The 72,089-nt window shown below is 47.3% G+C and overlaps 1 protein-coding gene and 1 pseudogene across 1 annotated transcript; both read right to left on the bottom strand.

The window, feature by feature from the left end:
* Positions 1–48,668: 48,668 nt before the first annotated feature.
* Positions 48,669–50,574, bottom strand: LOC100278652 (uncharacterized). Its single transcript, NM_001372465.1, has one exon. The coding sequence runs from the start codon at positions 50,200–50,202 to the stop codon at positions 48,976–48,978; it is 1,227 nt and encodes a 408-aa protein (NP_001359394.1). The 5' UTR covers positions 50,203–50,574; the 3' UTR covers positions 48,669–48,975.
* Positions 50,575–53,204: 2,630 nt separating this feature from the next.
* Positions 53,205–57,219, bottom strand: LOC103650842 (uncharacterized; annotated as a pseudogene).
* Between the last annotated feature and the right edge of the window lie 14,870 nt (positions 57,220–72,089).

Here is a 72,089-nt window from a genome sequence, read left to right as displayed (position 1 = left end):
GCATCGGGGCAGATCCAACGTGCCGTTGGGCACCGTGCTCGTGTTCTCGGGCTGACCGGGAGGACAAGCAGTGGCGGTCCTGACATTTTAGAAGCCCGGGACAAAATTTAAAATGGAGGTCCTTATTGTATAAATATTATCAATATAAACACTCAAAATACATCTTAAAATATGTATATCAAATAACAAGTAAATAAAAAGATATATATTATGATGTTACCTTAAAATTTTCTTACATGTTTAGATGTGAAGTCATTGATGATGGTGTCAATATCAATCTCATCCAATAATATCTTCTCAATACATAAGATAGCCAAACCATTTAATCTTTCCTGAGATATTTTAGACCTCAAATAATTCTTCAACAACTTCAACTTTGAAAAGCTTCTTTCAGCTGATGCTACAGCAACAGACATGGTAAATAAAATCTGGTAAGCAATAGAAATATTAGGATAATTATCCACTTCTCTGACATGCTCAAAAATCTCCATAGCAGACATTGGTTTATCTGATAAAGTCAACCGCAGAACACTAAGCTCTGAAATTAGATCATTTAAATCAACATCACATGAGCCATCGAAAGATAAAGTACTTGCAAATTTGGTACAATGGTCCATTAATTCAATAGTCTCTAAAATGATGGCTGTAAACTAAGTTCGGATGCAATTTCTTTTATCATAGTGTTTCTTCTAGATTTTCTTCCTCATTGCTAGTTTCATCATAGTGTTTGCATGCACACCAGCAGACATTGGTGCAAATTTTGAGCTTCTAGATTTTCTTCCTCATTGCTAGTTTCATCATAGTGTTTCTTCCTAGTAGCACGACGCTTTACTGGAAATGATGGCTGTAAACTAAGTTTGGATGCAATTTCTTTTGCAGTGATCAAACTAGAAGCAAATCCTTCATTTCTATAGTTTTCAAAGAAACATATGGTGTCCTCTATGCTCTTTAAGGTACCATCAATGCACATGGATGGTGACTGCAACTTCTTGCTCACTTTGCTGACAACAAATAAAATATCATACCAAATAATCATACCAAGTATAAACTCAAAGGTTCCAAGCACTTCAAATAAATTTTTTGCATCACTCCTATCCTTGGCTTCAACATCCTTATCTTTACATAACTGAAGCAAAGCTGATCTAATTTTAGGAGCTTGAAATCTAATTGCTTTGACACTTTTGATGCGACTCTCCCAACGTGTATTGCTCCATGACTTCACAGTCAAGCTTTCAACATGGTTAATCAAAACGTCCCATCTTTTGGTAGAACTAGAAAATAATACATATATTCGTTGCACGATCCCAAAAAAAATGAAATAGCTTTGACACAAGATTTAGCCATATCACAAAGAGTAAGATTAAGGCTATGGCAAGCACATGACATATACAAAGCTCTTGGATTTATATCAAGCAATCGTCTTTGCACCCCCTTGTTCTTTCCTTTCATATTAGAGCCATTATCGTAACCTTGACCCCTGACATCTTCTATATTTAGACCAAAGTACTTAATGGAATCAATCAATGAATTGAAAAGCCCCTCACCAGATGTGTCACCTACCTTTATGAAACCCAGAAAATATTCCTCAACTTTACCACAAGACATGTTAACACATCGAACTAACAAACTCATTTGTTCTTGATGACTCACATCTAGGGTACAGTCAAGTATAATAGAAAAATATTTAGCCTCTTTAACAGGCTTGATGATAGATTTGGTAATAGGTGCCCCTCAGCACGTGGTCATGGGGGGTCCTCAGGCTGGCTTGGGATGCTCGGCTTTGGATTTCTCCGACGGTCTTCGTTTTCAGGATTAGATTTTCAGCAAGTTTAATCGCCCGATCAACCTCCTCCCAGGTAATTTCGACCGCCACGAGTTCTTTTTAGTCATCTCCTTTGGCAGATGCTCCTTGCGATTGTGTTCAGAAGTTGCGGGGCTTCTCCTTCAATCTTTCATTGGTGGCGCGGTGGACTTATTCAGGGTTTCGCCCCTTTCGGATCGGGTCTTTCGTTTCTCGCTTTCTTGCAAGAATGTTGGTTTCGTAGTTTATCGGCTTCGTTCTTACTCCTGCTCCTTGTTCAAAGCGTACCTGCACCTCTGGAATTCTAGCAGTCCAAATTGGATCATTGAATGGCAGCGTTTCTCTGAGGAAGAATCAAAGTCTTGGAAATTGGTTTCTCATCGCCATTCTTTGCCGGTTTTGTTCGCTGATATCGTTCGAAAGCCAGCTCTGTCAGGTGCAAACTTGGTTCCTTTGGGTCGTCCGGATAGGCTCGGACGTTCTTCCTCAAGATTAAAGCAGCGACATTCGGTTTTCGATCGGATTTCCCGAGAGCACCTAGAGGGGGGTGAATAGGTGATCCTGTAAAAACTTAAAACTTAATGCCACAAACATGATTAGGAGTTAGCACAATAAAGCCAAGTGGCTAGAGAGGAGTTCTTGCAAAACACAATAACCACAAGGAGATCAACACAGAGAGGCATAGTGGTTTATCCCGTGGTTCGGCCAAGTCCAACACTTGCCTACTCCACGTTGTGGCATCCCAACGGACGAGGGTTGCACTCAACCCCTCTCAAGCGGTCCAAAGACCCACTTGAATACCACGGTGTTTTGCTTTGTTTTACTATATCCCGTTTGCGAGGAATCTCCACAACTTGGAGCCTCTCGCCCTTACAATCTGATGTTCACAAAGAAGTACGGAAGTAAGGATGGGATGAGCAACACACACAAGACACAAAATCAGAGCACAAATACGCACACAAGTCACAACTTGAGCTCTCAACACAACTCAAAGAGTTCTCTACTCAAATTGAGCTCTAGTTGCTATCACAAAGAATCGAATGCGCGGAAATGAGGTCTTGGTGCTTAGGAATGCTCAAAGGATGCTTGGTGTACTCCTCCATGCGCCTAGGGGTCTCTTTTATAGCCCCAAGGCAGCTAGGAGCCGTTGAGAACATTCCAGGAAGGCAATTCTTGCCTTCTGTCGACTGGCACATCGGACAGTCCGGTGCACCACCGGACACTGTCCGGTGCAGATTTCTTTCCTATTTTGGCGCAGCCGACCGTTGGCGATTTGGCCAACTTTTTTCGATTTTAGCCCTTTTTGGGTTTTTTTTTGCACAAATATGCCCTTTACAGTTTCATTTCAAAAAATGGACCCCAACCTCGGCGCCATCATCATTGGCGCCGAGGTAACACACATCGACGCCAGTACCATTGGCGCCAACTTTTCCTACGTGGCAGCCGATGTGGCAAGTCCCAGGGGGTCGGCGCCATAGATCTTGGCGCCGACCCCCCTTGACGGTGGGGTCCGGTGCTATCCAGGGGAGTCGGCGCCAAGATCTATGGCGCCGACCCCTGAGACTTGCCACATCGGCTGCCATGTAGGAAAAGTTGGCGCCAATTATGTTGGCGCCACTATGTGTTACCTCGGCGCCAATGATGACGGCGCCGAGGTAAGGGTCCATTTTTTGAAATGAAACTACAAAGGGTATAATTGTGCAAAAGAAACCCCAAAAGGGCTAAAATGAAAAAAAGTTGGGCGATTTGGAGCCGTTGGCGCACCGGACACCGTCCGGTGCACACCGGACAGTCCGGTGCCCCCTTCAGACCGTTGGCCCGGCCACGCGTCACGCGCGGATTGCGCGACCGACCGTTGGCTCGGCCGACCGTTGGCTCGGCCGACCGTTGGCTCGGCCGACCGTTGGCTCACCGGACAGTCCGGTGCACACCGGACGGTCCGGTGAATTTTAGCCGTACGCCGCTGACGAATTCCCGAGAGCGGCCTTTTCACCAGAGCCAGCCTGGCGCACCAGACACTGTCCGGTGCACCACCGGACAGTCCGGTGCTCCCAGACTGAACTGTCTTTGGCTAAACAAAGCCATCACTTTTCCAAATTGATTTCTCCTGTTTTCAGTACTTAGACACAATACATTAGTCCTTAAAACAAAGTACTAAGACTTAGAAACATACCTTTATGTTGGTTTTCACTTTGTCCATCATTTGGCATAGATTAACACATGACCACTTGTGTTGGCACTCAATCACCAAAATACTTTGGAAATGGCCCAAGGGCACATTTCCCTTTCAATCTCCCCCTTTTTGGTGATTTATGCCAACACAACAAAAGCAATACAAAGATGTGCAATTTCAATGCAGATAAGTACACAGATTTGTTTTGAATCAAATTTGGCATATTTGGATCATTCTTTGCCACCACTTGGTTTTGTTTTTGCAAATCAACCTCAATTTCCTATCTCTAAGTCAAACACACTTGTTGAGACATAAAGAGAGTTGTTCCAAGAGAAATTGATCAAAGATTTCAAAAAAAACTCCCCCTTTTCCCCATAATCAACCATTCTCCCCACAAGAGGCCAACTTTTGACAAGAGAGACAATAAGATAGTTTTGTCAAACCAAAAGCTCTATTCTACTATTTTCAAAATTCTCAAGTGGTAGCTGATCCATTTATTGCTTTGGCCTTAATTTCTCCCCCTTTGGCATCAAACACCAAAACGAGATCATTTTTGGCCCTTTTAACCCCATTGCCTCACAAAAAACTTCAACTAAGAGTAAAAAGGCAATAAGAGTATGAAGATGAACTTGGAGTAAGTTACCCTCTCATCGGAGTGCAGTGGAAGTCTTTCATGGTCCAAGTCCACCTTTTCCTTTCAATCCACCTTTGAGACTAAATCAAGCAAACTCAAGCACACAGTTAGTCTCAAAGGGTCAAGTTGTAGCACATCTCCCCCTAAATATGTGCATCACTTGCAAATGGACTTGTGAGGTCCGAGGAGTGTTTGTACAACTTGAGCACAATAAATAAACAACAAAATGCATAAGGAACATGATCAAGGCATAAAACACATGTATGCTATAAATCAATCCAAGTTCCGCGAATCTAAGACATTTAGTCGCTACGCCTTGCTTCGGGATCTGGTATCCAAAGGGGTCTACCTTTGACTTGATTGGATATTCAGACTCCGACTATGCTCTGATACCAATTGAGTCTTGGGAATCTTTGTTCTTGACGTAGGAGGTGAACATCTTCTTCTCCCCCGTCATGTGGTTTGTGCATCCGCTGTCGATAATCCAGCTTGATCCCCCGAATGCATAAACCTGCAAGGCAAATTAGGCTTGGGTCTTAGGTACCCAACTCTTGTTGGGTCCTACAAGGTTAGTGACAATATCCTTAGGGACCCAAATGCAAGTTTTATCTCCCTTGCATTTTGCCCCTAATTTTCTAGCGACCACCTTCTTATCATTTCTACAAATAGCAAAGGAAGCATTGCAAGCATGGTATATTGTAGAATGTTCATTACTTACTTTCCTAGGTACATGAACAACATTTCTTCTAGGCATATGATGAACAACATTTTTCCTAGCAAAATTTCTATCATGCATAATAGAAGAACTTGAAGCAATCATGGCATGAGAATCAAAAGCATCATAACTTCTATGAACATTCCTAGAATATCTCCTGTCATGGTACATGAAAGCATGGTTCTTTTGAGCACTATTAGTCATAGGAGCCTTCCCTTTCTCCTTGGCGGGAATGGGAGCCTTATGACTTGTTAAGTTCTTGGCTTCTCTCTTAAAGCCAAGCCCATCCTTAATTGAGGGATGTCTACCAATGGTGTAGGCATCCCTTGCAAATTTTAGTTTATCAAATTCATTTTTGCTAGTCTTAAGTTGGGCATTAAGACTAGCCACTTCATCATTTAACTTTGCAATAGAAACTAGGTGTTCACTACAAGCATCAATATTAAGATCTTTACACCTATTGCAAATCACAACATGTTCTACACAAGAGTTAGATCTATTTGCTACTTCTAGTTTAGCATTTAAATCATCATTAACACTTTTTAAACTAGAAATGGTATCATGGTAAGTAGATAGTTCACAAGAAAGCATTTCATTCCTTTTAACTTCTAAAGCAAGAGATTTTTGTGCCTCTACAAATTTATCATGTTCTTCATACAAAAGATCCTCTTACTTTTCTAACAATCTATTCTTATCATTCAAGGCATCAATCAATTCATTGATCTTATCGATTTTAGTTCTATCTAAGCCCTTGAACAAACTAGCGTAGTCTATTTCATCATCGCTAGATTCGTCATCACTTGAAGAGGCATATGCAGTAGCATTTCGAGTACTTACCTTCTTCTCCTTTGCCATGAGGCAGGTGTGATGCTCGTTGGGGGAGAGAGACGATTTGTTGAAGGCGGTGGCGACGAGTCCTTCGTCGTCGGAGTCGGACGAAGAGCAATCCGAATCCCACTCCTTTCCAAGGTGTGCCTCGCCTTTAGCCTTCTTGTAAACCTTCTTGTTCTCTCTTTTCCCATTCTTTCCTTGTTCCTGGTCACTATCATTATCGGGACAGTTAGCAATAAAGTGACCAATCTTACCACACTTGAAGCAGGAGTGCTTTCCCTTCGTCTTGCTCCTTTTGGGATGCTCCTTGCGACCCTTTAGCGCCGTCTTGAAGTGCTTGATGATGAGTGTCATTTCTTCCTCATTGAGCCCCCCCCCGCCTCAACTTGTGCCACCTTGCTAGATAGCGTCTCCTTGCTATTTGTTGCCTTGAGAGCAATGGATTGAGGCTCATGAATTGGACCATTCAATGCCTCATCGACGTATCTTGCCTCCTTGATCATCATCCGCCCGTGTCACACCCGGGTTTCGGGGCACCAAGACCCGGGCGCGAACATAATCACTAGGTGTGCTGGGACCAAGTCTCACACATATGATGAATCATGGCACATGATCGAATGTCACATCTTTACTATATAACAGGAATTCTATACAAAATAAATAATTACATTATAAGGAGACAACGGTCCAGCAACCCAAAGTTGACTGGGAGACGATGGCCTAGATCTCTCTCACGAACTCATCGCAGCATCCTTCATGCGCCTCATCCTGTGGTACCTGTTCTTGACCTGTGGGGGGGTGTGAGACAGCAAGAGTGAGCTCACATACGTTCATCGCTCAACAAGTTGTGGGGAATAATGTGCATGAACTCGCCAAAGGTGGGAGCTCACGTGAAGTGTAAGGCTTACCAAAGAGGATGGTTAGAGCTGAGCATTGCTTTTAAAGTTGGTCAAAATTTTATTAGCAATTACTAAGTATAAGTAAATACCAACCCAATTAAGTAGTAGAACAAAAGTAACAACATCACCTGCGATGCAATGCATATGACAAATTGAATTTAAGTTCCATAATTTAATCATGTGAGGGTCCGAGCTGCTCATGACCGTGAGCACGGCTAGTATACCAGTTTTACACTCTGCAGAGGTTGCGCATCTTTACCCACAAGTCATGTTACCCATCTGCCAAGGGATCGCGACTTCCCATACACCTCTACCGAGGAGGCGAGGCAGGGTAACACTACGAGGCCTTTACAAAGTTCCACTAGCTTCAGAAAACCCGCTACAGTTTATAGGAAGCTCCAATGCAGGGTTCTTGCCTGACCGCCATCGCAGCAAAATCAACCAAGGACCTCCCTACACTGACCACTCCCCTACTGCCCTTGCCCCTTTCGGGTAAGGTAGTCTTCCACTAGCTTTCCTAATTAATCAGCCAAGGGCGTCCCATTAAACCCTTGTGGTAGCACTGTTTTCCCGGGTGGTCGCTCCATGTTCCAATTAACATAATGATCTTATCATAAACAGTAATAATAAACAGATAATAAAAATGTGATCATGAATAATGTATCTTCATACCCAAAACCACATAAAGCACTAGCAAGTACTACCCAGAAATATTGAGTGGTAAAACAAGGTATAAAGATAATCAAACTAGGGTAACCTATTGGGTCCCATCAAAATTATCCTATGCAGATCATTATGATTAATTAGAACATGAGTGGGTAAAAAGAAGTGATCAAGGGCACAACTTGCCTGACACTTGAGAATCCAGGTGACAGGATGAACTTTCAGATCCTCGTAACCTCACTGCTAGTCGTAGCAATACAAACAACCATGGTATATACAAAATTAACATCACACCAAACATAATAACAAACTGTATGATAATAATCTACGCATCGCTACGAGATCGTGAGATCGAAAACTACTATGATCGGAGTTACTAGTAAGGGGTTATGATTTTAATAATAAGTAGTTTAAAGAGACTAACCAACATAAGTTAACAAAGATCTAATTATAAAAGAATGGGACATGGTATAATAAATGCTATTATTTCATAGTAAATATTTATACGAAACTAACGCAACTTGAACGGATCAAATCGGAGTTAAAACAGAGGAGTTATGAATTTCTAAAGATTCTATGTGTTTTGTACAAGATTAAATAAGATATTAATTTTCAATTTGACATTCATGACAAAACAGTGGTACTAATTGATAAACAATAATATTACAAAATTCTAGGAATTGGAATGAATTAATTTGGGCTCCATATGAATTTTCTAGGAACTATACAAGTTCTAGGAATTGTTTTCACATTAAAAATCCCTTTTCTAAATTATTTTATAAGTTTTTCTCACAGTCTGGACAAGGCCTCAATTACTGGTAAGTACAGGGGCTACGACGCAAGTATTCTAAGACTCGATGAATAGCTGGAGTGGATGGCGGGTTGATTTTTAGAAAGTGTAAGGGCTCTTTTGTAAGTTGACGCGGCCGAAGGGGTACGGGTGAACGCGGACCGCCCAGATTTGATCCTATGGTGCAGATTAGATCTGGGCGCTTTATAAGCCGGTACGCAACGTCAACCGTACGATCAGAGATCCACGGTCCACGAATGCCCACGATCCAATCTACCGAGAGCCACACAATTAAAATCCGATGGCTCGGACCTAAAATGACGAAGGGGTACCGTCCAGCGTGGGCCGCCTGATCAAGATCTAACGGTTCAGATTACACCCCCGCTAGGTGAACTGGAGCCTCCTGGTGGCCGTTGGATCGGAGATCTTCGATCAGATTCCCACGTGACCACCAAACCGTCCGATAGCTTATCTACGGTAAGAACCTACAACCGCGAAGGGGTATGTGCCCAACTAATCTGGGCCACCTTACAGCCGATCGACGGCACATGCGCACGCTTCTCCTACTCCCTCAATCCTAGGATCTACGGTGACACCCGTTCTTCAATCTCCAGACATAAGTGTACAGCGGCTGAGTTTCCTCCCACGGCGGCAGCCATTGCCGCGACCCACCGGATTCACGACCTTGCACATGACCTCTCCTACGGAAACTAATACATGCACTAGAGATGAAGGCATATCCATAGGGAGGGTTCTCACCTCGATTTATGCGACGCTGGCTCCCACCCACGGGCAGGCGCAGATCCGCGGCCACCCATCAGTTCTGGCGAGGAATCGGAGTCCCACCATGCAACAAATCGCGCAGAGACTCCACATAATCTCCACGCGGGGGTCGGACGATCCTCCATGACATCTACCTAAAGGTTGGTGCCCGCGTAGGTCCGAATCGGCCTTGGCCGCGATTCCGGACACACCCCCGCCATCATCTTGCTCGGTCCCGGTAACACAAGTAGAGGTGTTGGTGCTCGCGGTGCGGATGGACGAGGGAAGGCCCGACTGCTTTTATGGGGGAGTGGGAGAGAAATTCACGCCGAGGAGCTCAGTGGTTGAGGCGACGTGCGCATCGGAGTTCAGTTAAGAAGGCAAATCGCGCCCGTGAACTGGATGGAGGAGACCGATCTGGCCAGTGGGCCCCACGCGCAAGTGGCTAACGCAGCACCGTGGGAGAGAGAACCTGGACTATGGTCCCCACCTGTCCAGGAGCCCGCGCCAGGAGTGAGGCCGACCAGCGGGGTCCACGCGGTGGTGAAGCTGGTACGCACGGGTGTTTCCGTTGGCGAGCCGCGCGCGCGTTTGAGGGGGAAGAGAAGAGATGGGCTGAGACAGGTGATATTTGGCCCAGGCGCAGGTTTCCTTGTCCTTTTTCCTTTTCTAATTTAAATTTTTATTTGTTTTAACTATTTTAAATTTAAATGTTTTGAATTTCAAAGTCCAGTTTATATGAAACAACCAAAATAGTCCCAGAATGATGCAAAGATTTATTTTATTTATTTAGATAAGATGCTTCACATCCACTTATTCCAGAGAAGTCATTATATTGAATGTATATCTAATTAAAAGTATCTCCAATAATTCCATATGTCTTACCCTTTTAATTTAGAAAGAATTTAATATGTATTCTTTAACAAAAGTGACTTTAACTCAAAAGAGAATAGTACATATATTTCTTGAAGGGGATAATAAATTGTAACTCTTTTATTATATATATGTATATTAACTCTCATTGCTTTAAATTTTACTATTTATTTTAGAAAGGGCGAATTCCAAAGTATAATTATCCATTAGTGATATTTTACTTTGATTTCTTCTACTAATCACCAAAACAAGATTTCGGGTGTTACAAATCCTACCCCCCTTAAAAATAATCTCGTCCTCGAGATTAGTTAAAAAAGGAATATAGAGAAATTGATGTGTAAATTAGCTTTTAGTTTCCATTAGTTAAAAATTTAAGAATTTCCCTTTTTTAATAGTCCTTAATGGGTGATAGGTATCTAGCTACTTATTAGGTAGGATATAAGAGATGGATAGGTTAGGGCAAGAATAGCTTGGGGTAAGAAAGTTTATGGTGAGAAAGAACTCCATGTTGGGTGGTAATGCATCTAAAGATTGAGTTTGACTTCTCTCCTTCCTTGACGAGGTTGATCTTTTCTTCTCCGGACTTGGTCTCATTGATTCGAGGTTAGTGTATATCAACGGATTCAGGGAATATAGATTTGGATGAGATAGATTACATGATGTGGGTCAACAGTTTGTTTTAGGTGGGGGTTGATAGATTATGCAATCCATCATTACTCTATTGGTTGGGTTGTTATGTAACTTGTTATATAGGTCAGGTTGTTGTGTATGGCCAAGTTGATCTAAGTCACCAATTTAGGCGTAAGTGAATTTGGAGTATGGCCTTATCCTTTGTACCAGCATTAAGTAACTTACTCTAGATTAGATCATAATAGATTAGATAGAATCTAGATTAGGTTGGATATGACTAGATTAGACTAGTTAAGATCTAAATAAATTTTTTTGGATTAGTTCATGGTTGTTATTCTAGAGTGGGATAAATATGCTAATTAGGGCAAGATGAATCCATAAGGATAAGGTAGAATCTTTTGAGGTCAGTTAGTTCTATTAGAATAAGATAAAATCTTTTCAAGATAAGATGAGTATCTTTTAAGATAAGATGGATCTATGAGTGTAGGAAAGAATCTTTTAAGATGAGATGGATATTGTTAGGCTAGATACTTTAATGAGGGATAATCTAGTTTATCTAGTTATTTTATAAGTATTTTTCCCTATATGTATATGCAGATGTAATTGTGGACATTACTCCACAACTCATCACACTCAATCAAAGATCCAAATCAAACAAGTATCATAAGAACAAACACTCAAGCGTATAGTTAACTATAAAAATAGTTTTTTTTTGTTTTTGTTCCTAAGAGTATGTCTCCTATTCTTAAAGGTCACTTTAGGTACAGGATTTCAAAGTGTGAAATCCACATTTGTCTTTAGAAGGAAAAGGTAAGAATAATCAGAGTAAAGCGGAAATAGATGAGAAAAGATTAAGATAAGTTTAGAAAAGAATCAGAGTAGCAAAGGTAAGTAGATATTGGTTGTCCAGTTCTATCTAGGTTTCGTCCTACAGTCAACATTCCTCTGATACCACTTCTGTCACACCCGGGTTTCGGGGCACCAAGACCCGGGCGCGAACATAATCACCAGGTGTGCTGGGACCAAGTCTCACACATATGATGAATCATGGCACATGATCGAATGTCACATCTTTACTATATAACAGGAATTCTATACAAAATAAATAATTATATTATAAGGAGACAACGGTCCAGCAACCCAAAGTTGACTGGGAGACGACGGCCTAGATCTCTCTCACGAACTCATCGCAGCATCCTTCATGCGCCTCATCCTGTGGTACCTATTCTTGACCTGTGGGGGGGTGTGAGACAGCAAGAGTGAGCTCACATACGTTCATCGCTCAACAAGTTGTGGGGAATAATGTGCATGAACTCGCCAAAGGTGGGAGCTCACGTGAAGTGTAAGGCTTACCAAAGAGGATGGTTAGAGCTGAGCATTGCTTTTAAAGTTGGTCAAAATTTTATTAGCAATTACTAAGTATAAGTAAATACCAACCCAATTAAGTAGTAGAACAAAAGTAACAACATCACCTGCGATGCAATGCATATGACAAATTGAATTTAAGTTCCATAATTTAATCATGTGAGGGTCCGAGCTGCTCATGACCGTGAGCACGGCTAGTATACCAGTTTTACACTCTGCAGAGGTTGCGCATCTTTACCCACAAGTCATGTTACCCATCTGCCAAGGGATCGCGACTTCCCATACACCTCTACCGAGGAGGCGAGGCAGGGTAACACTATGAGGCCTTTACAAAGTTCCACTAGCTTCAGAAAACCCGCTACAGTTTATAGGAAGCTCCAATGCAGGGTTCTTGCCTGACCGCCATCGCAGCAAAATCAACCAAGGACCTCCCTACACTGACCACTCCCCTACTGCCCTTGCCCCTTTCGGGTAAGGTAGTCTTCCACTAGCTTTCCTAATTAATCAGCCAAGGGCGTCCCATTAAACCCTTGTGGTAGCACTGTTTTCCCGGGTGGTCGCTCCATGTTACAATTAACATAATGATCTTATCATGAACAATAATAATAAACAGATAATAAAAATGTGATCATGAATAATGTATCTTCATACCTAAAACCACATAAAAGCACTAGCAAGTACTACCCAGAAATATTGAGTGGTAAAACAAGGTATAAAGATAATCAAACTAAGGTAACCTGTTGGGTCCCATCAAAATTAACCTATGCAGATCATTATGATTAATTAGAACATGAGTGGGTAAAAAGAAGTGATCAAGGGCACAACTTGCCTGGCACTTGAGAATCCAGGTGACAGGATGAACTTTCAGATCCTCGTAACCTCACTGCTAGTCGTAGCAATACAAACAACCATGGTATATACAAAATTAATATCACACCAAACATAATAACAAACTGTATGATAATAATCTACGCATCGCTACGAGATCGTGAGATCGAAAACTACTATGATCGGAGTTACTAGTAAGGGGTTATGATTTTAATAATAAGTAGTTTAACGAGACTAACCAACATAAGTTAACAAAGATCTAATTATAAAAGAATGGGACATGGTATAATAAATGCTATTATTTCATAGTAAATATTTATACGAAACTAACGCAACTTGAACGGATCAAATCGGAGTTAAAACAGAGGAGTTATGAATTTCTAAAGATTCTATGTGTTTTGTACAAGATTAAATAAGATATTAATTTTCAATTTGACATTCATGACAAAACAGTGGTACTAATTGATAAACAATAATATTACAAAATTCTAGGAATTGGAATGAATTAATTTGGGCTCCATATGAATTTTCTAGGAACTATACAAGTTCTAGGAATTGTTTTCACATTCAAAATCCCTTTTCTAAATTATTTTATAAGTTTTTCTCACTGTCTGGACAAGGCCTCAATTACTGGTAAGTACAGGGGCTACGACGCAAGTATTCTAAGACTTGATGAATAGCTGGAGTGGATGGCGGGTTGATTTTTAGAAAGTGTAAGGGCTCTTTTGTAAGTTGACGCGGCCGAAGGGGTACGGGTGAACGCGGACCGCCCAGATTAGATCCTATGGTGCAGATTAGATCTGGGCGCTTTATAAGCCGGTACGCAACGTCAACCGTACGATCAGAGATCCACGGTCCACGAATGCCCACGATCCAATCTACCGAGAGCCACACGATTAAAATCCGATGGCTCGGACATAAAATGACGAAGGGGTACCGTCCAGCGTGGGCCGCCCGATCAAGATCTAACGGTTCAGATTACACCCCCGCTAGGTGAACTGGAGCCTCCTGGTGGCCGTTGGATCGGAGATCTTCGATCAGATTCCCACGTGACCACCAAACCGTCCGATAGCTTATCTACGGTCAGAACCTACAACCGCGAAGGGGTATGTGCCCAACTAATCTGGGCCACCTTACAGCCGATCGACGGCACATGCGCACGCTTCTCCTACGCCCTCAATCCTAGGATCTACGGTGACACCCGTTCTTCAATCTCCAGACATAAGTGTACAGCGGCTGAGTTTCCTCCCACGGCGGCAGCCATTGCCACGACCCACCGGATTCACGACCTTGCACATGACCTCTCCTACGGAAACTAATACATGCACTAGAGATGAAGGCATATCCATAGGGAGGGTTCTCACCTCGATTTATGCGACGCTGGCTCCCACCCACGGGCAGGCGCAGATCCGCGGCCACCCATCAGTTCTGACGAGGAATCGGAGTCCCACCATGCAACAAATCGTGCAGAGACTCCACATAATCTCCACGCGGGGGTCGGACGATCCTCCATGACATCTACCTAAAGGTTGGTGCCCGCGTAGGTCCGAATCGGCCTTGGCCGCGATTCCGGACACACCCCCGCCATCATCTTGCTCGGTCCCGGTAACACAAGTAGAGGTGTTGGTGCTCGCGGTGCGGATGGACGAGGGAAGGCCCGACTGCTTTTATGGGGGAGTGGGAGAGAAATTCACGCCGAGGAGCTCGGTGGTTGAGGCGACGTGCGCATCGGAGTTCAGTTAAGAAGGCAAATCGCGTCCGTGAACTAGATGGAGGAGACCGATCTGGCCAGTGGGCCCCACGCGCAAGTGGAGCACCGTGGGAGAGAGAACCTGGACTATGGTCCCCACCTGTCCAGGAGCCCGCGCTAGGAGTGAGGCCGACCAGCGGGGTCCACGCGGTGGTGAAGCTGGTACGCACGGGTGTTTCCGTTGGCGAGCCGCGCGCGCGTTTGAGGGGGAAGAGAAGAGATGGGCCGAGACAGGTGATATTTGGCCCAGGCGCAGGTTTCCTTGTCCTTTTTCCTTTTCTAATTTAAATTTTTATTTGTTTTAACTATTTTAAATTTAAATGTTTTGAATTTCAAAGTCCAGTTTATATGAAACAACCAAAATAGTCCCAGAATGATGCAAAGATTTATTTTATTTATTTAGATAAGATGCTTCACATCCACTTATTCCAAAGAAGTCATTATATTGAATGTATATCTAATTAAAAGTATCTCCGATAATTCCATATGCCTTACCCTTTTAATTTAGAAAGAATTTAATATGTATTCTTTAACAAAAGTGACTTTAACTCAAAAGAGAATAGTACATATATTTCTTGAAGGGGATAATAAATTGTAACTCTTTTATTATATATATGTATATTAACTCTCATTGCTTTAAATTTTACTATTTATTTTAGAAAGGGCGAATTCCAAAGTATAATTATCCATTAGTGATATTTTACTTTGATTTCTTCTACTAATCACCAAAACAAGATTTCGGGTGTTACAGCTCGCTTACAAACTTTCCAAGTATTTCTTCGGGCGACATCTTGGTGTACCTAGGATTTTCACGAATATTGTTTACAAGATGTGGATCAAGGACAGTGAAAGACCTTAGCATTAGGCGGACGACGTCGTGGTCCGTCCATCGCGTGCTTCCATAGCTCCTTATTTTGTTGACAAGGGTCTTGAGCCTGTTGTATGTTTGGGTTGGCTCCTCCCCCTGATCATTGCGAACCTTCCTAGTTCGCCTTCCACCAACTCCATCTTGGTGAGCATGGTGACGTCGTTCCCCTCGTGTGAGATCTTGAGGGTGTCCCAAATCCGCTTGGCGTTGTCCAAGCCGCTCACCTTATGGTACTCATCACTGCACAATGAGGCTAACAACACAGTAGTAGCTTGTGCATTTTATGAATTTGTTCATTGATGAACATGGGACTATCTGTACTATCAAAGTGCATTCCATTTTCTACTATCTCCCATATACTTGGATGGAGAGAGAACAAGTGGCTACGCATTTTGTGACTCCAAAGGGGGTTTACCGAGGGGAATGGAAAGCAAATGAGCATTGGAATTTTGCGGAATACGAGAGTAATCAAAAGAAAAGTTCGAGTTAACCATCTTCTTTTTCTCGTAGTCGTTGTCGTCGTTGTCCTTTTGGGAAGAAGACGACTCGTCGCTGTCGTCGTAATAGACGATCTTCTTGATGCGCCTCTTCTTCTTCCCGTCCTTCTTCTTATGACTTGAGCCCGAGTCAGTGGGCTTGTCGTCTTTCGGCTCATTGATGAAGGACTCCTTCTCCTTGTCATTGATCACTATCCCCTTTCCCTTAGGATCCATCCCTTCGGGCGATTAGTCCCTTTCTTGAAGAGAACTGCTCCGATACCAATTGAGAGCACCTAGAGGGGGGTGAATATGTGATCCTGTAAACAAATTAAAACTTAATGCCACAAAACTTGATTAGGAGTTAGCACAATAAAGCCAAGTGGCTAGAGAGGAGTTCTTGCAAAACACAATAACCACAAGGAGATCAACACAGAGAGGCACAGTGGTTTATCCCGTGGTTCGGCCAAGTCCAACACTTGCCTACTCCACGTTGTGGCGTCCCAACGGACAAGGGTTGCACTCAACCCCTCTCAAGCGGTCCAAAGACCCACTTGAATACCACGGTGTTTTGCTTTGTTTTACTATATCCCGTTTGTGAGGAATCTCCACAACTTGGAGCCTCTCGCCTTTACAATTTGATGTTCACAAAGAAGCACGGAAGTAAGGATGGGATGAGAAACACACATAAGACACAAAATCAGAGCACAAATACGCACACAAGTCACAACTTGAGCTCTCAACACAACTCAAAGAGTTCTCTACTCAAATTGAGCTCTAGTTGCTATCACAAAGAATCGAATGCGCGAAAATGAGGTCTTGGTGCTTAGGAATGCTCAAAGGATGCTTGGTGTACTCCTCCATGCGCCTAGGGGTCCCTTTTATAGCCCCAAGGCAGCTAGGAGCCGTTGAGAACATTCCAGGAAGGCAATTCTTGCCTTCTGTCGACTGGCGCACCGGACAGTCCGGTGCACCACCAGACACTGTCCGGTGCGGATTTCTTTCCTATTTTGGTGCAGCCGACCGTTGGCGATTTGGAGCCGTTGGCGCACCGGACACCGTCCGGTGCACACCGGACAGTCCAGTGCCCCCTTCAGACCGTTGGCCCGGCCACGCGTCACGCGCGGATTGCGCGGCCGACCGTTGGCTCACCGGACAGTCCGGTGCACACCAGACGATCCGGTGAATTTTAGCCGTACGCCGCCGACGAATTCCCGAGAGCGGCCTTTTCACCAGAGCCAGCCTGGCGCACCGGACACTGTCCGGTGCACCACCGGACAGTCCGGTGCTCCCAGACTGAATTGTCTTTGGCTGAACAAAGCCATCACTTTTCCAAATTGATTTCTCCTGTTTTTAGTACTTAGACACAATACATTAGTCTTTAAAACAAAGTACTAAGACTTAGAAACATACCTTTATGTTGGTTTTCACTTTGTCCATCATTTGGCATAGATTAACACATGACCACTTGTGTTGGCACTCAATCACCAAAATACTTTGGAAATGGCCCAAGGGCACATTTCCCTTTCATTTCCTTCCCTCCACGCTCCGCCATTGTTCAAGGATGTGCTGATCGTTCGCAATTTCAAAAATATTCAAACTCCAGCTTCGGCCGCATCGCTAGCTCCAGATTTCGGCCATCATTAAGGGCCTCTCGCGTTCTCCCTTGGGCCCCGCGGAAGTTGATTTGGCAGCCCAAGAAGATTTTGGAACAGTGCCCGGGGAATTTTGGACAGGATTCTGTCCCCAGACTTAATGGCTCTGCCGACCCAGCGGCGATGGACCACTGTCATATTTGTGACCTTTCTCTCTCAGGCAAAAATTCACAAATATTTGGTCTTTCAGGGCAGAAGTGCAAACGTTCTTTTGGCTCTTTCCCCAATAAGTTCGAGAATGCCTCATGGGTGTATCCCCCGCGATCATGGTTCAGGCCCCCTCTGCTATCGCTTACAGGTGGGCCTCCTTCTCCGCCCTTTTATAACAATTTCGGTGAGTTCACTCAGGCGGTTCTTTCGAGTAGCGACTCTTCGCCTTCCATGAAACTTGCACTGTTCACAAAACCCCATCCCTCTCTGCTGCCATGGAAGAGTCCGCCGATTTCAATCTCTCCGCTGAGTGTGGTGCTTCCGCCGCCTTCGCTATTTGCTACTCTCAGAACCGCTGAAGAAATGGCTTTTCATAGAGTTGATCCTACGCCGTTCCTCCCCCATTGCTTTGTGGCGCAGCAGGTCGATCATCGTGAAATCATGGTACATACTGTGACTCGACCTCAACCCTCCGCACATGAAGATTGGGGCATTGTGCTTGTTCAACCTTTGCCGAAGCATGACGTTAATTTCCACATCTTTGATGATATCTTGTGGGGGTCCGGCGTGTTCAAGTCAGGAGCATTCAACGATCCCATTTGGGACATGCACTTGTGCGATTCAGGTTCGCGTTTGACAGGGACAACTTAGTGGCAATGGGTCCGTAGCAAGCCCTGGGCTTTTCTTTTACTGTCATTTGACACAATGAGGGCTTGAACCAGCGTGCCCTAACCTTTAACCATGAATGCTGGCTCCTTCTTCTTGGTTTTCCTCTGGACTTCTGGACCCACGAACACATCCAAAATGCGGTCGGAGCCTTTGGGAGGGTTCTCATGTGGGACCCTGACCCAAATAATGCAACTAGGTTGTTGGTCCAGGCACGAGTGACATCCTTATAGGAAGTACCCCCAATTCATCGTGTTCTCGGTGGCTGAAGGTTTCCAGGGAGTTTCTTGGATAGTCCAATGTGATATCGTGCAACAATTTATGCTTGGTGCACAACCTCAAGATGAGGACCCCGTGCCACTTTACCCACATGATGGTCACCAGCTTCCAGTAGAGTTTTTTGGAATGGGTTAGCCGGTGGCCAATTTTCAGTTCGATCTCAATATCCCCCATGGAAGGGAACAATGTAGAAGAAGACATTGCCAACAATGATGATGAAGGTTGGGACCCTTGGCCAGTTCAACAGGCTCAGCCCCCTGAGCCAGTGGCCAATGCGAACAATGCAAACATTGCAAACAATGCAGAAGAGCAGTTCAGTTATCAGTTGTCGGGTCTTGAGGACCTTCCTTCTTATGAATCGGTGGGCTACTTTAACGATATCATTATCCCTCAGGGAGTCCAGTTCCATCAGGAGCAAGCCCCGGTGCCGGCTGAAGCAGTTCTCGCCTTGCCAGCATTCCCTCACGAAGAGATGATTTTGGAGGGAAATAACGACCAGGGAGAAGAAGACATGCAAATTGAGGATAACATCAATGTGGGCCTCATGCAGCATTTGGAGCAGTCCACCCCTGATCCTTCTTTTGAAGACTATATGGCCAGAAAGCGTTTTTCTTCTTGGGCTGATTTATTCCCTGACAATGTTGGCTTTGTTCCTGTTCCAAAAGTCTGAGCTGCTTTCTTCATGGGCCTACTAATGAGGTCGGATTCCTTTGACTGGGCCAGGAAATTTCTGTTGTCAGGAGCTATCTCTGCCTTCGTCGAGCCTAGCATGGACACCATTTCAATCAAGATTCCCTCCAAGTGTCTGCCCCCTACCAGTCAGGACTCCCATGTCGAGCCACAGTCCCCATCTCTGGCAAAAGCAGCTCTCAGGAAAAGGCAGCCTATCATTGTCGACACTGCAGTTAGGAGGAGTGCCATGCTTCGGGAAAATGCCAAGGGATTTAAAACCTGCACCGGGATTGGTAAAAAGGAATGTTCATGCTGCGCGCAATGCGCTCCACCCTCCATTCAGCACGATATCATCAAGAAGTTGGGAGTTGAATTTTGTAACGTGGACCCATCTAAACTTAATCCTAATGACTTGAGCAGAGCCAGGGCCACTGGTATTGCTATTCAGAGGCCAGATGCTCCTCCTAGCAGCAAGGACGATGAGCCCAGGACTTCTGAAGACCAGGCGGAGGACTCCCTCTATGATGATGACGATGATGCGGGATCTAGTGCCCCTGCGGGGTTGTAAGGCTTTTGCCTCCCCTTTTTGGGCCTTACAGTGTTTTCTGTGCCCCGGTTGGTGGATCTTTTGGTGGTTTTCCATGTATAGCAACATGATAAATGTTGGTGATGGTGCGCATGTGGCGCTATTTTTGTTTGCCGTAACAAACTCTGAAAGAGTCGATGACTCTTTGGTTCTCGGCATGGATAATTATGGTGTTTGGAATTTTTGTTATTTGTTATCTTTGCTCCTTTTGGAAACTTCTAGTTTGGCCCCTTTGAAGATTTAAGTCCCCCACTTCATGCTTATATATTGGTTTTCTGGATATTTCTGTTTATGGACAAACTTATTTATGAAGAACTATTGGTGTATGCTATGCATACCGGGATTTCTTAGTGCAAAGATTATTGTTCATCCATGACTTTCTCCCCTCAGAATTTACACCGCAGCTTGAAAATTTTGTCACATAATATTAGAGGAATTAACTCTGATATCAAATGGAACTCCTTGCGCAATAACATTATGGAAATCAATTGTGACATCAATTGTATCCAAGAGACAAAGAAAGAGTCCTTCGATGACTCCTACATCCATCGCTTCTGCAATAGATCCTTTGACAAGTTCGCTTTCGGACCTTCTATTGGCGCATCTGGGGGCTTCTTAACAATCTGGAAAGGCTCTCACTTTGATGCTGAGGTGATTGATCAAAATTCTTTCGGTCACACGACTTCTTTCTGTACAAAGTTGACAAATCAAGCCTGATGGCTCACCAACATTTACACCCCATGTACCCCTCATAGAAGAGAGGAATTTCTCTCTTGGTTCTCCAGTCTTGAGATTAATGATGACAAACTATGGATCTTCCTTGGCGACTTTAATATGATCAGATCTCCAGAAAACCGCAATAAACCTGGAGGTGACCATCTCAGAATGATGAATTTCAACTTGGTAATCAGTCAGTTGGGGCTTCAAGAAATTCCTCTCAAAGGACAAGCTTACACTTGGTCAAATATGCAACGTCATCCTTTACTCGAAAAGTTGGATTGGTGTTTTGTTTCGCAGGCATGGTCTGTCAACTTCCCGGCCACTTCTGCACTTTCGCTCACTAGAGGAACCTCAGATCACATTCCTTGGATGGTCAATGTCCAAATTAATGTTCCCAAACCGCCCATCTTTAGATTCAAAAATTATTGGCTTCAGCTTGAAGATTTTCATTCAATTTTCCAAGATTCTTGGAGTCAGTCTCTATTTCAACCAGACCCAGCTAAAAGGCTCATGGCCAAGTTTAAAAGAGCACGAAAAGCGATTCAGGGTTGGTATAAGTCTCTCCCTAATTTAGCAAAATTGATTGATAAGGTTAAATTGGTTATTCAGCTACTGGACTTCATTGAGGAGAGTAGAGACTTAATTATACAGGAATGGAATTTCAAAGAAATTCTTATCCTCCATCTGCATGATCTTTTGTCTAAACAGCAACTTATTGGAAACAAAGAGGTCAAATTAAATGGGTTACCCTAGGTGATTGTCGGCGTTTCGAGACCGGGGGGGTCCCTGGGCCGACGAGTGAATGTCGCCGTGTGCCCCAGCCCAGATGGGTCGGCGCGAGGCCGAGCGCGAAGGGGGGAGAAAGGTGGCCGGAGACGGGCGTGAGAGAGGTGGAAATCCCGCGGCCTTCGTGTTCGTCCCGCGCCCAGGTCGGGTGCGCTTGCAGTAGGGGGTTACAAGCGTCCACGCGGGTGAGGGAGCGAGCGGCCTTACGCGAGCGCTTGTCTCGTCCTCGTCCCCGCGCGGCCAACCCTCTCTAAGAGGGCCCTGGTCCTTCCTTTTATAGGCGTAAGGAGAGGATCCAGGTGTACAATGGGGGTGCAGTAGAGTGCTACGTGTCTAGCGGAGGAGAGCTAGCGCCCTAAGTACACGCCATCGTGGCGGCCGGAGAGGTTTTGGCGCCCGGTTCGTGTGATGTCGTGGCCGTCGGAGGAGCGCTGGAGCCTGGCGGAGGGACAGCTGTCGGGGCTGTCGAGTCCTTGCTGACGTCCTCTTGCTTCCGTAAGGGGGCGGAGAGCTGCCGTCGTCAGGGAGCGTGCGGGGCGCCATCATTGCCTATCTGGCGGAGCGAGCCAGATGGGACGCCGGTCTCGTTCCCCGTAGCCTGAGTCAGCTTGAGGTAGGGTAATGATGGCGCCTCCTATTGACGTGGCTGGCTCGCGCCCGAGGTTGGGCGATGTGGAGGCTCCTCCGAGGTCGAGGTCGAGTCTTTCTTCCGTGGCCGTGGTCGAGTCCGAGCCTCTGGGTCGGGCGAGGCGGAGACCGTCGGCTGAGGCCAGGGCTGAGTCCGAGCCCTGGGGTCGGGCAAAGCGGAGTTCGTCATCTTCTGGGGCTGAGCCTAAGTCCGAGCCCTGGGTCGGGCGGAGCGGAGTTCGTCGTCTTCAGGGGCTTAGCCCGAGTCCGAGCCTTGGGTCGGGCGGAGCGGAGTTCGCCGTCTTTCGGGGCTTAGCCCAAGTCCGAGCCCTGGGTCGGGCGGAGCAGAGTTCGCCGTCTTCCGGGGCTTAGCCCAAGTCTGAGCCCTGGGTCGGGTGGAGCGGAGTTCGCCGTCTTCCAAGGCTTAGCCCGAGTCCGAGCCCTGGGTCGGGCGGAGCGGAGTTCGCCGTCTTCAGGGGCTGAGCCCGAGTCCGAGCCCTGGGTCCGGCGAAGCGGAGCTTCCTATGGCGCCTGAGGTCAGGCCTGACTGCCTGTCAGCCTCACTCTGTCAGGTGGCACTGCAGTCGGTGTGGCGCAGGCGGCGCTGTCCTTCTGTCAGGTCGGTCAGTGGAGCGGCGAAGTGACTGTGGTCACTTCGGCTCTGTCGACTGAAGGGCGCGCGTCAGGATAAAGGTGTCAGGCCACCTTTGCATTAAATGCTCCTGCGATTCGGTCGGTCGGCGCGGCGATTTGGTCAGGGTTGCTTCTTGGCGAAGACAGAGCCTCGGGCAAGCCGGAAGTGTGTTCGTCGCTGGAGGGGGGCCTCGGGCGAGACGGAGATCCTCCGAGGTCGGCTGCCCTTGCCCGAGGCTAGGCTCGGGCGAGGCGTGATCGAGTCCCTCGAACGGACCGATCCCTGACTTAATCGCACGCATCAGGCCTTTGCAGCTTTGTGCTGATGGGGGTTACCAGTTGAGAATTAGGAGCCTTGAGGGTACCCCTAATTATGGTCCCCGACAGTAGCCCCCGAGCCTCGAAGGGAGTGTTAGCACTCGCTTGGAGGCTTTTGTCGCACTTTTTTGCAAGGGGACCAGCCTTTCTCGGTTGCATTTTGTTCCGGTGGGTGCGTGCGAGCGCACCCGCCGGGTGTAGCCCCCGAGGCCTCGGAGGAGTGGTTTGACTCCTCCGAGGTCTTAATGCCTCGCATAATGCTTCGGCTAGTCTGGTCGTTCCCTCATGCGAGCTGGTCGTAGCCCGGGTGCACGGTCGGGTTCCAAGTTCTCGGGCTGGTATGTTGACGCTGTCAACGGTTTGGCCGGAGCCGGGTTTGCGAGAGCAGCCCCCGAGCCTCTGCACAGGGCGAGAGGACGGTCAGGGACAGACTCGACTTCTTTACATACGCCCCTGTGTCGCCTTTCCGCAAGGAGGAGGGGGGGAAAGCGCCATGTTGCCCTCGGTGGGCGCCGAACATGGTGTCTCCGATGAGCTGCTGGCGGGTAATCCGAGCGGACGTCCGTGCCCCATTTGCTAGGGGTCGGCTAGAGGCCCAGAGGCGCGCCCAAAAGTACCTGCGGGTGATCTGCCAGACCCGGTCCCCTGTCGACGGGGTCCGAGGGCTCGATGCCTCCCTCTGATGGGATTCCGTTACAAGATCGTTCCCGCTGGTCTCGGAAATGTCCTAGGATACCTCGGGAGCGCAGCCCGAGCCTTGGTTATGTATCGAACGTACCCATGGTCATCCCTCGCTCTGTGTCTGAGGCGACTGTGAACCCTTCGAGGGCCAGACTACGAACCCCTGATCAGTAGTGGGCGTGGAGCCCGAGTGGCCTGAGGCAGCCGTTGAACCCTTCCGAGGGGCCGGCCTTCGAACCTCTGACCAGTAGTGGGTGTGGAGCCCACGTGCTCTGAGGCGGCTGTTGAACCCCTCCGACGGGCCAGCCTTTGAACCTCTGATCAGTAGGAAGGCTCGGAGCCTGGTTCCTTCACGGAGAAGGGTCCTTTTCGGGGTATCCCCCTTTCCCGGTCCCTATTGTAAGAGAGAGAAAGAGGAAAAGGAAAAGGATACGAAATCGAATGACATGGCGTACCTTTTTTGACGCGGTCATTATGGCGAAGGTGAAGCATCGCTCGCTTCTTCTGCCAGAGGCGCCGCCTATCCCGCCGCTGAGTTAATGCGACGGGGCGAGTGGTTCGCGGGGCGGCCGTTGCGCGTGCGCGGGCCGTTCGAGGAACGGAACACGGGCGCGTCGTCTTCACGCCGTGAGAGAGGGTTCTCTCGCTGCCCCCGGATGGGACGTAAGCTTGGCTGACGACGTGACCGCTGCTCCTGCCCGCCTGCCACCGCCATTACTGCCGGCCCATTTTTGGTCGCATTGACCGTCGCGCCAGGCTGGCATTGCTGGGTCGTGCGTACTGTTGCCTCGAGTCGCGGTACTGGTGCCGCAGTCGAGGAGGCGTGGCAGTGGCGCTGGTGGCGGTGCAGTTGCTCGCACGCAGCATCCGGCGCACCGGTTGCATGACGCGTGGGCCTGGGCCTCCATGCTGGGCGTGTTGGAAGTCGGAGAAGTGCGCCCACTTGGCGCGGTTTGCATGCCGCCTGCATGGCTGCCCGCCCTTTCGCCCGTTGGTCTGGGCAAAAGTGGAGGGCCGCTTGTAACCGCTGGGCGGTTGCATGCACCACGCGCGGCGGTTTGGCTTCTTCTGCTCTGGGCCAGCTTGCATGACGTGTGGGACCCAGCTCCCGCGCTGTAGGGGAGGACCTTGGAGCGTGTTGGAGAAGACTCGGCCCGCGACGGCTGGGGACGCAAGTAGGGAGAGTCGCCTTTAAAAGGAGGGTGACCCCCTTGAAAGGCGACCATGTCTTCGTGCTCCCTTATGCATCGTGTCTTTCCACCTTCCGAGCCCCCGGATGGGGGATGCCCGCAGTCCTTTCGCCTTGTCGTTGGGGGGAACGCAACACCGTGGGAGTTGGTACCTTTCAGCCATCGTTCGGCTTCAAGGATTTTCATCATGCAGCCCGGCTGCACCCCTCCGCCGGCGGTCACCCAAGGCGATGACCTCCAGCCCCTGGATGGGGAGAGGCAAGCCGGGCTGTGATCTTGGTCCCTCCCTCAGCTTCAAGGATGTTCATCATCCTTGCTGGGGCGGAGAGCGAGGCGAGCCGGGGCTCTACCTCCCGCGCGGGCCAGCTGGCCACCTCTTCTTCCAGCTTCTGGTGGTGGCAACCATCCTCCAGCTCTACGGAGGAGGCGTCCTCCAGCCATGCCGGGGAAGGCGAACTGTTGCTGCCCAGCTAGGATGCAACATTCCGCCCTCTTCCTCGCTTTCGTGGCGAGGACGGGAACGAGGACCTGCCGGTGCACTTCGGAGCGGCCCGCTCTTTGGCTTTGATGGCTGGTTCGCGTCCCTTGAGCGGGAACGCGAACGAGAGCCTTCCGGCGGCCGTGTCCGTTCTGGGACCATGGCTGCTGCTACAGAGGTCGCTGGCGAGTCACCCAGAACTCGTCGCCCCGCAGGCTCCCCGGTGTGGAGGTTGTTCATACCCGTGGGGACGGAACCGGAGTTCCGTTTGTAATGGCACTTTGAATGCCAGTCTTATGTTCATAGTGGCTGTCGGGGCCTGAACATGTATGTATTTTTGGCACGGAGCCGTGTTTTGCCTCATTTTCGAGCACTAAGACTCGCCTGTTGGTTGTCTGAACTGCTTCACCAAGCGTGAGTCGCCCCGTGTGAAGGTGACGAGTGAGGTATCCGTATCCCGGAGGCGTAGGAGTCCCTCGGCTCGGTCGGCCTTGCTGTCCGAGGCTTCTCTTGCTCAGTTAAAGGAACCCCTCGGCCGCTCTTCGATGAGCCGAGGCCAGGGGTAGCGGCGTCAGCACAGGCAGAGGCAGAGTTGGCTCGAAAAGAAGACTTGGTCGGCCGGAGCCTGGCCGGGTCGTCCGTTAGCAGGACCGACGCCGGAGTTGATCTGCCGAGGCCTCGGGTCGGGCTGATGTCTTCGGGGGACAGCTAGCCGAGGCCTCGGGGTGACCAGCCGAGCCGCTTGCTCGGGCCAGATTCTCGGAGAAGACCCTGGCGGCGATGGCCCGGGCGTGGTGATGAAGTCGTCCTTCAGAGTGGAGATCCTCGGACCGCGTCGCCGTCCGAAGCCAGGTCGGACCTCGCCGAAGGTGTAGTTGACGCCGAGGGTGCTGCTGCTCCCTTCAACCGTCAAGATCCGAGCCTGCAGGATCAGATTATCTTGTAGTGTGTGTTTTCTGCGGTCGCCGAGGCCCAAACACACCCTCGCCGTGTCGTAAAGCAGCGTCACTTTTCCTCTTATTTCGAGTATCTGGACTTTTTTGTCGGTAACAGAATTGTTTGTTCGAGCGAGAGTTGCTTCTCACGGAAGGTGATGAGTGAGGTATCCGTATCCCGGAGGCGTAGGAGTCCCTCGGCTCGGTCGGCCTTGCCGCTTACGCGTGCTCTTACCCGTCCATGGGGTTCTGTCACCGACACAGTCGAGAAGGCCCGAAGAACCGCTTCGGCAGAGAAGCTTTCGAACGTGAAGACTTGTTCGGTCCACGGAGTCACTTATCCGAGCGTGAGTTACTTATCGCAGAAGGTGATGAGTGAGGTATCCGTATCCCGGAGGCGTAGGAGTCCCTCGGCTCGGTCAGCCTTGGCTGCTTACGTGTACTCCGTCGTTTTCAGGATCCACTTTCGAGGTAGTCGAAAAGCACGAAAGACATTCTGGCAGAAAGGATCTTTTTTCGAGGAAAAAATTCGACGCAGAGGGGGTTCCCCCCCTTTTAGCCCCCGAGGGAGGGTCGGGCTTTGCCGAGGCAAGCCGACCCTTCCTTGATGACTAAACTTTGCGTGGGAGCGAGGTATATGAACAACTTGAAAACATCTTAAGGGTAGAAGCGACGTAGCTGTTGGATGTTCCAAGCGTTGCTGTAGACCTCGCCTTGACTGTTGGCCAGCTTGTATGTTCCGGGCTTCAGAACTTTGGCGATGACGAACGACCCCTCCCAGGGGGCGTGAGCTTGTGCCGCCCTTGGGCGTCTTGTCGCAGCCGAAGCACCAGGTCGCCCACCTGGAGGTCTCGGGACCGGACCCCTCGGGCGTGGTAGCGTCGCATGGACTGCTGGTACCGCGCCGAGTGTAGTAAGGCCTTGTCCCGAGCCTCTTCCAGCTGGTCCAGCGAGTCTTCTCGACTAGCTTGGTTGCTTTGGTCGGCGTAGGCCTTCGTCCTCGGGGAACCGTATTCTAAGTCTATGGGCAAGATGGCCTCGGCCCCATAGACTAGAAAGAACGGCGTGAAGCTCGTGGCTCGGCTCGGCGTTGTCCTCAGGCTCCAGACTACCGAGGGGAGTTCCTTCATCCATCGCTTGCCGAACTTGTTGAGGTCGTTGTAGATCCGAGGCTTGAGTCCTTGTAGGATCATGCCGTTGGCACGCTCTACTTGCCCATTCGTCATGGGTGAGCCACGGCGGCCCAGTCCACCCGGATGTGGTGATCCTCGCAGAAGTCCAGGAACTTTCTGCCGGTGAACTGGGTGCCGTTGTCGGTGATGATGGAGTTCGGGACCCCGAAACGGTGGATGATGTTGGTGAAGAACGCCACCGCCTGTTCGGACCTGATGCTGTTTAGGGGTCGGACCTCGATCCACTTGGAGAATTTGTCGACGGCGACCAACAGGTGCGTGTAGCCCCCGGGTGCCTTCTGCAAGGGGCCAACGAGGTCCAGACCCCACACAGCAAAAGGCCAGGTGATGGGTATGGTCTGTAGAGCCTGAGCAGGCAGGTGGGTCTGCCTTGCGTAGAACTGACACCCTTCGCAGGTGCGAACAATTCTAGTGGCGTCGGCCACCATCGTCGGTGTAGGAAACGGGTGACGCCTAAGAGGGGGGGGGTGAATTAGGACTTCTAAAACTTTTACTAAACTAGGCCACAATTAAATCCCTAGAGCAAAACCTATGCAAATAATCAAAACTAGAATGTGCAAACTAGGTTTTGTCTAAGTGTTGCTATCTCTACCGCAAAGGCTAAGTTTCAATCTACACTAAATAAGTATGACTACAAGATTGAAACTTAAATGCTTAATATAAATGCGGAATGTAAAGAGCTAAGTAGAGAAGCAAACTCTCGTGGATGACGCCGGTATTTTTACCGAGGTATCCGGAACCATGCAAGGTCCCGACTAATCCTCGTTGGTGCCCCTACGCAAAGGGAAGCCCACGCGAGGGCCAAGCACCACGGTCGAGTAACTCCGTAGAGAGCCACGGGCCTTCTCCACGCGCAAGTGGTGCTCCGCTTCCGACTCCTCTCGGACGCTCCCCGCCGTCTCCACTATCGAGCTTCCGGCCGAAACGCCGCGGGCCTCGTTCCCTCCGGTACACGGTGGCGGCCGTGACACAAACACGGTTGTCACGGTCTCGCAAGACTCTCGCCCCACTCGGTACAATTACAATGGCCCGCGCAAGAGCCGAGGAGTTGTGTGGTTTGTCTAAACTCACTCAACTAACTAGGGTTCACCTAGAGCAAGCGCTAATGCGGTCTAACTAACCTAAGCACTTCACAAAGCACCTACGCTAATCACCGAGTGATTCTATTAAGCACTTGGGTGTTTGAGCACTTGGAAATGTCTACAATATGCCTTGGTATGTTGCTTGGGCTCCCACACATGAGAATGGCCGGTTGGGGTGGTATTTATAGCCTCCACACCCCCAACTAGCCGTTGGACAGAAAGCAGCAGCTTTTCTGTCGTCGGGTGCACCGGACAGTCCGGTGCACCACCGGACACTGCACAGTAGATGTCCGGTGCACGCCACGTCAGCCGACCGTTGGCGCCTGTAGCAGTCGACCGTTGGATCCGACCGTTGCCGTCTGCCCGTTGGCACACCGGACAGTCCGGTGCACACCGGACAGTCCGGTGCTACAGCCAGAGAGCGCCTGTCTGTGGCCTCTCTGCGCAGACTGTTCGGTGCCGCACCGGACAGTCCGGTGCACACCGGACATCAATGTCCGGTGCGCCACCAGGCGCTGGCTGACAGCCCACTTCTTGGATTTCTTCACTGATTTCTTCGGGCTTCTTTTGTTCTTGAGTATTGGACTCCTATGCATCTTTTTATGTCTTCTTTTGAGGTGTTGCATCCTCATTGCCTTGGTCCAATTCTCTTCGCATCCTGTGAACTACAAACACAAACACTAGAAAACTTATTAGTTCACGGAATGTGTTGTTCATCAAACACCAAAACTCAATTAGCCAAAAGGCCCGGGGTCCATTTTCCTTACAGTCGGCTAGTAGAAACCCTGCCGGAAAGCGTTTACGACAAGGGCTCGAGGCGCTGCGTGATGGCCGCAAGCCCCCGAGTGTATCTCTCGTAGGAGTTCCTGACCTTCGGCGATGGAGATGCATCGCTGGAGGATGCCTGAGGGGCTGCGGTGGTAGAGCTCCTTCCCATCTCCCAGCAAGACGAACGACTTGGCGCGCCGCGCCAACCGCCAAGCTTCGGCTCGGTCGAGAGGTAGCTCTCCTCGGTGGAGATATTGCAGGTACAGGGTCTGCCAGTTTTGATTAGGCGTGACCCCGCTTCGCTCCTCCTCGACGCGCAGTGCCTCACCCTCGGGCGCCGAGGGTGCCTCAGGCTGAACCGAGGGTGGCTCGGGCCGGGCTGAGGGTGCCTCGGGCCGTGCCGAAGATGCCTCGGACTGAGCCGAGAGTACCTCGGGCTGGGCCGAGGGTCGTCGATCTTGATGGAGGGTTGATGCAGGTCTCGGGAGAAGACGTCCGGGGGAACCGTTGTTCGCCCCGAGGCTATTTTAGCCAGCTCGTCCGCAGTCTCGTTGTAGCGCCGGGCGATGTGGTTGAGCTCGAGACCGTAGAACTTGTCTTCCAAGCGCCGAACCTCATCGCAGTAGGCCTCCATCTTCGGGTCACGACAGTGGGAGTTCTTCATGACTTGGTCGATGACGAGCTGCGAGTCACCGCGAGCGTCGAGGCGTCGGACCCCTAACTCGATGGCGATCCGCAACCCGTTGACTAGAGCCTCGTACTCAGCCACATTGTTGGACGCTGGGAAATGGAGGCGTAGCACGTAGCGTAGGTGCTTCCCGAGGGGCGAGATGAAGAGTAGGCCTGCGCCGGCTCCTGTCTTCATCCGCGACCCATCGAAGAACATGGTCCAGAGCTCCGGTTGAATCGGAGCTGTTGGGAGCTGGGTGTCGACCCATTCAGCCACGAAGTCCGCCAAGACCTGGGACTTGATGGCCTTCCGAGGGGCGAACGAGATTGTTTCGCCCATAATTTCCACCGCCCACTTTGCAATTCTACCCGAGGCCTCTCGGCACTGGATGATCTCCCCCAGGGGGAAGGATAACACCACAGTTACCGGATGAGACTCGAAGTAGTGTTGCAGCTTCCGCCGCGTCAGGATCACCGCGTACAGCAGCTTCTGAACTTGTGGGTAGCGGATCTTGGTTTCGGACAGTACCTCGCTGATGAAGTAGACTGGCCTCTGAACGGGCAATGCATGCCCCTCTTCTTGCCTCTCGACCACAATCGCGACGCTAACCACCTGAGTGGTCGCGGCGATGTAGATCAAGAGGGCTTCTCCGGCAGCTGGGGGCACCAAGATAGGCGCATTCGTGAGGAGCGCCTTCAGGTTCCCGAGGGCTTCCTCGGCCTCAGGGGTCCAAGTGAAGCACTCGGCCTTCCTTAGGAGGCGGTATAGAGGCAGACCTCTTTCGCCGAGGCGTGAGATGAAGCGGCTCAGAGCCGCGAGACATCCCATGACTCTCTGTACGCCTTTTAAGTCCTTGATGGGCCCCATGCTTGTGATGGTTGCGATCTTCTCCGGGTTGGCTTCGATGCCCCGCTCGGAGACGATGAACCCCAAGAGCATGCCTCGGGGTACCCCGAAGACACACTTTTCGGGATTGAGCTTCACGCCTTTTGTCTTGAGACATCGAAATGTCACTTCAAGGTCGGAAAGGAGGTCGGAGGCTTTCCTCGTCTTGACTACGATGTCATCGATGTAGGCCTCGACCGTCCGGCCAATGTGTTCGCCGAACACATGGTTCATGCACCGCTGGTACGTCGCACCCGCATTCCTCAAGCCGAACGGCATGGTGACATAGCAGTACATGCCGAAGGGTGTGATGAAAGAAGTCGCGAGCTGGTCGGACTCTTTCATCCTGATTTGGTGATACCCTGAGTAGGCATCGAGGAAAGACACGGTTTCGCACCCAGCAGTGGAATCCACGATTTGATCGATGCGAGGCAGAGGGTAGGGAACCTTCGGACATGCTTTGTTTAGACCAGTGTAGTCTACACACATCCGCCATTTCCCTCCTTTCTTTCTCACAAGCACAGGGTTGGCAAGCCATTCGGGATGGAATACCTCTTTGATGAACCCTGCCGCCATTAGCTTGTGGATCTCCTCGCCTATGGCCCTGCGCTTTTCTTTGTCGAATCGGCGCAGATGCTGCTTGATGGGTCGGGCTCCGGCTCTGATGTCCAGCGAGTGCTCGGCGACATCCCTCGGTATGCCGGGCATGTCCGAGGGACTCCACGCGAAGACGTCGGCGTTCACGCGGAGAAAGTGGACGAGCACTGCTTCCTATTTGGGACCGAGCTCGGTGCCGATCCGGACTTGCTTGGAGGCGTCGCTGCTGGGGTCGAGGGGGACGGACTTAACCGTCTCCGCTGGCTCGAAGTAGCCGGCATGACGCTTCACGTCTGGCACCTCCTTAGAGAGGCTCTCCAGGTCGGCGATGAGGGCCTCAGACTCGGCGAGGGCCTCGGCGTACTCCACGTCGCATTCGAACGCGTGTTTGTACGTGGGGCCGACGGTGATGACCCCGTTGGGGCCTGGCATCTTGAGCTTGAGGTAGGTGTAGTTGGGGACGGCCATGAACTTCGCGTAGCATGGCCTTCCCAGTACCGCGTGGTAGGTTCCTCGGAACCCGACCACCTCGAACGTCAGGGTCTCCCTTCGGAAGTTGCAGGGCGTTCCGAAGCAGACGGGAAGGTCGAGTTGTCCGAGGGGTTGGACGCGCTTCCCGGGGATGATCCCATGGAAAGGCGCAGCGCCTGCCCGGACCGAGGACAGATCGACACGCAGGAGCCCGAGGGTCTCGGCGTAGATGATGTTGAGGCTGCTGCCTCCGTCCATGAGGACCTTGGTGAGCCTGACGTCGCCGATGACGGGGTCGACAACGAGCGGGTATTTCCCCGGGCTTGGCACGTGGTCGGGGTGGTCGGCTTGGTCGAAGGTGATGGGCTTGTCAGACCAGTCTAGGTAGACTGGCGCCGCCACCTTCACCGAATAGACCTCCCGGCGCTCTTGCTTGCGGTGCCGAGCCGAGGCGTTCGCCGCTTGCCCATCGTAGATCATGAAGCAGTCGCGGACCTCGGGGAACTCTCCTGCCTGGTGATCTTCCTTCTTGTCGTCGTCGCGAGCCCTGCCACCCTCTGCGGGTGGCCCGGCCCTGTGGAAGTGGCGCCGAAGCATGGCGCATTCCTCGAGGGTGTGCTTGACGGGCCCCTGGTGATAGCGGCACGGCTCCTTGAGCATCTTGTCGAAGAGGTTGGCACCTCCGGGGGGTTTCCGAGGGTTCTTGTACTCGGCGGCGGCGACAAGGTCCGCGTCGGCGGCATCGCGTTTCGCTTGCGACTTCTTCTTGCCCTTCTTCTTGGCGCCGCGCTGAGTTGACGCCTCGGGGGTATCTTCCGGTGGGCGGCCCTGGGGCTGCTTGTCCTTCCGGAAGATAGCCTCGACCGCCTCCTGGCCAGAGGCGAACTTGGTGGCGATGTCCATCAGCTCGCTCGCCCTGGTGGGGGTCTTGCGACCCAGCTTGCTCACCAGGTCGCGGCAGGTGGTGCCGGCGAGGAACGCGCCGATGACATCCGAGTCGGTGATGTTAGGCAGCTCGGTGCGCTGCTTCAAGAATCGCCGGATGTAGTCCCGGAGAGACTCTCCCGGCTGCTGTCGGCAGCTTCGGAGGTCCCAAGAATTCTCAGGGCGTATGTACGTGCCCTGGAAATTGCCGGCGAAGGCTTGGACAAGGTCGTCCCAGTTGGAGATCTGCCCCGGAGGCAGGTGCTCCAACCAGGCGCGAGCGGTGTCGGAGAGGAACAGGGGGAGATTGCGGATGATGAGGTTGTCATCGTCCGTTCCACCCAGTTGGCAGGCCAGCAGGTAGTCCGCGAGCCACACCTCTGGTCTCGTCTCCCCCGAGTACTTTGTGATAGTAGTCGGGGGTCGGAACCGGGTTGGGAACGGCGCCCGTCGTATGGCTCGGCTGAAGGCTTGCGGACCGGGTGGTTCGGGCGAGGGACTCCGATCCTCCCCGCTGTCGTAGCGTCCCCCACGCCTGGGGTGGTAGCCTCGGCGCACCCTCTCGTCGAGGTGGGCCCGACGATCACGGTGATGGTGCTCGTTGCCGAGGCGTCCCGGGGCCGCAGGCGCTGTGTTGCGCATGCGCCCGGTGTAGACCGAGGCTTCCCGCATGAATCGGGAAGTCGCGGCGCGATGTTCCGAGGGGTGCCCTGCCTTCGGGAGGCGGAGCTTTCGGCCCGCCGGACCGCGGCGCCTTCCAGGAGATTCTTGAGCTCTCCCTGGATTCGCCGCCCCTCGGTGGTTGATGGCTCTGGCATCGCACAGAGAAGCATTGCTGCTGCTGCCAGGTTCTGGCCGACCCCATTGGAAGCGGGTGGCGGCCTCATCCTGACATCGTCGGCGATGCGGTGCTGGAAGCCCTGGGGTAGATGACGCATTTCTCTGGCCGGAGGTTGGCCCGCCCATTCCTGCCCGACGTCCCGGTGGATCGGCTCAAGCGCTCCTGCTCCCTCGTCGAGCCTGGCCTGGACCCCGCAGATTTGCTCGAGCTGTGGGTCATGGCCCCCCGCCTGAACGGGGACCACAGCTAGCTCCCGTAGGATGTCAGCGCGAGGCACTGGCCTAGGGAGATCACCATCCTCCGGCATACCGAGATGGTTGCCTTTAGAGGGACCCCCTAGATCGACGTGGAAACATTCGCGGCTTCGGCCGCAGTCCTCGTCGTCGAGGCTGCGGCTACCGTCGGAACAGTCGGAAAGGCAGTAGTCTGTAGTCGCATGCGGTCATGAAGTCCCGCATGGCACTGGGGTCGCCAAGTCCAGAGAAATCCCAATAGGAGTCGGGCCCGTCATCTTCCTCGGACCCCAAGGGCCCGTAGGTCGAGACGTCCGTCAGCCGGTCCCAGGGTGACCGCACACGAAACCCCAGGGGGTTTGGACTCGCCTCTACGAGAGCGCCCGCCAAAGCGAAGCCGCTTGGCAGGTCGAGGCTGAATCCGAAAGGCGTGAGATGGGAATCGGTCGGTACCTCTTGGTTGACGGGCGGTGATGAAGTCACGTCAGGGACTGACTGCACCGTCGTCTCAGGTACGAGGGTGACGTCCAGCAAGCCTTTCGCGAGCGTGCTGGCGTCGTCCGTTTGCTCGGGATTGGCGTGTTGCAGGGAGACGGCGCTCGTCTTCGTCTCAAACGCGAGGTCGATGCCCGACGCGCCCCCCTGTTGGGGCGCTGGCGCCGTCGACTCGCTCGACAGCCGACGAGGCGCTGCCTCCTGCTTGGCCTTGGTTGCCCCGCCTCCTCCTCCGTCGGCGGGGGAGAGGACGGGGTGAGCTCGAATGTTGTTCTTCCACCACGCGGGGAAGACATCGTCGATTCCGCCGCCGGCGGGCGGGCTGTCGGCCGCCATTGTCGCTGTCGCACGGCGGGGGAAGGAGTATCATGTCGTAGCTGCCGTCGAGGGACATGAACTAAAGGCTCCCGAAACGGAGTACCGTCCCGGGCCGGAGAGGTTGCTGGAGACTGCCCATCTGGAGCTTGACGGGAAGCTGTTCGTCAACATGCAGCAGGCCCCTACCTGGCGCGCCAACTGTCGGCGTTTCGAGACCGGGGGGTCCCTGGGCCGACGAGTGAAATGTCGCCGCGTGCCCCAGCCCAGATGGGTCGGCGCGAGGCCGAGCGCGAAGGGGGGAGAAAGGTGGCCGGAGACAGGCGTGAGAGAGGTGGAAATCCCGCGGCCTTCGTGTTCGTCCCGCGCCCAGGTCGGGTGCGCTTGCAGTAGGGGATTACAAGCGTCCACGCGGGAGAGGGAGCGAGCGGCCTCACGCGAGCGCCTGTCCCGTCCTCATCCCCGCGCGGCCAACCTTCTCTAAGAGGGCCCTGGTCCTTCCTTTTATAGGCGTAAGGAGAGGATCCAGGTGTACAATGGGGGGTGCAGCAGAGTGCTACGTGTCTAGCGGAGGAGAGCTAGCGCCCTAAGTACACGCCATCGTGGCGGCCGGAGAGGTTTTGGCGCCCGGTTCGTGTGATGTCGTGGCCGTCGGAGGAGCGCTGGAGCCTGGCGGAGGGACAGCTGTCGGGGCTGTTGAGTCCTTGCTGACGTCCTCTTGCTTCCGTAAGGGGGCGGAGAGCTGCCGTTGTCAGGGAGCGTGCGGGGCGCCATCATTGCCTATCTGGCGGAGCGAGCCAGATGGGACGCCGGTCTCGTTCCCCGTAGCCTGAGTCAGCTTGGGGTAGGGTAATGATGGCGCCTCCTGTTGACGTGGCCAACTCGCGCCCGAGGTTGGGCGATGTGGAGGCTCCTCCGAGGTCGAGGTCGAGTCTGTCTTCCGTGGCCGTGGTCGAATCCGAGCCTCTGGGTCAGGCGAGGCGGAGACCAGCCCCTGAAGACGGCGAACTCCGCTCTGCCCGACCCAGGGCTCGGACTCGGGCTAAGCCCCGGAAGACGGTGAACTCCGCTCCGCCCGACCCAGGGCTCGGACTTGGGCTAAGCCCCGGAAGACGGCGAACTCCGCTCCGCCCGACCCAGGGCTCGGACTTGGGCTAAGCTCCGGAAGACGGCGAACTCCGCTCCGCCCGACCCAGAGCTCGGACTCGGGCTAAGCCCCTGAAGACGACGAACTCCGCTCCGCCCGACCCAGGGCTCGGACTTGGGCTCAGCCCCAGAAAACGACGAACTCCGCTTCGCCCGACCCCAGGGCTCGGACTCAGCCCTGGCCTCAGCCGACGGTCTCCGCCTCGCCCGACCCAGAGGCTCGGACTCGACCACGGCCACGGAAGACAGACTTGACCTCGACCTCGGAGGAGCCTCCAAATCGCCCAACCTCGGGCGCGAGCTGGCCACGTCAACAGGAGGTGCCATCATTACCCTACCCCAAGCTGACTCAGGCTACGGCGAACGAGACCGGCATCCCATCTGGCTCGCTCCGCCAGATAGGCAATGATGGCGCCCCGCACGCTCCCTGACGACGGCAGCTCTCCGCCCCCTTACGGAAGCAAGAGGACGTCAGCAAGGACTCGACAGCCCCGACAGCTGTCCCTCCGCCAGGCTCCAGCGCTCCTCCGACGGCCACGACATCACACGAACCGGGCGCCAAAACCTCTCCGGCCGCCACGATGGCGTGTACTTAGGGCACTAGCTCTCCTCCGCTAGACACGTAGCACTTTGCTACACCCCCCATTGTACACCTGGATCCTCTCCTTACGCCTATAAAAGGAAGGACCAGGGCCCTCTTACATAAGGTTGGCCGCGCGGGGACGAGGACGAGACAGGCGCTCGCGTAAGGCCGCTCGCTCCCTCACCCGCGTGGACGCTTGTAACCCCCTACTGCAAGCGCACCCGACCTGGGCGCGGGACGAACACGAAGGCCGCGGGATTTCCACCTCTCTCACGCCCGTCTCCGGCCACCTTTCTCCCCCCTTCGTGCTCGACCTCGCGCCGACCCATCTGGGCTGGGGCACGCGGCGACATTCACTCGTCGGCCCAGGGACCCCCCGGTCTCGAAACGCCGACACTATTACTTAAGGACAGATTAAATACCCGGGCACTTCTAAGACAGCGAGCTATGCTACTGGATTCATACACCTATGACAACTGTATTTTACAAGCTGAAGAGACAGTCATTCATCTTTTTTTCAGATGAAGTTTTGCTAGGAGATGCTGGTCCTTTATAGGAATCTCCCCGCCACGAATAACTGATTTAATCAACACCATTCTGAGGATCAGAAGACGTTGGCAGGACCCATGGAAACTTGAAACTATCATCCTATTAACCTGGTGCATCTGGAAAAGCGGAAACAATTGGGTGTTCAATGAGATCCCGCCCACGGTGGAGGAATGTCGGGACATGTTCAAAACAGAAATGAATTTATTGTGTCACCAAGTTAAACCAGAGATAGGGGATAAAATTAAGACCTGGATTCAGTGCTCTGTACTATAATTTTAGTTATCCTTCCTGTAACTACCCTCCTGTATTTTCTTTTCTTTTTTCTCTTTATGCAATAAAAAATATTGTAGGTCCTCCCTACAGTAATTTAAGCTTCAAAAAATAGATTTGGTAATATCAGAAGCCAAAAGATAAACCAACTCATTCTGAATTTTATGACTAAGATAATGATAGTGAACCTCATTATTTTTTATACGCCTAAGGTGATCTTGCATTACCAAATCAAATTCAGTGATCATCTCAACACAAGATAATAAATTACCATTCTGATCATTATAAAGTTGCTCATTGGATCCTCTAAATGCTAAATTACGCTTACTAAGAAATTTGACAACAACAATTATTCTTAGTAAGACTTGCCTAACACGCTCTTTCTCCTTTGTGATTTGGTGCTGAAATTCTTTATCGATTGTTTCATGTTTATTGAGTCTAGCTCTCAGTTCATTCCAAGAGTTCATGTTGGTAATATGGTCCATACTAGCCTCATGTTCTTTAAGCCTATCACTGATATGTTTCCAATCTCTAAAACCATCATGCGCCAGTGAACTCTTACACTTCTCAGAATTGAAAATCTTACAACAAAAGCAAAACAGTCTATCAACATGTTTTGAATAAACCAACCATTTTCTATCATGAACTTCTCCATTGCTCAACTTTCTAAAGTAATGATTATATGAAAAATGCCTCCCATTATCATCCAAAGGAAATACAATATTTTCTTCTCTTATAGCCCCCTTCTGTACTAATATGTCCCTTGACTTGTTATCAAGATTATTCTGATTCCTTGGATCATAGATGTCCTCAATAAAATCCGATTGTTCATCAACATTAGCATTTTCAGTAGGATATGAATTAAATATAGGCTCATGACCACTCACATTGTTATCATCCATGTTGATGTCAAAATTTTCATCTGATGGAAGACCCTGATCTTCTAGATTAATATTAGGTTGTTCCTCCACAACCACTATAGCCAATTCATATGTATTTGTTGAAGTTCTTGGATTACTGGTCAAAAACCTAACCATAGCTCCTCTCTACGATTCTATAAACTCTTCTGTCCTTTTTTCTCTTTCTTTTTTCACTGCCAAATGCATATCTTCTAGACGAATGACTAAAACAGAGAAGTTAACAGATAAATATTTAAAATCTAAAATCTAATCTACTTATCTACAATCTAGTATTTCAATTATTATTGACTTAGGGCAAAAAATTATACCTCGGCAATCTCGCCCGGCGATGGTAGGCGAGAGGCGGCTGCGACCTCAGGAATCCTCAGCGGCTCAGCGTAAGCGTCGGCTGCGAACGTCCTATTCACAGAGCGACAGAGGTGCAGAACTGCAGATCCAGAATTCCAGATTCGCGTCGCTCTGGCATCTGGCGTCGAATAAAAAATCTGTTGGCAAAGCCGACAACTAGTCTGATGCCGTGTTTTATATATATATATATATATATATATATATATATATATATATATATATATATATATATATATATATATATATATATATATATATATATATATATATATATATATATATATATATATATATATACTATGGTGGGGCCCGCCTGACGCGGATGTCCCGTCTGCCCGCCCTTAGGGCCGGCGCTGAGGACAAGGTAGGTAGCTATAGCGTGATGACCGTGTGTGTGTGAGACAGGGAGAGTACTGTGTAGTGGCGGATCCAAGATTGGATCGAAGGAGGGGCTATAAGTTAAAGCATGTTTGGCGGAGCCACCAGCGGTCGTCTTGGGGGTGAGTGCCACGACGACGTCCTCTCAGGCCTGATATACTAGCGTGCTGTAGCATGCCTGCCATGATGCTGCTTGCAGCCTGTCCCTTGCGTTGGGCACATGCGCGCTGCTAACTGTTAGATGTGTATTGGCCGTGAGCGCTGGCTCATGACTGCGTCCTGTGTGGTGGCGTGGATTTGCACTGTTGAAGCATGGACAGGGTCCAGCGTGGATGCACGCGCTACCACCTAGCGTGTTGGTGGCACGGATGAAAGCCAAATACATGTGTTGAATGACACGATCGGAAAGAATGTTGTGGCCTATGTTAGTTAATCTTTATAGATTGTATTTATGTTATAATATACTCTCACGTTCCAAAATAGTTGTCCTTTTAGCTCTTGGTTTTTATATCTATATTCAAATGGATGATGAATCTAGACACATATACAAAACACATGCATCAATCAAAAATTATATAAACATAATAATTCTCTAAAATAACGACTACTATTTTAAGACAAATGAAGTAAGCATTATTAAGACACGTCATAAAATAGGTGTTAAGGGGGCGACCGGGACTGCAGCCCCGGCAGCCCCCTCGTAGATTCGCCCCTGGTACTATGTAGTTAGGCTATGCATAGCAGTGGCGAAGTTAGAGTGAAATAAAGGATGATGCAAATAGCTTAAGGGTGCATGATAATAATCGGTAGGGGTGCATATATAGTAAAAATCTGGTATGAATCACTAATTTTGTAAAATTTCGTGGGTTCTTCTACCTAGTTTCGCCCCCGATGCACACTGACGTACTGCAAAGCATGCTCTACGAAGATCGAGTGCGTATGCAGTAAAGAAAGTGCCGCAGCGAGATACTCTAGTGCCTACTGCAAACTTAGAGATGCCAAAGAAAATGATATTTACAGCGTCCGTTCTCTTCTACCCTATACGACGTGTGTGAGTGGATGATTGGCTACGCACGTTGAAGGCAGCCAGCATGGCTCGCAAGGGGCAGCAGCCAGTGCTACCGTATGGGAGAAAGGATGATATAATATATGATACTTGGTATAGTGTTGGTGTATACAGTAAATCTAGCTACAATAAATTATGGTATATAGTAGAGAATTTCGCTGATGAGGATAGAATATGTCTTTTAGAGTACTAATTTAGAGTAATATGAGTGCAGACATCCTTAGTGGTGCATGGTGAGCATGGCTCGAGGTCTGTTGTTGGGTACCTGGGAACACGGTACCCAAAGAAGGTCCCAAGTCCTCCGGAAGACGACCCACGAATCGGGCGGCCCACCTGCCAAGGAGGTCGACAGGAAGGTCCAAAAGGCCACCAGGGACGGCCTGCCAAGCCAAACCGCCCGCCCATCGAACAAATATCCACCGAGCAACCCAACGAGCCGGGGCTGCCGACCAACCTGTCCGCCGAGCTATCCAACGAAGCAAAGCTGCCGAGCAACTCGCCCGCCGAGCAAACCAGCAAAACGGCAATCGTCTCTTAGGAAGAACCGACCTAGTACGATGGGACATCACGAGCCATGCTCGGCCTGTGGAAGCGGTACCGAGGGGATCTGTCAAGCACGACGCCGGATACGTATCCCTACTGAACAGTAGGACCGAACGACCCCGACCGTAGAGACCTCAGCATCGGGGTCTCTATAGTGACCCATACGCCGCAGAGGACGGGACAATACGTCGTACCAGACGTGTGCATACGCATGATGAAAGGTCATAAGGGGATGACGGAAGACGAAGTTGTACTGAAGACATCCCTAAGCCACGCCATGAGCTGACTCAACAGAACCCACCAAACACCGCAACGTCTAAATCAGAGTAGCTACCGGAACCCATCGGAAGGCGAACGAGACACAACGTCATACCAGGGGTACGACAGCGCATGCCTCGACAGACGAATCCATAGGGGCTACGAGGCCTAGAAGCAGAACCCAACAGACGAGACCATAACGGCTATGAGGCCGAGAAGCAGGAGGACAAACTCCACCCGAGTAGAATTCTAGTTCACGTTGTAATGTCTACCCCTCGTGCTATAAAAGGGCAAGACAACCCTAATCCAAACATCATCCCATATCTCAACAACTTCACACCAGCATCGGCTGTAACACGTCTCAAACAATATTATTGTCAGGACTGCACTGAACTAGGACTCTGGCGTGAATTAATATAACTAACTCGCCTCAAATTCACCCTCGAGTCCCTGTAGCTCATCATTCGGGGTGAATCCACGATAATATCCCTGTCAAACATAAATTTTATTGTATGTAAAAGACGACAGACTATGTTGTATAAAAGTGTTGTATATTGTGTAAAATAATGTAGGAGTGGCACGTGGCAACAAGACGTTACACATTCGTCTGTCTACTGCTGTCCTACAGGCTATATAGGCTACAGGAGTAGGGCTGGTGCTGGACATGGATCGATCCGGTGCTGCTGCCGCTCCCGTGTCGAGGATATGCACGTCATGTCACGTCACTTGAGCCCACGAAAACATGAAACATGACGCTTTTGCTTTGCCTGCCCTCAGCTAGGCAAGCCAGAGATAATGAGGTTATTTTACTGTGGTAGATGACGCAACAGAAAAAGCAGCCACGGGGCCCATTAGTTGTCCCGTGTAAGGGCTTGTTCGGTTAGCTCTCAATCCATGTGGATTGAGTGAGATTGTGTGGGTTTAAATCTCAAGTAAGTCAAATTTCTTCACAATTTTTTCCAATCCCGTCCAATCCATAGGTAACGGGATTAACCGAACAAGGCCTAAAGGGTAACCATTGCGCTGCGCGCGCGCCACCCATACCATGTGCTGCCGATCGATCGATGTCTGGGCGGGTTCATCGACGCACGACTGCACTGCCGCTGCATGGTACACGTACGTACGTTCACACCGACAAATCGAACCTATACGCAGTGAGGCAGTGCATCCTACTTGCAGTTACGTACTGTAGTATAGGCTATAGGTGTAGCCTGTAGGTTAGCAAGGACCGTGCATTGGTGCTCCATAGGCCGGCGGATTGCGTCAACCGTGCTCTCGCACACACAAGGATGCTAGATACAAGTATTAATAATGTTTAATGGTACCCCATTACGTGATCTCTCATTAAACAATGTCCTTCATGTTTCTAAAGCTAAAACAATTTAGTATCAGTCCATCGATTTACCAAAGATAACAATGTATTCCTTGAATTTCACCCATCTTTTTTCCTTGTAAAGGATTGGGACACGAGTACCACACCACTTAAAGGAAACTGCCGACGTGGCCTGTACCCGCTGCCATCTTCCTCGCTCACAAAGGTCGCTCTTGGAGTCAATAATTCATTTACCACTAGATGGCATGATTGTTTGGGGGCATCCTGCATTGCGGATCGTCCAAAGAGTCATTAGAGATTACAATCTTCCACATTGTAACTAGTCAAATAAAGAGTCTCTTTGTGGCCCTTGCGAGCCAGCAAAAAGCCACTAGCCTCGCTATCCCAAGTCCAATAGTGTGTCAACTCAACCTTTAGAACTTATTTTTTCTAATGTCTGGGGACCCGCTCCCGAGTCTGTTGGTAGACACAAATACTATGTCAGTTTTATGGATGATCATAGTAAATTTATTTGGATCCACTTGATAAAATTCAAGTCTAAAGTGTTTCAAATATTTCAAGAATTCCAGGCTCTTGTCAAACGTCTATTTAACAAGAAAATCATCATTGTCCAAAGCGACTGGGGTGGCGAATATGAGTTACTCAAACCCTTCTTTACTAAGCTTGGCATATCCCATCATGTTTCAGTGATTTGTCGATCATTCCTAATTCATGTTGAGGCGGATTCGATGCACTCGCCCAGTCCTCTATGAAGACTCCACTTGATGTTTGAGTCGGATGATCAAGAAATCTCTCAAACTTTGATTCCACTATTGTTGCTTTTCATCGCTCCGGTGAGGCAAGCACATGTCTCTCACAATCACCACTGTGGCCTCTTCACAATCTTCTTGAAGATCTCGACGGGGACTTCACCAAGCCGTCTAGGAGGCGACAACCTTCAAGAGTAACAAATAAATGATGCTTTCTTGATGAACAACCTAGTACCTCAAGAATCACACAATGATGCAATGCACTAGAGCTCTCTCTAACTCACTAGAATGTGATCCCAAGCAAGAGTTGTGAATGAGAGATATTGGGAGGCCAAGAGAGTTGTCCCAACCCAGGACCCCATCTATTTACACCCATTCCAACAAAACTAGTCGTTATGGGTAAACTGTCCCCTTTCTGCGCGCTCATGGACAGTCCACGCCCTATGGTCGGACGGTCCGCCATTACTTTTAACGACTACTTTTGTTTGAAAACTGTGTTAGAGCTACAAAAAAGCGAGACACAGATGGTCCGCCGATCATGACCAGACGGTCCGCTAGCCTCCAATAGAAATGCCTCGAGCCCTAACCAATCTGAATTCAACACATGCGAACGGTTCGACACATGGACACAGACGTTCCACGTCCTAGGAACCTGTACCGTGTTTGACCTAGCCATAGATAGACCACCAGAAACCCTAAGTCCCTACGCAAATTTACTCAAGTCAGCTGCAGACGGTTCGCGTCCCTCGGCCAGACGGTTCACATAGCGCACCGGGGACTTAGCCAAAACAAGGCCCTTAATGGCCAATACTACCAAACTGTTCGACCACTTTGCCTGGACGGTCTGTGATACAAACATTGCAAACCACACCGAAACACACCCAATTTGCAGACCTGTCTATTAGCTCCCAGACGGTCCACGGATAAGAAAAACAACCCGTTTTCAAATTCGCTTTTGAAAATATTTTCTTTCGCAATTCAGAAGCTATTAGCCCTAATGCACATGCATCAACAATATGCTTCTATGAGGCACTAAGTTTCAAATCAAGTAAACATTATTGATCCCTCTTGATAGTAGAGTTATCTAGCTTACTAACTCGGTTAGTGTACTTCTCTAATCACCTTTTGATCGACAAAAGTAAAAACAAATCTATTACCTTTGCCTTGAGATATTCCACAATCCATAGTTCCATACCAAAGTCTCCAAGACTTTTAAACTAGCTCAACCGTCAGTGGTCCAATCTGTATTTTTATTACCTCAAAAAATGTGTTAGTCCACACATAATTGTCATGAATTTTTCAAAACACTACTTAGGGGACTAGATGCTTCATAGTCTCCTGACCTGAGGGGGGCCAACCTTAGCTAGCCCCCTAAGGCGTTGGGTCTCGGGGACACGCGACTAGCGCTAGATGAGCCTTTGCTGAATTCTTAGATAAGGACCTTTGGAAAACCAACAAGCAAAGGTTCATCTAGGCCCTTGGGTCTTCCATGGGCCTAGGAGCACCTACAAGTGGTGCCAACATTCTTGTAGAACACCTAACAAAATGGGTTCATTATGCGCCTGAGGCTTACTGTGTGGTTCTAGGATTGCAGGCGTCAAGAGGCGACGTGCTAGCTAGCTTCCCTAATGTGAGCGAAAGCGCAAGGGAAGTACAGACTAAAGGGGTTTGTTTGAGATTATAATATGACTAGATTATATAATCCAACTAGTTTTGAACTAAATGTTAGTTCAAAAGTTGTTGGATTATATAATCAAACAAATACCCCTTAAGCTAGGAAGTATAATCCACACGACAGTGCAGATTCATACCAATATACCATGTCTTAGCTATTCTAAAATACAACATCAGTTCTTAAATATTTATCGTCTACAAGTTCATTTTTGAAAACTAAAACGTGACAAATAAAAAATAATGGCGAGAGTACTATCTTCAAACCTTGTTTTTGTGCTTACCGCGAGGTCGGTTGTTGATCATCATCCCTCCATGCCTGGAAGTTGAAGTGTCGACGATAGCCACGTTACATGTTTATTCGCCTTTTAATGAGGTACGCGACGCTTGGAACTCGGAGCTTGGTAGTTGTGTGAGAAATTTGAAATTATGAATATAAATATCATAAGAAATCAATTGCGTGCATGTGAAATGCCCCATCGGACTTGTGAGAATTGAAGTGATGATAATTAAGGTGCCGTTTGGTTCACATATTGGTAACGGAATGGATAACCGATAACGTTAAATTATGTTTGTTTAAGTCTAACCATAGTTGATACCACACTACAAATGGATACCGCCTTATTCAAATTTATTACCGCCGGTATTCGAGTGTGAATCGTTATTATTACCATTTACATTATATTTCGTAAACCAAACGCCACCTACAGTCGATCAAATAAAAGATCTGATAATAAAAAAATGTCTAGAATTGTTTCCTAGCGTATATGGTTAAAATTAATGTGGTGTCTTTCTAAGGGCATGTATAGTGGAGACACCAAAACGGTTCTACAAGCACAAGAGACAACTAAGAGACGCTATTATACAATAGAGTGTCTATAAATGCAGACTATTAATAAATACATAATTAAATGCATTTTACAACATTAGATTGATAGAACAGACGACAAATTTGTACAGTGGGAAGTGAGACGTCTGTTACTACTTGGTTTACGAGGCAGAGACGTCTCTTCACATAGAGACGACTTTAAGATTTTTTTTTGCCAATACCCCTTTAAACACCTTAAGAGCTTCTACATTAAATACCACTGTACATGCCCTAAGCGCTTCTAGTTGATACCAGTAATTCTTCCAGAATGTCTAATGAAAAATAATATGGTGTCTTTCTAATCCTTTAATTTGTACCATTAAGATAATACTATATTTGTTCTTTATTATAAGTTGGTTTGATATTTTTTGTTAGATATATTGTTTTTGCTATGCATGTCTATTTCTATAATAAAAATTATATAGTTAGACAAGTTAAAACCACGGAAGAGATAGAGTAATATATAATGATGCCTTCTTTTTCTACGCTTATCTTTATAAGCTGTTGATAAATATTGATTTATATAGAAAATACTTAGACGGAAGGGCTCTATGTTTTCCTGCACGTACACGAAATAATGCGCTCCGCGGATCTGCCGTTGTATAGTGCGAGACTACTACTGTCACTGTGTACTACGTATCATCGTGCACATGTCAACGTACATATAGCTCGATTTCAAGTTTTGTGCATACTGGCATGACAGACACTGCGTTCCTAGTAGGTCTCCAAGATGCGCAGGCAGAATCCGTCCATCCAATCACTGGCCGGGCCGGGGCGATGGCACCATCCGTGCACTGCCTGGATCCGGACGATTCGCCCGTCGCCCCCCGCCCCACACCCAACACGGCATGTGCGCACGGCACCGGGCACGGCCCTGCCACTGCCACTGGCACTGCCACCACGACGGCACCACCTCTTGCCCTCCCTCTCCCGTCAGCCACCAACTCCCCGCGGCCCTGTCTGCCTTCAAGTGCGATGCCACCGAGCCGTGTCAGCCTCCGTCACCCAGCTCGGGGACGGGAATGGTGCTCGCCCTCGCCGAGTGCACCGGCATCGCTCGCCGCCGCCGCCGCCGCCTTCGTTTGCCTGGCTGCTCGTGATGCGTGAAAACGGATCGATTGATTCTTCCACGCCGTGCCGGGCCATCCGAGCTGCATGTACCTTTTGTCGATTCAAATCCAAATCCAAAAGGAAAAAAGAACAAAAAAATAAAGCAAAAGGACGCGACGCGTCCTGAGCAGCCTCGTAAATCAACTCGTCATCCAGGCTCCGTGGTCAGCCGCTGCCGCTGCCGGCCCACTTGCCACGCCGACGTGCATGCCGGTGCCGGCGCTGCGTCCGAATCCAAGGGCTCCACGATCTCGCGCGCCCCATGCTTCGATGCTAGTGCCGCGCCCCCAGCCTAATCCTGTGCGTCCCCGTGGTGGTTACAGAAGCTGTCCGGTGGCCGCTGCGCTCGTTTCGTTCGGACGCCGCGTGCGCACGTTCCTGGCCTCTCGGTGCGTCATGCGTGTGGTGTGTCACGTGTCTCTCTCTGGATCTCGGCAGGTCAATCTTAAGCTTAAATTTGAAACGACTCTAAGGGCATTACAACTCTGATACTTCAAGTATAAGACACAGCTAAAATACAATAAAATCTAGTAAACATATCTAAAATCTTTGTCTTATTATATCCATTGCACTAATCAGAACATTAAATAAATTAAATTGATCAATCAGCCAGTCTCATATATTGAACATAAAGTCAAGATAAAGTCAAGATACAGTGTCTTGATTAAAATACATGTCATAAGTTTTTTTTACATTTACTTATATATTAGACATACTCGAACACATAGCTCCACACGCGCCGGCGCGCCCTAATGCGATTGGGATGCGAACCCACGCTGCTGCTGTAGATCCATGATGGATCTCGCCTCTCCTGTGCCCCAGCCCGGCTAGTTGCGATGGGACCCCGGTGTTGGTGCACCTAGCCTTGCCGGCACGGCGCTCGTACCACTCACCGTGTTAGCTAGCTGCGCAGTTAAGAGGGACAGCGATCCATTAACGCCACACGACGGTACATCTGCCCCGTCCGGCCGGCCTCTCGTTTCGCTCCATTCCACCGGGCGCCGTGCCTGTGCCTGTGCCGTACCACCACCGCCGCCCAGATTTACTGCCGCGTCATTACCGGCCGCCGCGGGGTATTTGTTTCGCCGCTCCACTTGGGCTGTGGTTACTGGTTACTAGTACTGCTCGGTCCCATCGCATCGCAGGCAGATGGATTGCAAATCTGCTGGTCGCAGGTAAGGGAGGCACGGGCGGGGCCGGGCGCAGCGCGTGGTCCACGACTCTCTCATCCCATGGCTTGGGAGTTGGGACGTAGACGGTCCCAGGCAGCACCCAGCAGGATCGAGTGTGCTGCTCTCGACTGGCGCGGCGAGGGCGAATCATGCCGCCGGCGCCGCCGCTCCTTCCCACTGAACAGTAGCAGCAATGCAGCATGGGCGACGGCTCGGGGGAGCCGTAGAATAATGCGGCACATCTGCCTGCGCTGCGATGCGCGCGGCAGGCGTGCGCCGTGGGCGGTGCGTGGCTGGTGTCGCGCGCTCGCCGCCACGCCCGCCCTGGCGAGCGCATATGGCCCTCCCGGCTCCCGCGGACGCCGCTTGTTCCATAGCGAGTGGCCGCATGCGCTGCTGCTGCTGCTGCCAATACCTTGTCCCGCTCCCGTCCGTCCCTGATCCCCGTCCATCCGCTGGACCGCAGGAAATGAATCGATCGCTCGACGTGACAGACGCCGCAGAGGCCACCCAACGGCGCCCTGCCTGTGTGCCTGGCTAGCTGCCTGCCGCACTGCCTTTTTTCCCAGCCTTTTGCCCCCCCCCCCCCCCCCCCCCCCCAAATCATCCCCCCCCAAATCATTTGGCATCTCGTCATGTCTCGTCGTCCCGGCACGGCGGCACTGGACACACCGGGCATGGGCGCCTCCGCGGTCCGCGCCATGGCAAAGTCGCCGACCCACCACCGAAAGTTTCACCACTGATCGTTACTGCCGGCACGCACACACGACACGACGCGACGAGCGAGCGACACGGATGATGCATGCTTGTTACATTACTACCGTTTACATGGACATGGGTGCTTTCTGCTTCATCCATGGTCGACACACGACGATGGCTCATGGCTGGCCTGCTTGAGGCGACTACTTGAGGCCTAGCTTCGTTCTAGTACAGTACAGAGGATATCGAAGCTACTCGATCGAATTAGAGCAGAGGAAGGAGAGTAATAAAAAAAAGGCAAAAAAAAAAAGAAAAGAAGGGGGCAGGTAAGGTGAAAATGTGGAAGAGCGAGCCTAGAGCTCGAATTTGTATGTACAAAGTACAATGCCATGGCTTGCTGCTGATCAGTACACCTTCTTGGAGAAGAAGGTCCGGAGCCCGAAGAGCACCTGCGGCGGGTTCCCTTCCTCGCCGGCGCCCTCCACGTTGTTCCGGCACCCGGCAGCTGGCGCGGCCACGCTCGGCGACGCCTTGTCGTCGCTGGCTGCATCTGCGTCCGCGTCCGCGGCCGCGGCGGGTTCCTGGGCCGGGGCCGCCTTCTTCTTGCCGCCCACCTGCTTCTGCTCGGCGGCGGTTTGCTGCAGCTTGTTGCGCCTCAGCTTCCACACGGCGCTGGGCCGCCCCACGCGGATGCCGCCGGGCCCTGCTGCGTTGTTGTTATTACGGCCCTGTCCGGGCACCCACCTCCTCAACATGGACGTGGCGCTGGATGTGCCGGCGGCGGTCAGTGGCGCCGCCTGAACCTGGGTGGCCGCGTCGGCGTCTTCTTCTCCGGCTGCTGCTTCTGGCGCTGCAGTTGCAGTGGCGGTGGGGATGGTCGGCACAGGCCCGGAGGACTCCCCGCGGGAGTTGCTACGGGAGCACGGCGCGCTGCTCACCTTGCGCGGGACCGGCGCCGGGGCCGGCGGCGCGCTCGGGGCGGTGGCATTGGCGGTGGTGTTGGCGTTAACGCTGGCGCCGCCGCTGGCGGCGACGGCGGCGTTGGGGTTGGGGTTTGGGTTTGGATTCGGATTGGGCTTGGCCCTACTCAAGGTGCCGGCACCTGCTCCGGCGGAGCGGCTCCTGGAGAAAGGCCATATGTTGATGTTAATCAGCTCGGCGTTCCCGCTGACGCTGCTCACGCGCCGTTCCACCTTCTTGCGCTCCTTGCCCTCGGCGCCGGCGCCGGCGCCCGCCTTGAAGATGTCCTTCCACTTGAACGTGACCGCGGGGAGGTCCGGCGTCGGCGCGATGGCGGACTCCGCGAGCGGCTGCGCGGCCTCCCCTTCCACCTGCGCCTGCGCGTCAGGCAGCGGGAGCGCCGCGGCGTCCGCGTCCGCGTCCGCGTCGGCTTGAGGCTGAGGCGCGCCGTCGCCGTCCGGAGCGCCTGGCGCCTGGAGGGTGTGGAGCGGGAGCACGACGCCGCCGGAGAAGAGCTCGTCGGCGGTGAGCAGCGCCGGGGACGGGTTCCTGCCCACCATCCAGAACTCGAACTCCGGCGACGCGGCGTGGGACGGCGAGGACCTCCCGGACTCGCACTCCGGCGGCGGCGGCAGAGGAGGAGGAGGTAGCGCCCCCACGGCGTCCGCCATTGCCGCTGGCAGCGGCTTGTCCCTGCTCCGGCGTCGGCTCGGATCTGGGAGCCACTCGAGGCGGCGGCGGCGGCGGCTGCAAAGGGAGATGGACTACAGAGTCATGCTGCTGTGACTGTGAGGTGTGAGCGGAGCTTGGCGAGCCGCGGGAGGTGTGGACAGCGCGACCTGACGCGTTATTTATCAATCACATCAACTCATGAAGGTCTGGTGGTGGGGGCGTGGGAGAGGTGAGTGATGGTGGTGTGGCAGCAGTGGCAGCCGTTCAGGCTCGGCTCGGCTGCCGCTGCCGCTGCCACGATTTCCGCCTCGCCTGACGCGAAAACGCAGCGTTGCATATGCGCTCTGAAATCTTTGTCTGGTGACGCTCTTTATTCGCCCGTTTCTGGGGACGGCCGCCCCCACCGTCACGTTTACTTGCTTGCCTAGTTGCCTTGCCGCTCTCTCTCACTCACACACAGTGAGTGACACACAGCGCGAAGAGAGTGAGGTCAAGGCGTTGGACGAGTGAGTGCCGTTAAGCAACAGGTCTGCTCACACCCACATCCGGAGCTTAGAGCAAACCACAGGACAGACAGGCCGTAGGCACCACCACATGTCCGTACTGAACGCACTGTTGCGGTACCCAGGCGTGAACCGAACCCACGCCGCTGCTGCCTGCACCGATCCCAGATGGCTAGAGAACCTGCCCAGCCCAGCCATGTCGCAGTGGAAACGATGAGCTCGCACGGACACAAAACAGAGCAAAGCAAGCAGTCGCGTTATCAGGTGGTTGGGTTCGTTGATGCCGACCGGGCCGCCACGTCAGTTTCGGTGGCGCGGAACAGTGCCCCAGCCGCAAGCAGCTACAGCGATGCCCCCCCGTCGGCATGCGCTTGTCACTCGCACACTCCACGTCCACGGATATACAACGGTGGTTGCAGGCGTTGTGTTGTGTCACGTCCGATCCCAATAATATTACGGCGCGTACGTACGTACGCCGTGCCGGTGGGCTCGGGGGGACCACGCATAACGTGCAGGTCGTTGCGTCGGTTGCAGGTATGCGGGTGCGTGCTGTGCTGCATGCGCTTGCTGAAACGAAACGAAACGAAACGCGACGGGGGGATTCGGTCGGCGGGAAGCAACAGGGAAGCCGTAGGCCGAACCGGACACGGGTGGTTTGTGCAGGGAGCCAGGGAGGGGAGGGAGGTGGACATGCCACGATGATGCGCTTGCACCGGAAAGGAGGGGGAGGAAGCGGCCGCCGGTCGGATCACGTGGTTCGTGGTGCCCCCATGCAGCTTGCTAGCCTGAAGCCAGCCGGATTAACCAACCACCGATCGATCAATCATGCATGTTCTGCTCCTCCGGCCTAGGTATATACTCGAAGAGAGTAGTAGCTGAAAGGCGCCTGCCTCGGATGCCCAGCACAACTGTCTGGCAATGCAACCAATGCGTGGGGGGACGGAATGGCCAATGGCGCTTAACTGGAGTAGTACCCGCAACGCAACCGCTGCTGTAGCACACGCCCTTTCGCTCGTGGATCCTTGTCCCCCCTCCATATATATCTCTGCACGGCACAGCAGTGCCACAGACTGTATCACCCGCTCACCAAGGTATGTATGGTTTCACGGTGCAGCTGCAGCTGCCGCAGCCGCTCGCTGTGGAAGCTGGGTGCTACAGCCGCCCGCGCTGCGCCCCATCGACCCTGACTGACGACGCCGAGATCGTGTCTGTCGGACCACAAAACGCAAAGAAGGGTCCTGCACCTCTCACATGCATGCAGGCCGGGCGCGTTCTGAGTTCTGACCAAGTCGTGAACAGCCGCATCGCAATCGGATCGCCGTCTGAAAAGATTCTCGGCTGTGAGAGACACCACCATGCAGGACAGGAGGAGGCACCGCCCTCACCATCGTATGCTACGAACCCGCCGGTTGGCTCTTGGCTGGCTGGCTGGCTGGCTGGCCCACGCATGCCGACGGCGCCCTAGCTCCAGTGCAGGGCTGTCAGGCCGCCGCGAAGGCGAGCCTAGCTAGCTATGAGGTTGCTTTGCTATCGGGTGTCGTCGTGTCCAGGCTTTGGCGCAGCGAGAGCGAGGCAGGCAAGGCAAAGGCAAAGGCAAAGGGCAAAGCACGTCAGCCCGAGCAGGTTCGGTACGCGGCGCCGGTCAGGGGCAGGGGCAGGCGCACGGCATGAATGCCTGCTGCGGTGGCCGGTGTGGCTGCTGGCCGCAGCAAGTCCGGTCGCTTTCGCCCTAGCCGATGATTCCATTCCGTACGGGCTCGTGTCAGCTGAGAGCTGAGTATCTTTTCTTTGGAGGGGGAGGGGGATCGTGCTCGTGTCAGCTCTCTGACCAAGCTCTCTGCATCGGCGCCATGGAATTCCGTGCCGGCCTTGTCCACCCCTTTCCCTTTGCTTCCGGCTTCCGGCTTCCGGCCGTCCCACATCGGCCCTCTCTTTCGAGAGGTAATCGTGGGCTCTCTTAGCAAATAGATGTAGCCCTCAGCCTCTTGTTATTTAGCATAAAGAGCTTGAGTATATTTTCTACAAGTCTTCCAATCTTTAGAGAATCGTATAAACATCTTCTAAGGATATGTGTCATGTAGTCCTCTAGGTTAAAACTGGCTACTCTACAGTCGATTAAAGAGTAGTAGACATCCTTAAAGGATTGTCTGAGTAACCCCTAAGATTTTTTAAGGTGTTCTCCCACGTCCCACAAATATCTTTACTTGCTCTCTAAATATGTCACTAAGGCCTATATGCAACTAGTCACTGGGGCGCGCCCTACGCGCGTTAGAATTTTTTTTCTAATTTGATTACTGCAGATGTTATATATTTATATGAAATAGAGTTACGTGAGTTGTGATCAGAGTCAACATGTTTGTTGCATTACGTAGAATTAGGCTGTTATATTTACATAAATTATTTTCAAAGAGCTGAGCAGCTCATCATATATAATTATACATAGGTTGCAAAATAGACATTCTGCAACTTAAAAGATCGATGAAGATTTGAGTGAAACTTCAGTTCTTGGAGGATTTGATGTCCATTTCTTTTCCGATGCGTATCGTCCCTTGTTTGAACCTGTAAACGAATTTTAGAATTTAATAGTCAGCCTAGTATGTAATATATTGCATAGGAAAATATAAGATTTTTATTATTATGAAATGCAGTTACAGAGAAATTGTGTTATATGGTTTTTAGTAACTAAGATTGGTAATGGAACTACGATATCATAATAGGAATGAAAATAATTCATGTAGGAGGGTATGATGCGGAGCGTAACCTTTTAGGTGGTGTTGGGGGCCTTCGGCTTCCGAAGGTCCTCAAAAACATGGTTTAACAATGTTTTCCAAGTGAAATGTGTGAGCAGGTATCTTCGGAATTGGATTACGAGTATATAAGATTATGGCCAAGACGAAGCTTGAGTGGGACGGAAGGTGATTGTGACGAAGGAAAAGATCATTACGAAGCTATGCGCAGAAGAGCTTCGGCATAACGACGGAAAGGGAAACCGACTTAAAGATGAAAAGCCAGATTAGACCTCGAAGAATTACTATAGAGTTATTGATAAATGTAAAGGGCATTAATGTAATCTTGCATGGGCTGCGACCTGTGCCTATAAATAGGTGAACAGTATTCCCGTACTGTTCGCGCTGACTTGGCATTCACTTTTACGCCACGCCTGTATTTTCTTCCCTTCAAGTCGAAGGTACATTTGTAATTTATCTTTCTATACACAAGTAATACAAATAGAAATATATTAATAATAACGTTTACAGAAATTAGGTTACTTTCTGTATTTTGTTTGAGTGTTTTCCATTTCTTATTATGATCATGAAGATACATCCTTCATGACCTTCGTCCTAGATTCATTATGTCCGAAGAGAAATAATGATTTGAAGGACGAAGGGCCTTCGATATTTAACATTTTATGTTGCCTTGTTCTTGATTCATAGCATTTGAGAACAAGTCCCCAACAGGTGGCAATTCAATTGTATCTGTTGTTCTTTTTCCTTTGTTATTAGGTAATGTGTCAAGCTGCACATATCAAAGTTCTTTGTAAAGAAGCGGAAAATATGTAATGTCTTTTACCAAATGTAAATAGAGCAATAGTAGAATATGGGACTCTATTGTAATAGATATATTTGATAAATTAGAATTGGTGTATTGGTTGGAATAAAGAAAATGATAACATCCTATTGAGTTATAATATTTGAACAAAACTATTCAAATGTACAGAAGATAGCGTGCAGTAGCAACAACAACACTTGTCATTCATCATGTGAATAAATTGGAAATGGTTGTGTGAAATAGCTATAGTTATTTGAAAGACAGGTAGGAAGAAAGTAAGTAATGTCAAATTATTGAGCCATAAAATATAAACATAAGGCTCATTTAGCATAGAAGGCAGATCAGAGCAAGTATATATATAGTATTATAATAGTTAATATTGGTTGTAACAATGAATTGTTGTGCATTTTAGTAAGGTACGGTAAGTAGTCTAACTTTGTACATTTGGCTGTGGTAGAATTAGTTGTTTTAACATATGTATTTATGGAACTTTTGAATATGTTAAGAAGTAAGTGTATGTAGTTTAGGCAGAAAAGATAAGTATGACAGTTTAGTGGAATGAAATGGATCAAACCTGTGCGGTTTCCTTATCGCCATCATCTTTTTCTGGGCTATTGATATTACTCTTGTTTGCACTGTCAACATGGAACAGATATAGGTATTTTTTTAATTATGTCAGTACTGACGAAATCTTAAAATGAATGAAAGAGAATTGAGTAAAAGAAATTGAGTACGCTTTCGGTGTGTTGTCAGTTTCGGAATATAGAAGCTTCCTTACTACCTGTAAAAATTAATGTACATAACATTTCAGTTTGAGCTAGTAATGTGTAAGAGATGTATTAATATAGCAATGTTGCGATTAAGAAGTATTGTACAATTGTAGGAGTTGTAGTGGATAATTTTTCCAAAGCTATAGATGGAGAGTCTTCAAATAACATCGGTTTTGATTTGTTATGAGGTGTTGATGGTCCTTGTTGATCAGGATTTCCTATTTGCATTGGTAAAGAACGTTGTCTTCCATGCGCAACAACAATAGAATTGATGCAAAACACGTTTGGACGATTGGTTTTGTTGGAAAAGAGATTGATTGTCAATTGTGACTCTGATTGTAAATTTCAGAGATATGATTTGTGCTAGATCTGGTGGGATAGGAGACTGTTCAGTGACACTTCGTAAAACAATTTCACAGGATTTACCAAAGATGTGCCTTGCTACAGTGTCAAAACAAAACATTTCTGCAGTATCTGTTTCATCAGATGCCAAGAATTTGAGCTTGTATCTGGTGTATAGAAGTTATTTGTTAAGGTATGATAGGGGATAAATTGCATGAATGAATTGTAGATTCAATTTACGTGTAACAGTAAGATATACAAAGTTTAATCAGTATAGCTGAATTATTTCATATATAAACTTACTTAAATCTGTATCGATCCCAATTGCATGATTCACAGTGAAAACCTGCAGTCTGAGGGATTGTTGCTTTATTGCATTTTGTGCAAGATGGAAACCACCATTTGTGTTCAGCTGGTATTTCTGCTATTGTGACAGTACATTCGTATCATGTTTCCTGCATTTTAGAGATGTTTAAGTTGGTGAACATTGAACATAGTAAGGCCAAAAATTTGTTAGAACATACTGGGAAATCATTTGGGTTAATTGTAAGAAGTTCATAGAGAGATTTATGTTCAACAATTGGCTTCGTTTCCATCGCTGGAGGATGTTGTAAGTTTTGGGGAAGTTGTAACACAATTGTTTTTGTAGACTGGCTGTAGAAGATATAAATTATATTATTATTACATTTGTTATTTTTATGAGAAAGTGTTTGTGAATAGGTTTTGTTTAAAATCTGTGTACTTGGTAAGATAAGGTTCTGCCTCTAGAATTACTGGATTGAAGTATCATCTACAGGCAGGACCACCACTTAGGTAGACACCTAGTGTTTAAGATAGCAAAATTGTTGCATCACAAAAAGTTATAAAAATGCAAAATTAATGATTTAAAAAGTCTTTTGTGTAGATAAATGTTTATGACCTTTGTAAAATTTTGGTAAGCACCCAATGAAGAGCACAAAAATTGGTTTATTTGTATTTGCATCGTAGACGTCATGAAGATTGAACATTATTGCCTGATCTGCCCATAAAGTGATCTTCATTGTTTTGTTGCTATTTTTTGTTGGTCAGATCGTAAGCAAATTATTATTATATCACATAAAATTTGGGACTGTAAGAAGAGTTGTGTAATACCTGAGATCTTTTATGATAATGGTCCTTGTCACTGTTGGTGTTAGTTGACTCCGGACATGCACAGGTGTCAGTTCATGAATTTCAGTTATGACACCAAGAACATCTGTAATCAATTTTGAACATAAAATATATTAGATATTCTGTTAGTTTTAATAGGGTATAAATAATATATTTTAAGTTATGTAGTCGTACCAACAAAGTTATTTGTGGTTTGAACATGAGGTTCAATTTGATCAAACAATGTTAGCCAATAAGCATATAATGGAAACGTTGTTGGAGCGCTTGTGGCACGTTTTACTATGGTATGAAATGTGAACTGGATCATTTTGTCCCCATCCACTATTTTGAACACAGTTTTTGTTGCGCACACTCTGAATCTGCTGATGTCATAAACTCCTCCTTCTTCAATGTTTATTGCTTTTTGTTCAGCTAAATTTCTAGGGATTTCAGCATAAATAGCATTACCCTACCATGTTACCAAATATGTTAGAAGCCTAATGTTGGCAATCATTATATGTTTGTGAAATCATATGCTTGTAAAAGAAATATATGAAGCCAAAATATTGTGATTTTGTACCTCTCGATCAGACAAAACCATATCAACATGTTGTAGTGGTCCACTATCAGTAGCACCTTGGAAAAGCCACTTTCTAGATATATGTACTTGAATCTTTGCATGTATCTTATGTGGTGCTAAATTAGGTAATAAAGTGTATTCCATTTTTTGTATTTAACAAACAAAGATGTCAATGTTATGAACGAACTATTGAGTGTTGAAAATAGTGGTATATATGTAAGCTGAATGTAAAAATGTATGACTGGGGTAAGCAGTAGCACACAGAACGACACAAGAATAATAAATTACAGAAGAAATATCGGTATATAGAGTAAAATATGCATTTGAAAATAGTGAGCCGACAATGTTTGTAAAAAGAACTTGTAATTTTTTAAATGAAATATGATTATTAGAATAAACTTGTGTGTATGTCTCGGTATGACATGAATTGCATATAATGGGGTATGGTCTACATAAACTTACCGTAGTATGCATTACTAATACATATAATAGTAGATAATGTACATGTAGTGAATATTTTTGAGTACTATGAAGTTGTAGCATCAGCATTCATAGGTATGCGATTGAATATTTCCTTGTAAACTATGTTCCTTGTCTCATTGCTTGATCGACCATCTTCATCATCAATTAAAATGTGCAAACCTGATTTGGAAGTTACTCGAGAAACAACAACATAAAAGCTAGCCATGAGTAAATACAGGCTTTTTGAGGTAGATGCCAACATGTGAGAGTGTTTGTCCCTGACTTTTGTTGATTGTCAAAACATAACATATTTTTATAGGATATTGCCTTCTTTCGAGTACAAATGGATTTTTGTTTGTTTTAAGTGCTAGACATATTCTGGGAATGAGAACTTTCTTTCTAGCATGTGTACCAGTTAAAATCTGAGCTTCCAAAATCATGTCTCCTAAAGCAGTTATAAGTCTTGTGCCATTGCATAAACCTTCAAATTGATTTAGATTTCGAAGCAATATAATTGGTACTCCTTCTTTAAGCAGCTGTTTGTGTTGTGGAAAGTTGTTACTATTTATTGAATTTAGAAATTCAACTGGATATAAAAGATCTAATGTCCCACCTGCATTTGACTGTGATGCAATCCAGTCACAACTTAAATATTTTTTGTGAGTTCCAGGAATAAGGTCAACCACATGTTCGTTAATTAAATCAGCTATCTCATTTGTTGGTGTTAAGGCAGCCCGCTGCTGCAGATAGGTTGGATCATTATAATTTTCTGTTATTTCTAGGTACACTGTTGCAATTAAAGCTGAAATATGATCTTCCTGGGGCAGTAAGAGGAATTCAGAAGGAATTTGTCTCCTTGTGGGCTCCATTTCTCCTAGTTTTTGTATAGCTGGTATATTGTCGTTGCCAATATTTAAGATCCATGCACTAAAATCTGCAAGTTTAGTTTTTTCGCTATCTGTTAAATCCGTTGAATGAAGTCTCATGTTTTGTGTAAGATGTAGGATTGTGACCGAATTCCAAAGTGGTGAATTGGTTATAGCAGCATTTATAATTTGTGCACGATTGCCACCTTCTATCACAGGTAATATCTGTTTAGGATCACCTCCTAGTACGATGACCTTACCCCCAAAAGGAATGGTAGTAGATTTCAAAGAAAGTAAATCACGAAGGGAACGATCGAGGGCCTCAAAAGCATTTCTATGTGTCATGAATGCTTCGTCCCAAATTATTAGAGAAGCCGCTTCAATCAGCTCAGCAAGCATTGTACCTCTTTTAATGTCGCAAGTTGATGTTTCGTCTAGTTCACAAGGTATTCTGAACCTTGAATGTGCTGTGCGACCACCTAGAAGGAGCAAGGAGGCAACCCTAGAAGATGCAACCGTTAAGACTATCCTTTTTTGTGCTCGTAAGTGTGTTATGATCGCATTTCAAAGGGAAGTCTTTTCGGTGCCTCCATATCCAGATAAAAAGAAGAATCCAAATATGTTTGATAGGACAGTATCAACTATAATATTAAAAGCATGCAATTGTTGATCATTCAGTTTCACACGGAGATTGTATGCAGTTTGTGATAAAGTATCAAAGTTATATGATAACTCCTCAATAAATCGATTGTCGTAGATTGAGCCCATTGAATTAGTTTTTTGTGGCAAGTTGTATTCTTTTATATTGGAGCCATATTTGTTGAAAAGCACAGATAATTTGTCAATTAAATGATCTCGCAATTCTATTTTTGGCATTTGATAGGAAGGAAGATTCAATGTTTTTCTCATTCTATATTGAATACCATCTGTTAGTTGTTGCCATACTTTATCGAAAAATGCATACTCATCTCCAACCTCACAATAAAGAAGCATGGTGATGAATAGATGTCGCAACTGCTCAGAAGTGGCCCATCTGGCAGCTTCATCAAATGCATTGTACCACTCATTGTCATCGTTAAGAAGACCTCGTGCTCTACATGCTTCCTTAAACGTGGGATGTAATATGTTGTTATATCTTCTCAAATCCTCGTAGCTTGTAGCACCTTTAACGATCATAAGAAGCATTTGTAAATACTAAATAGTATCTTTCTCCTGTAGATGGATGTACATAATATATACAACCTATTTTCCCTTCCTTTGCATGTCTTGGTTTCCAGCTTCTTGTTTTGTCTTCCCATCGCCATTTAGATGGAAATTCAATATATGTTAGATTTTGTGCTGATTCACATGTTGAATTAACAGAAAACCACTCGGTGAGCATTGTCTTTTAAACAAAACCTTCAGACAATATTCGTGATATGTTGCTTGCTACATTATAGGTTATGTAATTTTCATTTGGTAAATGCACGAGCATTTGTTCTACTGCAAGATAATGTCTATGGATGTCATATCCAAGCACACGCCAACAAGAATCCTTGTCGCATAGATAGCGAGTGTCAAAATATTCTTTCACTTCATTTCTCGCATTAGTTTCTTCATCGTAAGGGGTATCCTCACCATTCCTTATTCTTTGTAAATAAACTTTGTTGTAGTTTGGTCCTTTTGTTACGTATTTGAAGAGGCATTTGACAAAAACAATTTTGTCGCACCATTCAACATTGATTTGTGCTTGATAAGTCTTTAATAGAGTGTCATTATATGCAACTACCCGCCTATTATCCAACTTGTGACCCCCTTTAATGACGTAGCGATCATTGTTTCGTCGTCTATATGTAGCAAATCCTTATTCGTCTAGGTTAGTTTCTTCAGGGAACTCCTTTGGATAATTCTTTGAGCATTTGTTATTTTTCATACATGGAGAATTCGGATTTAATGCTCCGCATGGACCGTGGATCATATGTTCTGCCACCAAACAGTACCCCAAAGGGTCAATGCTTGGATCTGGAATCTCAGCACTGATGAAAGAATCAATAAAGTTGGATGTAGGCTCTGAAGTGCCATTTGATACCCAAAATATGATATGCGAGTGAGGTAGGCCTCGTTTTTGGAATTCAATTGTGTAGAGCACTACATGGAAAGGGTGTTAGAATTCATGTTAGATTATGTAATACGTGGGGAATAATTGTCTGGTTCTTTATGTATGGTCGTATGTGTGTTGTGGGATGAGAACGACCATACCTGCAGTGCATGATCCAAAAATAGATCCATTTCTTATGTCATGCATCAAATCATTCAATTTCATATGATAAACTCGAACTATAACATCAGATTTATCGGGAGGGTTCTGTCCATTTTCAAACATGCTTTCCAAAATTTCAGGCCAGTTTGCATTGCATGTAAAGGTGACAAAAAAATCAGGTGGGCCATGAACTCGACAGATAGCTATGTTGTCATGGTAATTTTGGATCATATATCTTCTTCCTCCTGTATGTGACGCATGAAGGATGATAGTTTTGCCAACTTCCTCACATCTAATACAACCATGACTAATCGCATCTGTGATTCCCTGTATGCTTTCCATGCGCAAGTTTTTTTGATTGTTAATAACATAGTTCAACCTGTTTTCATCGATGCATGCTCTAGCGTCCACTTTAGCTTGACTTGATAATAAACCATAACATAGATATGGATTTGGTTGGTTTTTCCTGTAATGAAATTGGTAGCAATAATATTCTTGCATGGTCATGTGTCTTCGTGCATTGTTGTCATTTGCACATGAACCATTGTATAAGATTCCAACCTGGAAGCCACGTTCTCCAAAAGGAAAAAGCAATGGATACTGCAGAGCCATAAATGCTGGGTGAAGTGAGGATATTCGTTTGAGTTCTTTGCTTTGAGTTTCAATAATAATATCACATTTGAATGTGTCCAAAGAGAAATCCCCAACAATCAACATGGCAAGCTAATCCGTTGTTGGCAAATGATATTGTACATGATCACCCTCCTTAGCACCAATGAGTCTAATAATAAAATCTTCACTTTCATTATCAGCTAGACGATCTCTTGCCTTGCGGAATTTTTTTGCAAATGGATTGTGATCATCAAGCATTTTTATCAACCCATTGACTACAACAGGGTCCAAACCACCATCATTTCTGTTGTCATTCCCCAAAGAGTTCATTCTATTTTGAATCTCATTTGCAGTATCGTAGATGTACAATTGAATGAATTTAGGTGAGGATCCATTTGGAGGTAATAGAGATCCTATACGATGATGAACCTGTCCACATATTTTGAATAGTGGTGGACCACGACCATCATTAACAGAATTACCTATCTGAGCACCCATTGATGTGAAAGCAAATAAGCAGTTGTATTTTCTTATGTTTCTGATAAATTTTTGTGAGGTTGTGTCACCATCGAACCTTGCAAGAGAAGATAGAGGTTCAGGCCTGGGTCTATGCGGAGGTATGATAATCTTGCCACCTTTACAACAATAGTTATATACAATAGATGAGTCTAGTTGCCAATTATGAACTCTTTCAACATACCAAAAAATAGCATGGCAGTGAGAGCACTCATACTTAGGTTTTCCGTCGTGCGATCTGTTTGGATATGAGGTTGTGTTTGATTTTGGCCGATCGGTTCGCAGAACATTATTTGAAGAGAAGAATTGTGAGGAATTGAGACAAAGTTAGTAATCAATTTTGGGAAGGACAATCTGATGTTAAAAAACCTAGTACGTAACAATTGTAGTTTGTAACTATTTGTTTTAGTGTTTAAGGATAATGCATGATGCATTACCTTTCAATGATTGTATGTACTCGTCAAGGAAGTAAGCATATTGCGACAACGCTGGTATGGTCAACAACATGCCTTAGGAAAAAAAAGAAAGGACAAAAGTAAGTCTGTAATATAGTTTAGTAATTTGTGTGAGAGCATTAAACGATTAGTATTGTCATGTTTTGATAGTTGGCATTACTCTTTTAGCAAGTCTGTTCATATTAATCAACATTTCCGGGCTCTCCGTGCTTCCGTAGCACTTGCTGCTACGGATGTACGCATATCGGTAGGGTCTGGGAAAAGGAGTCATTTGCCGGTATTAATATCTAGATGTTTTCTGTATTTTTATTATTTTCTGATGTCCTGTAAATTATAGAAATAAGAACGTACTGCGTTGTCTTTTCCTCATTGGTTTGTTGTTGCTGGTTGCCCCGGATGTCGATGAGGGATTCATTATTTAGATACTCGTGACTTTTTTGGACTTCAAATAATTAGCCTATGAATAGGTGCAGAGAAATTAAAATGGGGATAAGTGGACTTGATTTAATGATTAGTTACACATAATGAAAGGAAGAGAGTATATATTTGTTCAATAAGTATAAGCACAAACATGTGCGTAGTATATATAGGATGTACATATGTGCGCACAGAGGAGGTTCTGTATTATAGCAATACAATTGAATAGGTTTCAATATCTTTATACGATTAAAGATCAGGGAAACATCATACCAATTTAGAATATAATAAATTCTTTCGTAAAGGAAGTTAAATATTTACATGCTTTTCCTCCATGCATGTACATGCTCGCTAGGCTGTAATGTATGTGTGGGAATATGTACACACATTTATTATGTAAATAAATTTTAAAGTTACGTTCTATTCTTTCTTTGTGCACATGTGCTACAAACATGTATGTATACATATATCCATTTTTTGAATGGAGATTATTTGTATGTATGCAAACAACTATGTACACAAAAGCATATGTGAATACATAATTATTGTGTCAAGAAATATGGAAACTGCATTATAGTGTATTATTTGAAATTGGATGGCACATTTGGGAAGTATAAAGTTAACTAAATAATTCGTTTGTTGAGTAGTCGTACCTGTTCTGATGGAAACTTCAGCTCGTTATTAGGAATTTTGTAAATTTCAAGCGTTTGGGCAAGATGTAGTGTTTAGAGCAAAGAGCTTTTATGAATTGAAACACATGGTTTAATGTATCATGTAGATCACGTTGTATCTTTTTCTTAAAAAAAGAGTAAAGTTAAGTACGATGTTACAACGTGCAAAGTCTTACTTGGTCCGGTATAAGCTGCAGGTTTGTTAGTGGAATTTTGCGTTTTTGAAGCGCGTGGGTAACCTGTAATATTTATGAATTAACAGATTAGAATTTGATACTCTGTATGATGCTATATGTTTATTTTAGATTTATGTGTAACTATACATAGGGTGCATATTGATTTGGAATTTAAGAAGAAGAAAAAAGGAATAGGGTATGCATGTCATTCCAACAAATAATAATAATAAACAGTATAGAGAGAATAAAGTTTGAAACGTTTAGTCTAAGTGTCCATTGCATTTAGCATGCTTATTTTATTTCCATCTACATATGTTATTAAGTTTGGGATGAGTCTTAATAGGAAAGACAGTAGTATCTAATATCTATATCTATACTATACTTAAAGCACCAGTTTTAACGGTCGTTCCGCGTCATTTTTACAAATAACCCACTCACGCATCATTTTTTTACAAATAACCCCTCACATATATTTAAAATTAATCTGTTGTTAAATCAATGTTAAAAAGCGGTGAAGGAGGTGGGGTTTGAACCCACACCCTGATAGAAGAAGGGTGGGAGACACTGGACAAAGCTGTCTAACCAGTAGAACATCATGATCAGGTGTCTAACTTGTCTTTCTCAAAATGAACATTTGTTAGTCCTAAAATGTGTTCTCCCTTTAGAAGCTTGTGAAGATTCTTCATCCCAACATGAGCAAGTCGGCGATGTCAGAGCCAGCCTATATTAGTCTTAGCAATTATGCAAGTGTCTAGTTCAGCATTGTTATCATTGAAATCAACTTAGTATAGCTGACCATCTAACACTCCCTTAAAAGCTATTGAATCATCACTTCTTCTAAAGACAGTAACATCAACATCAGTAAAGAGACAGTTGTAGCCCATTTTACATATTTGGAAAACTGAAAGCAAGTTGTAATCTAAAGATTCTACAAGAAAAATATTGGAAATATAATGGTCAGGAGATATAGCAATTTTACCCAATCCTTTGACCAAACCTTGATGTCCATCCCCGAATGTGATTGTTCTTTGAGGATCATCATTTTTCTCATATGAGGAGAACATCCTTTTCTCCCCTGTCATGTGGTTTGTGCACCCGCTATCGATTATCCAACTTGATCCACCAGATGCATAAACCTACAAAACAAATTTAGGCCTTGTTCTTAGGTACCCAAATGATCTTGGATCCTTTGACATTAGAAACAAACACCTTGGGTACCCAAGCACAAGTCTTTGGACTCTTGTGTTTGCCCCCAACATATTTGGCAACTACTTTGCCTGATTTGTTAGCGAGCACATAAGATGCATCAAAAGTCTTAAATGAAACGTTATGCTCATTTGATGCATTTACAATTTTCTTTTTAGGCATTTTGATATGAGTTGAATGCCTAGAGTTAGAAGCCTCATTACTATACATAAAAGCATGATGAGAAACATTATGAGGTTTTCTAGCATGGATTTTCCTAATTTTGTGTTGAGGATAGATCTCAGGATATAAAATGTAACCCTCTATATCCTGAACTATGGGAGCCTTACCCTTAACAAAACTAGACAGTTTGTTCTTGAGGGCATTAAGCTTGATGTTGCTTTGGCTCCCTTGTTGGAAGCCAATACCATCTTTAATGCCAGGGCGTATCCCATTATAAAGTATGCTTCGAGCAAATTTAATTTTTTTGTTCTCTAACTCATGCTCGACAATTAAGAATTTAATTTAGCTATGTGATCATTTTGTTCTTTAATCACGGCAATGTGATCATTCATAGCATCAACATTAACATCTCTACAACTAGTGCAAATGGTGACATGTTCAATTCTTCTATCTTAGCATTTAAACTAGCATTCTCATCTCTAAGACAGGAAATTGAATCATTGCAAATGTTAAGCTCTTTAGATAAATTCTCACATTTTTCTACCTCTAGAGCATAAGCATTTTTCAATTTAACAAATTTCTTATTTTCCTTATTGAGCAAGTCCTCTTGGCATTCCAAGAGATCATCCTTCTCGTTAATGGATTCTATCAATTCATTTATTTTCTTCGTTTGATCCGTAGTAAGGTTAGCAAAAAGAGAAGTTAAATCATCATTATCATCACTAGAGCTACCCTCATCATCAAATGTAGTATATTTAGGGGTATCTCTAGAGTGTACCTTCTTCTTTTTGGTCTCATTAGCCATGAGACACTTGTGGTCGACATTGGGGAAGGTAAGTCCCTTGTTGATGGCGATGTTGGTGGCGTCCTCGTCGGAGGAAGAGTCGATGGAGCTCTCGTCAGTCCTATTCCCGCCCCATGTGTGCTTCGCCACCTTTCTTCTTGTAGTATCTTTTCTTTTTCCATCTTCTTCTTCCCTTTCTTGTCGTCGTCCCTGTCCCTGTCACTTGTATATGGACATTTAGCAATAAAGTGACCGGACTTACCACACCTATAACACACTTGAAAGTCGCCTAGAGGGGGGTGGATAGGCGGAAACTGAAATTTACAACTTTAAAGCACAACTACAAGCCGGGGTTAGCGTTAGAATAAAACCGAGTCCGAAAGAGAGGGAAAACAAATCAACCAAGAAATAAAGCGGATGAATACGGTGATTTGTTTTACCGAGGTTTGGTTCCAAAGAACCTAGTCCCCGTTGAGGTGGTCACAAAGACCGGGTCTCTTTCAACCCTTTCTCTCTCTCAAATGGTCACTTAGACCGAGTGAGCTTTCTCCTTAATCAAACGGGTCACTTAGACCCCTACAAGGACCACCACAACTTGGTGTCTCTTGCTTTGATTACAAGTTGCTTGAGAACAAGAATGGAGGGAAAAGAAAAGCGATCCAAGAACAAGAGCTCAAAGAACACGAGCAAAACTCTCTCTCTAGTCACTATTTGTTTGGAGTGGACTTGGGACTTGGAGAGGCTTTGATTCTATTGAATTTGTGTCTTGTATTGATTGCACTAGCTCTTGTATTGAATGTGTAGTCTGAAAAACTTGGATGCCTTGAGTTGTGGTGGTTAGGGGGTATTTATATCCCCAACCACCAAAACAGCCGTTGGGGAAGGCTGCTGTCGATGGGCGCACCGGACAGTCCGGTGCCGCACCGGACAGGCATTGTTCACTGTCCGGTGCGCCTTCTGGCGCTGCTCTGACTCTGCACGCACTGTTCACATTGTCAGCCGACCGTTGGAGGCGACCGTTGCTCTGCTTGGCACACCGGACAGTCCGGTGGCACACTGGACAGTCCGGTAAAATTATAGCGGAGAGCGGCCTCAGAAAACTGAAGGTGAAGAGTTGGAGTTGATCGACCCTAGTGCACCGAACACTGTCCGGTGGCACACCGGAGAGTCCGGTGCGCCAGACCAGGGTTCTCTTCGGTTTCTTTTGATCCTTTCTTTTGAACCCTAACTTGTATCCTTTTATTGGTTTGTGTTGAACCTTTAGCACCTGTAGAACATATAATCTAAAGCAAACTAGTTAGTTCAATTATTTGTGTTGGGCATTTCAACCACCAAAATCATTTAGGAAAAGGTTTGACCCTATTTCCCTTTCAATCTCCCCCTTTTTGGTGATTGATGCCAACACAAACCAAAGCAAATATATAAGTGCATAATTGAACTAGTTTGCATAATGTAAGTGCAAAGGTTTGCTTGGAATTAAACCAATTTATACTTTCACTAGATATGCATGGATTGCTTTCTTTTATTTAATATTTTGGACCACGCTTGCACCACTTGTTTTGTTTTTGCAAATTCTATTGGAAAATCTTTTCAAAATCTTTTTGCAAATAGTCAAAGGTATATGAATAGAATTGCAAGAAGCATTTTCAAGATTTGAAATTTTCTCCTCCTGTTTCAAATGCTTTTCCTTTGACTTAAACAAAACTCCCCCTCAATAAAATTCTCCTCTTAGTGTTCAAGAGGGTTTTATATACCAATTTTGAAAGTGGTCATACCAATTTGAAATATATCAAAAATAAGATACCAATTGAAAGACTTCTTTTCTAAAATAATATACCGATTGAAAATCTTTTGTAATTGAAAAAATCTTTTGTACTAATTATAAGTCTTCTTTAAAAACACTTTGAAATTGGTGGTGGTGCAGTCCTTTTGCTTTGGGCTAATACTTTCTCCCCCTTTGGCATGAATCGCCAAAAACGAATACTTTGTGAATGAAATATGAGCCCTTTTACTTTCTCCCCAATGGTACAAATGAATATAAGTGAAGATTATACCAAAGTGAAAAAGAGGTGCGGAGTGATGGCGAAGGGGAAATAATATCAATAGAGTGGAGTGGAAGCCTTATCTTTGCTGAAGACTCCATTTCCCTTTCAATCTATGACTTATCATGAAAATACACTTGAAAACATATGAGTCATAGGCTCATAGCAAATGAAAGAGATATGATCAAAGGTATATAAATGAGCTATGTGTGCAAAGTGTCAATCAAAGTTCCGAGAATCAAGTATATTTAGCTCATGCCTAAGTTTGGTAAAGGTTTTCTCATCTAATGGTTTGGTAAAGATATCGGCTAATTGTTCTCTGGTGCTAACATAAGCAATCTCAATATCCCCCTTTGTTGGTGATCCCTCAAAAAGTGATACCGAATGGCTATGTGCTTAGTGCGGCTGTGTTCAACGGAATTATCCGCCATGCGGATTGCACTCTCATTGTCACATAGGAGAGGGACTTTGCTCAATTTGTAGCCATAGTCCCTAAGGGTTTGCCTCATCCAAAGCAATTGCGTGCAACAATGACCCGTGACAATGTACTCGGCTTCGGCGGTAGAAAGAGCTACTGAGTTTTGCTTCTTGGAAGCCCAAGACACGAGAGATCTTCCCAAGAACTGACAAGTCCCTAATGTGCTCTTCCTATCAATTTTACACCCTGCCCAATCAGCATCTGAATAACCTATTAAATCAAAGGTGGATCCCTTGGGGTACCAAAGTCCAAACTTAGGTGTGTAAACTAAATATCTCATGATTCTTTTCACGGCCCTAAGGTGAACTTCCTTAGGATCAGCTTGGAACCTTGCACACATGCATACGGAAAGCATAATATCCGGTCGAGATACACATAAATAGAGTAAGATCCAATCATCGACTGGTATACCTTTTGATCTACGGATTTACCTCCCGTGTCGAGGTCGAGATGCCCATTAGCTCCCATGGGTGTCTTGATGGGCTTGGCATCCTTCATTCCAAACTTGGTAAGTATATCTTGAATGTATTTGGTTTGGCTGGTGAAGGTGCCCTCTTGGAGTTGCTTCACTTGAAATCCTAGGAAGTACTTCAACTCCCCCATCATAGACATCTCGAATTTTTGAATCATGATCCTACTATACTCTTCACAAGTAGATCTGTTAGTAGACCCAAATATGATATCATCAACATAAATTTGGCATACAAACAAATCATTTGCAATAGTTTTAGTAAAGAGTGTAGGATCGGCTTTGCCAACTTTGAAGCCATTAGTGATAAGAAAGTCTCTTAGACATTCATAACATGCTCTTAGGGCTTGCTTGAGCCCATAAAGCGCCTTAGAGAGTTTATAGACATGATTAGGGTACTCACTATCTTCAAAGCCAGAAGGTTGCTCAACATAGACCTCTTCCTTGATTGGTCCATTGAGGAAGGCACTTTTCACGTCCATTTGGTACAGATTAAAGCCATGGTAAGTAGCATAGGCAAGTAATATACGAATTGACTCAAGCCTAGCTACGGGTGCATAGGTTTCACTGAAATCCAAACCTTCGACTTGTGAATATCCTTTGGCTACAAGTCGGGCTTTGTTCCTTGTCACCACACCATGCTCATCTTGCTTGTTGCGGAATACCGACTTGGTTCCTACAACATTTTGGTTAGGACGTGGAACAAGATGCCATACCTCATTCCTCATGAAGTTGTTGATCTCCTCTTGCATTGCCAACACCCAATCCAAATCTCTTAAAGCATCTTCCACCCTGTATGGCTCAATAGAAGACACAAAAAAGTAATGTTCACAAAAATGTGTGAATCGAGATCGAGTTATTACCCCCTTATGAATATCGCCGAGGATAGAGTTCACGGGGTGATCTCTTTGAATCGCTTGGTGGACTCTTGGGTGAGGCGGTCTTTGACCCTGATCATCTTCCTTGTCTTGATCCACTTCATCTCCCTCTTGATCGTTGTCCTCCTCTTGAGGTGGATCTTCCTCTTGATCTTCATCTTCATTGTCTTAAGCATGTTCCTCATCTTGAGTCAGAGGGGATGCTTGCATGGAAGATGACGGTTGACCTTGTGCGTGTGGAGGCTCTTCGGATTCCTTAGGACACACATCCCCAATGGACATGTTCCTTAGTGCGACGCACGGAGCCTCTTCATCATCTAATTCATCAAGATCAACTTGCTCTACTTGAGAGCCATTAGTCTCATCAAACACAATGTCACAAGAAACCTCAACTAATCCAGTGGATTTGTTGAAGACTCTATATGCCCTTGTGTTTGAATCATATCCTAGTAAAAAGCCTTCTACAGCCTTAGGAGAAAATTTAGATTTTCTACCTCTTTTAACAAGATTAAAGCATTTGCTACCAAAGACTCTAAAATATGAAACATTGGCTTTTTACCAGTTAGGAGTTCATATGATGTCTTCTTGAGGATTCGGTGAAGGTAGAGCCTGTTGATGGAGTAGCAGGCGGTGTTAATCGCCTCAGCCCAAAACCGGTCCGGAGTTTTGTACTCATCAAGCATGGTCCTCGCCATGTCCAATAGAGTTCTATTCTTCCTCTCCACCACACCGTTTTGCTGAGGGGTGTAGGGAGAAGAGAACTCATGCTTGATGCCCTCCTCGTCAAGGAAGCCTTCGATTTGTGAGTTCTTGAACTCCGTCCCGTTGTCGCTTCTTATCTTCTTGATTCTTAACCCGAACTCATTTTGAGCCCGTCTCAAGCATCCTTTTAAAGTCTCTTGGGTTTGAGATTTTTCCTGCAAAAAGAATACCCAAGTGAAGCGAGAATAATCATCCTCAATTACAAGATAATACTTACTCCCGCCGATGCTTATGTAAGCAATCGGGCTGAATAAATCCATGTGGAGTAACTCAAGCGGCCTGTCGGTCGTCATGATGTTCTTGTGTGGATGATGGGTACCAACTTGCTTTCCTGCTTGACATGCGCTACAAACCATGTCTTTCTCAAAATGAACATTGGTTAGTCCCAAAATGTGTTCTCCCTTTAGAAGCTTGTGAAGATTCTTCATCCCAACATGGGCTAGTCAGCGATGCCAGAGCCAACCCATATTAGTGTTAGCAATTAAGCAAGTATCGAGTTCAGCTCTATTAAAATCAACTAAGTATAGCTGACCCTCTAATACTTCCTTAAATGCTACTGAATCATCACTTTTTCTAAAGATAGTAACACCTATATCTGTAAATAGACAATTGTAGCCCATTTTGCATAATTATGAAACTGAAAGCAAATTTTAATCTAAAGAGTCTACAAGAAAAACATTGGAAATGGAATGGTCAGATGATATAGCAATTTTACCAAGTCCTTTGACCAAACCTTGATTTCCATCCCCGAATGTGATAGCTCTTTGGGGATCATTGTTTTTCTCGTAGGAGGAGAACATCCTTTTCTCCCTGTCATGTGGTTTGTGCATCCACTATCAATGATCCAACTTGAGCCCTCGGATGCATAAACCTACAAAATAAGTTTAGGCCTTGTTCTTAGGTACCCAAACGGTCTTGGGTCCTTTCACATTAGAGACAAGCACCTTTGGTACCCAAACGCAAGTCTTTGACCCCTTGTGTTTGCCCCCAACAAATTTGGCAACTACTTTGCCTGATTTGTTAGTAAGCACATATGATGCATCAAAAGTCTTAAATGAGACATTAGGTTCATTTGATGCAATAGGAGTTTTCTTTTTAGGCATTTTAATGTGAGTGGAATGCCTAGAGCTAGATGCCTCATTCTTGTACATAAAAGCATGATGAGAACCAGAATGAGACTTCCTAGAATGAATTCTCCTAATTTTATGCTCATGATAACCAGCAGGACATACAATGTAACCCTCGTTATCCTATGCCATGGGAGCCTTGCGCTTAACAAAATTAGACAATCTCTTAGGGGCATTTAGCTTGACATTGTCTCCTTGTTGGAAGCCAATGCCATCCTTAATGCCAGGGCGTCTCCCATTATAATGCATGCTACGAGCAAATTTAAATTTTTCATTTTCTAGTTCATGCTCATTAATTTTAGCAGTTAGTTGAGCTATGTGATCATTTTGTTGTTTAATTAAAGCTATGTGATCATGGATAGCATCAACATTAATATCTCTACATCTAGTACAAATGAAGACATGATCAACACTAGATGTAGAGGGTTTGTGAAAGTTGCCTAGAGGGGGGGGGGGTGAATAGGGCGAAACTGAAATTTACAAGATTAATCACAACTACAAGCCGGGTTAGCGTTAGAAATAGAAACAAGTCCGAGAGAGGGGGCGTAAAACAAATCGTAAGCGAATAAAGAGTGTGACACGTAGATTTGTTTTACCGAGGTTCGGTTCTTGCAAACCTACTCCCCGTTGAGGTGGTCACAAAGACCGGGTCTCTTTCAACCCTTTCCCTCTCTCAAACGGTCCCTCGGACC

The sequence above is a fragment of the Zea mays genome, chromosome 3 (assembly GCF_902167145.1).
Source record: "Zea mays cultivar B73 chromosome 3, Zm-B73-REFERENCE-NAM-5.0, whole genome shotgun sequence".
In the NCBI taxonomy this organism is placed as follows: domain Eukaryota; kingdom Viridiplantae; phylum Streptophyta; class Magnoliopsida; order Poales; family Poaceae; genus Zea; species Zea mays.
This window is presented reverse-complemented; position numbering and strand designations above follow the sequence as displayed.

Excerpts from the sequence above, each read along its gene's own strand:
- LOC100278652 (NM_001372465.1), bottom strand. The coding sequence starts at position 50,202 with ATGGCGGACGCCGTGGGGGCGCTACCTCCTCCTCCTCTGCCGCCGCCG.